The sequence below is a fragment of the Pelecanus crispus genome, chromosome 1 (assembly GCF_030463565.1).
Source record: "Pelecanus crispus isolate bPelCri1 chromosome 1, bPelCri1.pri, whole genome shotgun sequence".
NCBI classification, from domain to species: Eukaryota; Metazoa; Chordata; class Aves; order Pelecaniformes; family Pelecanidae; genus Pelecanus; species Pelecanus crispus.
In genome coordinates, this window is record NC_134643.1 from 18,293,265 (window position 1) to 18,361,032 (window position 67,768).

The following is a 67,768-nucleotide window of genomic DNA, read 5'->3' on the forward strand; positions in this document are numbered from 1 at the left end:
GTGTGCCTCTTCTCCAGTTAGATCATGATGGAGTTGTACTCACACAAACTCACAAAAATGGGCAAACTTGCTCTGAAGACCTGCATGTCTGAATGCTTTACAGAATTCATTAGTAAAGACTAGCAGTAGATAGCAGTTGGGACAAGTGGAAAATATTTCACAACGGTGTATGTTAGTCAGAACTACAGATGAATCAATCAGCTGGTGAGGTATCGCTTGGGTTTCTCCCAGTAATGTGACCTTTTAACTTGCCAGTGTCTCACTACCAACCTCCTTATCAGTGTACGGCCATTACTTGTTCTTATGATCTTGCTCCACATCAGGAATATCGTTCCAGGATCTTTGAAATATGGTGTGTTTCCTTTCCCCCACAGAACACCCTTATTACTCTGCCTTCCTTGTGCCCGGCAGCAAAAATTAGGTCAGTTCCTACTATACATTGAAGGCAAACTAATGTGATATTAAACAAAAATTTATACACCAAAGAAAAATGGGAAAATATATCTGTGCATGCTGACAGATTGTTATGTTGTGATTTATCTGGAATAGAAACATCGAGCCAGTCTACCTTGCAGTATCATACCACAGCAGTCATCAGATCATCCTGTCTGCCTCAGCTACTTAATCAAGCATGAGTCTGCAAGACCGCTTGGGTGGTTAAGGCGCAGAAATGACTGTGTGAAGATGAGAGGAGCACATCTGCCCTAAAGCTCTTGGACAGGGATGCACCCTGATACCTTTTTGGATGTGACCCCCCTGACTGTCTTCCACTGCAAAACCATCATGTCACCTTAGCGACAAGCATCTACCCCCTGTAAATCCTCACTTCCGAAGGTAGTCTTCTGTGACAGAGAGAGGCTGTTTACGCTGGCACTTCTGCTGCACGTTGCTACACTTTACATGTCTTACCAGATATTTGTGATGTCCCAAATGACAGGTGCGTGTCTTAATAAGTTCTACCAGGGGCAGAAATTAGTAGACGAGGGAGCCCGCAGCGGTGGAAGCATCTGGTAGGAAGAAAAAACACTGTCTTGTACTCTGTCAAGTGTAATTAGAGTTGCCAGTTGTCATTGCTGTTAGCATTTAGTTAAGTAAGTTTCTCTGATGAGAAACTGTCTGATAAAAGTCAAAGTCACGTAAACTTATGAACAACATAATTACAAAATAGTCTTATTATTGAACAGCCATATTGGAGTCCAATACTCTCCAACCAGCTTCTCATGGATATGCCATGGTGGAGGGTGTAATGTTTAATGTCAAAGTTACTTATTTGAAGATGTTACATGGGATTTCTGATTTAGCAGAGTGATAAAAAATATACTGAAAATGCAATACAAATGTAAGTTTCATTTAGCAAAACATAACAAGTGCCATATACAGTTCAATCACAATACCAGTGTGATTCCCATTACCAGTCTCTATAACATGCTCACTGTCATGATAGGGGATGTTCCCAATCACTGAGAAGGAATGTGTGGGTTGAAACCAGCTGAAGGCCATTGCTCTCTTTGAAATATTTTTGCTAGTTGTCTAGTTTTTATACTCTATGTGAGCCTTTTTCCATTGCTGGGGTCTATTGGTCAGTCTCAAGCCATCAGCCTTACTAAAGAAGGGTAAGGTTTTCAGCAAGTTGCAAAAAAGTTACATTAAAAATTTTCTCAGAATAATTTGCTTTCAACAGCAAGCATTGGGGGGGGGGGGCAGTTGGCAGTAACTGTTTACAGTCTAATTAAGAAGGAAAAACATTTATTATTTTTAATTGTGTCTGGCAATATATTTAATTTCCCCTCCCGGAGTGCAGTTCAGAGGGGCACTCAGAATCTACACCCCAGCAGCCTCTGAAGATCTCACGCTGGGAGAGGAGCAGCGCACTATGTCCAGCTGCTGCAAACAACATCTCAGCTGTTGTTTTAGATTACTCCTATATTCTAATCCTTCCTTTGTTACTTTTAATTAATTATAAATATTTGTTGCTTTGTTTTTATATTAGTGTGTCATTTTATAATCATTGCTTTCTTCCATGACCTGTCACCTGAAAATGTTAAGGAAAAAGAAAAAAAACTAAAAAGGAATGATGATGCATTTTCCTGTTTTCTTGACTAATTTAAATGATGTTTCTTACACAACACAGCCCACAGCTGGACACCTGTATGCCCAGTACAGCCTATGTCCAGTGAGGGGCTTGTCTTCATCTTGAGAACTGGCCTGAACAGCCAGTGGGAGACAGAAAGCATAAACAGAAACCTTTGAGCACAGGGTTTAGGGAAGGGGAACAAATTAAGAAGATGGTTTGAAAGCAATGGCTGTGGAGAAAATGTGCATTAGCCAGACATGAACCATTCTCAAGTAATAAACTCCCATAATAATCACAGAAAACAGCAGCCCTCCACCCCCCTGTGAAGCTGCAAGGAGTAATACCGACATCTGGTTTGTGAGGTCAAAACACCCACATGAAACATTTTTTAAGAACAGGAACAAAGTAGTGAAAATTGATCAGCTGAAATGACATAATATACCCTAAAACAAGGAGTAAAATCCTGACTCTTTTGCCTTTAAATGACCCAGTCCCCTCAAGACATCGTAGACTGTATCAGAAATAGAATTATTTGGCCGATTTATAAGAACTCACAGAATCAATAAAAGCCTGTGATATTTGTAATTTTTTTGAGAGCACGCAATTCTGCTGTGTTCCTCCTAAGGGCAGTCTTTGGCCCCAGGCTAGGTACGTGCCAGGCCAGTGCCAGTACCTTCCTATGGTACGGCTGGGGCAGGCAGCACCTCTGAGCCGCATCGTTTGGCCTCACGCTGCTCTTCGAGCTATGGGCGAGCCTTCACAGCCATTTCATCAAGCCATGTTGGCAGTGAAAAAACATCACAAGCAATCTACTCTGCACATGAATTACTTTTTTAAGTAATATAAGAAAACTGATACAATAATAAAAAGTGTCTGTTCTGGGATAAAAGACAAAGAGAAAAATGGACTAAATGTATTGAGAATATTATTAATTGTATATAGACCCAGTGACTGAGTTTCATCTGCCCTAGTTTAGGCTTCCGAAGTAGAGTAAACTTCTCCCTCTGGGTATGAGCCTACATTTAGTTACGATGCAATTGCCCCAGACCACAGATCTAATTTCCCTTGGATTGCTAATAACACCCCAGATGTCTAGGCACTCATTTCAAGCAGATCAGCCCCATTTAGGCTCATTTACTAGCTAGCATCCTCATGCCTGAGAGTTGATTGCAAGACGTGCAGTCCATCACATGGCACTCTCATCCCCTGCCTTTCCCCAGCTCGACGCACAGACCTGCTCCTTTGTACCAGAAGTGCCCAGCAGGCAGTAAAGGGGTACAACATGGACAGAAAAGGGGCTGGCCACAGACCCGAAAGCCAAGCCGCAGTCATCCATCTGTTGGAAATCCAGATGAAGGCCAGGGCTGCCTGGCAAGCTGCCTTCCCCAGCCACAAGTGCTACTCCAGCACCAGTCCCTGGAGCAGCAAGCAGTCACCACTGCACGTGTTCCAGCTCGGGTCACTGGGACCCCACGCTTCGTCCATGTTGTAATTTTCATGTTTTCAGGCTGCCACTGGAAAGAGATGGGAATGTGCCCAGACTGTGGGCTTTAACTCTCTTAGAGTAAGTCAGGAGTAAGTAAGAAGGAGTTATGGAGTAAGTAAGAAGGCATTATGGAGTAAGTAAAAAGTTTCCAATACTCGGCTCCCCACTCCTCACAGGTACTGCCCACAGAAGAGCCCAGGGAGGCAGAAGGCCTCCTCAGAAGCATCCCAAGATGAATCAGAGAGTCACACAGAAGCTTTTTATCCAAACCCAGTTGCATCTCTAGCAAGCCTTCCCCCACCCATGCCATGTCATAAATATTCTGCCATCACTGACCACACTGGATCTTTTTTGCCTTTTGGCAGAAGCTCCCATGCATTCAGCTTCCCAGGCACACAAACAAGCCACCCACACAGCCTCTGGATCCCTCCAGACCAGAATTCATGGGATATCGCCATTTCGTCTTGCCCTGTGCTCAGACTTGCACCCACACACAAGCCACCCTGCTCACGTCCCCAGCAAGCAATGGGCACCATGTCAAAGAGCTTGGAGGAGCTGAGGAGCCAAGGATGGAGAGGGTAGATGTGGAAGAAGCTAATGGAGGAGAAGAAAAAGAAGTCACAGCTGTCACTCAGACTGACTCAGTGACAGCAGGCTGGGACTGACTGCCACAGGACAGGAGGCATAAGCAGGAATTTGGTGTAAGTGAATGTGTGCAGTACCACTGCTCACAGCAATTGGACATTGCTGTCATGGTGTCTAAAGGTGGAAACAGCACCATGGGGCCGGCTCACCGGTCCTTTCCATCCCTCAGCCTCAAGGTAATGGGATGAGAAGGAACTCCTGGTCTAATTTTGGCCTCATATTAGAAGGTATGCTGACAAATTAATTGCTTGATGTACTTGCAAAGCATGTTCACAAATTTCCTCAGAGACCATGTGCTAACTGATACTAGTCATCAGCCTGGGCATGCACAGAAAAGAGCCAGCAGCCAGAATACTTATGGTAGGTTACACAGACATCTCAGGAGAGGTGGTAAGTAATTCTGCTGACAGCCTGTCTAAAGGCCATTGCAAAGACACTGCATAATGCACATGCCCTGTTTGGCCCGCAGTTTTTGATGCAGGCCTTGTCCATTAGACCTGAAAGCTGGACTGCAGATGAAAGTTAGAGGATTTAGCAACCAGACAGTCTCCTGCCATGCCCAAGCCTGCTCCTTTAGATCCTCTGAGCAGTAACTAGAGATAAATGCACCAGGCCAACTATGGCAGCTTGCATTCAGGACCTGTCTTCTGTCTCCTGTTGTGTGTGTCTTCAGGTACAACCCCCTCCTTCTGTTCCCCAGCCCAGGTCACCACCCTTCCCTGGCCAGCCCCATGTAGACCACACACAGTCACGCTGCCCCACAGCCTTAGTGCTCTCCCCAATGGAATGAATCCCTGTCAGCACATGCAACCAGCTTATTTGTACCAATCTAATTGATTTTATTTGCTCAAACCATTTTTTTTTCTCCAGTACTTTCTAATCCAAGTGATCTAAACAGGCCAGGACAATGATGACTGAGATTTTAGCTGAGCACAGGACTCAAATAAAGCAGCCGCTATGGCAAGAGCTGTGGACTCCACATGGGTGAGCCATCTGGGCCTGAGCGACCGGGCTCTGTAGCACTGGGAGGGTTATACTGAAGTAGCAGTGAGGTGATTGTCCCCCTATTCAGCGCTGATGAGGCCGCACCTGGAATACTGTGTCCACGTTTGGGCCCCTCAATACAAGAAAGACATTGAGGTGCTGGAGCGTGTCCAGAGAAGGGCAACAAGCTGGTGAAGGGTCTGGAGCACAGGCCTTATGAGGAGCGGCTGAGGGAACCGGGGTTGTTTAGCCTGGAGAAGAGGAGGCTGAGGGGAGACCTTATTGCTCTCTGCAACTCCCTGAAAGGAGGTTGTAGTGAGGTGGGTGTTGGTCTCTTCTCCCAAGTAGTTAGTGATAGGACAAGAGGAAATGGGCTCAAGCTGTGCCAGGGGAGGTTTAGATTGGATATTAGGAAAAATTTCTTCACAGAAAGGGTAGTCACGTATTGGAACAGGCTGCTGAGAGAGGTGGTGGAGTCCCCATCCCTGGAAGTGTTCAAAAAATGGGTAGATATGGCACTCTGGGACATCGTTTAGTCTAGTCTACCCTTGACTGGTTTAGTGTGGACTTGGTAGTGTAGGTTAATGGTTGGACTGGATGATCTTAAAGGTCTTTTCCAACCTAAACGATTCTATTCTATGATTCTAAGTGCGGTACAGCTAAAGGATGGCAACAGATTGATTTGCAACAGAATGCAAGCCATGAATGTTGACTCTAGCTGTTGACCATGTGTTTTGTCTGAAAACCTGTAAGAACCTAAAAACAACCCAGATTACAAGTATCATTATTTTTTGCTTTATCATTGTTCACCATTCTGGTTTTGGGGGTTGGGTGTTTTTTAGATGCTGTCATGTGAAGATGTCAATTGCATGGTCTTATGCATTTAATACCATTTTGTGGATGATACGTTTCATGTACATTATTTACTTCTAGCACAAAGAATATATTAATTATTCAGTGTGGCAAGAATTGAGTGTCAAGATGCCTCTGGTAAGTATGAATTATAGATTGATCTGGATATATACATGTTTTGTTCTTATGAGTTGCACTTTGAAAACTTTCCCTTGGTGGATTGTTCATCAGTACGATCCTGATTCATGTCAGTAATCAACTATCAGTGCAGGTGCACGCTCTGCCATTGACATGGCATCTTGCCTTCAGCTCTGTGGTCCTGCTCTCCTTGTTCCAGCATCAGGGACTAGCCCTATTCAGGAATATATATGCTACCTATACAGTGGCCATGGCCACCAGAGGTCACATTGCTTACTTCCTTGCTCTGGGCAGTGCAGCACTAAAGCTCATGCTCTGTGCTGACTGCTGGGAAGGGCGCTGGTGCCATCGCTCTCTGCTTAGAAGGTGTTAGAGGCTCTCCCAGACATGCCAGAGTCCTGCCAGTGTGGTGGTCCCCTAGCACCCTGCCCAAGTTCAGATGAAGCTGGCTGGTAGAAATTTGGCAGAGGTGGGAGATGGGAGATATTGCCTCTCAGAGAGACAAGCTGCTGTCAGTCAGTGGTATCTTGCTCCTGTGCAAGGCAGAAGCTCTTCAGTTCCTGCTGAATTAGTAATTTCTCCATCTGCTGCCCTCCTGTAGGCTCTGTGACTTCCCCCAGCACTTGTCAGGTCACACCTGGAGTGCTGAGTCCACTTCTGGTCCCCACGATTCAAGAAAGACATGGACAGACTGGAGAGGGTCCTAAGGAGGGCCATGAAGATGATCAAAGGGCTGGAGAACTTGCCCTTTGAAGAATGACTGAAGGAGTTAGGTTTTCTCTCTCCAGAGAAGAGAAGGCTCAGAGTGGACATTGTCACAGTATTCCAGTACTTAAAGAGCAGCTATGAAGAGGATGGAGGCTCTCTTCTCTCTCCACAAGGAGCCACACGGAGAAGACAAGGGGCAACAGGTACAAGTTGCACCAGAAGTTTCATCTCAACAGAAGAAATAAGGATTTACAGTGAGAACAATCATTCACAGGAACAACCTCCCCAGGAACATGGTCGAGTCCCCGTCACTGAAGGTTTTCAAGGTGCAATTGGGCAGGATGTAGATAATATCATCTAGGCTCTCTCTCCCACAAAAGGTTGCATCAGATGATCTTTTGAGGTCCCTTCCAACCGGGGCTGTTCTATGACTCTGTGATTATTGTCCTGTACAAGAACAGCTTTTCCAGACAAAGTTCTGCTGTCTTAATGATGGCATTATAACCATATACATTCATCTCCTGCTTCAACTCTGAGTGTAACCATCTCCCAGTTACATATGTATTTTCTCACAAATGGGGAATTGTAAGGGAATGTTGGCCAGGTGATATGTAGCTATCTACTTCTGAAATTGTGGGAACTGGTGAAAACCACAGAGAAACTAGCTTAGGAGTCCTTAAGAGAAGATATTTTTCAAACTCATGAAAGCACACAGACTTTTAAATGCACTTGATACAGCTAAAAGTAATTGCTCCTGTGCTGAAAAACAAAATTGTTCTCTAGGGATGATAGTGTTCTTTAGTTAAAATCACAGGAAAATAAATAACTTACTTTTCTAAAAGAAAGCCAAAAATGTCATTTAGAGCTGAGCAATCATTCTTAAAAGGCAGCACTTGTCTGACACGGCTACAGAAACAGCAATCTTCTCAGGAAGGAGCGTCTATGGTTATTATCGTAATTCGTGCAGGTCCAGCTGCCTTGCCAGCAGAATGCGGAGCAGCTTTAATCACAGCTTTAAACTAATGTGGCAGATATTTATGATAAGAACAGTGGTGTCAGCTGTGTCAGATGCTGTAAAAAGAACCTCAAAACAATCAGCTGTCAGATGGATTAAAAAAAAATATTTCCTCTGAAAGTGCTGAGGTAATTTAAGAAAAAAATTATAAGGAGCAAAATTAAATTTAATCAAACTATTTCAAGGATAAATTGCAGCTGGGGAAGTCTCCTGGGGTTGCAAAGAACATGTCTATATTGTCAGGTGTGTCAAAAGGAAGATTAGATGGAGACATTGCAATGGCAGGGGAGAAGCAGGGAAGATCCTTTCCCGCAGTTCTCTGCTGTTACAGCATCCCAGAAGTGTCGTCTCCCACCCGACATGGCCAAGTGACGTCCCCTGGCTGCTTTCTGTCCCCCCTCAGACTTGCACTGATGAGAACACTTGATTCTGCAGAAAGAGAGAAAATAGTCAGAAACAGCAAGAAGTCACCTAATGACTCACTCTTCTGAGCCTGCTCCTAAAAACACCACCTCTGGGTGTAATTATGGGACGTTGTCCGGCACTGGCTGTCCTGCTGCGGGTCTGTATGACGGGGGCAACATCCACTGTGCTTTGCTCTTGTAGCGTATCACTGCGCCTCTCACTGCCTTGGTGCTGGGGGGCTGGGATCACCTCACTCTGCTGATGCTGGCAGGAACAGCCAGTGTCGGAGGGGCAGGATTAGGGAGAGCACAGCTCTCACAGGAAAATACATCCTGTCCTCTGTGTTTGCTATGCAAAAAGTTAAGGCTAATGTGCATCGGATGAAGGTGAGGCTAACCAATTTGGCTTATATGATATATGCAGTCATAATCCATGCTAAAGACTTAGCGCGTTAAAAGGGACAGGTAGGGAGATAATCAGACAGCCCTGTGTGTGCATTAATCTTAATTTTTTTTAAAAAAATAATAACTCATCTCCTTTGTTATTACTGTATTTCTAAAGGAAAAATTAATATGGGCAAGCAGAAAAATGAAACAGGCTGATCACTTAGTGCAATGCATTAAATGTTATCATTCAGGAGTGTTGTACACAGAAGACAGCAAATATTGTAGATATGTCAGGGATGATTCAATGTAACTGAAATAACTCGAGAACATAAGCTCTCCTTCACCACTGACAGAATAGCTAGACGCGTTTGATTTAGTTCATGCTGCTGTGCTGTGTCGCTCTGCTTTGTAAGCCCGCACTTTTTCTGTTAACTCCTCAATTCAACCTTACAATTGGGAATTCAGATAACACAGCCCTTCACTTCTGATCTTAGTTGAATACCAATGCCATAATTTTATGCTTCCTTGCTTTCTGTGCTCCCTGACCTTTCATGTTTCTTGAGGGACATCTCATTTCCTCTAGCTTTCAAACACCTTAACACTTATTTCTTCATATTGGTGATACAATTAAGTACACATCCTTAATTGAGTTACAAGCAAATACATAGAATAGTAACAGGGTGTTTATCTTTGTCAACCCTAGACAGGTAATTAAATAGTCTCCTTCACACACTTCTAGGCAAACAGAACCCTTTAAACTGATATGCCACCTTTACGTAATGTCAATAGACCATCTTCTCCTCTCCTCTGTTTAGATGGGCTTGTGTATTCAATAGAATATGCAAATTTGCCTTGCTCAAGACCCATCTGGAAATGAACCTAACACTCCTGTTGGTCTAGTTCCTCAGTTTCAGAGTATATTGAAGTAGAATAAAAAGTTACTTTGCTAGAGCTGACAGAACACAATTCCAGAGGTCACACCATGGATGCAAAGCCTGTTCATAATTTTGATGAAGTACTTCCTGATATGTGCTTAGGTTAAGCACGTATATCGGCTAAGCAGAGCAGCAGATCTTCACCTGTGGTAAACCGATGTGGCTCTATTAAAAATCAAAGGAGCTGATTTCCGTCAGCTGAGGATGTAGCTAACCTGTCACCCATGTCTTGTCCATTTGCCCTTCAGAAGAGGAGGAAACCCTCTGGTGTTTGGCATGGTACTTGCCTCCAAAGGCTCTGTTGAGGAGCCACTGAATTTCAAAACCTTTATGTAAGGCTGCTGAAGAGGAATGGTGACATGCCAAAGGCTCCAAAGTGCAGTCAGTTGGGATTTTGCAATCAACATGCCACTGGCCTTCAATATGACCTGGGGTACACAAACATGCAGAGGTCTGGCTTGGATTTGTGCTTTTCTCTGCTCTGTGTCATTCCCCTACTGCTCCCCCCAGGTCAGAGGGATTGGTACTTCTCCTGCTACCTTTTTGATAGCATTATGTTCTCTCTCATCATTTTCCACTAGAGGCCCCAGGGATCTTAATACTCCTGAATTTAAAAGACATCCACACACAGCACAGACTACACAGCCCTTTTGGCTGTAGGAACAGCCATTTTCCCTTTTACAGCTTATGGTTTCTGATGAAATCCAGTTACAAACATTAGGATGCACTTCAATCAAGTGTTGTGTGGATTATGGATCCCATTGTAAACAAGCCAGCTCATAGCAATAAATGCTAGGAACATTTGCACTGAAATCACTCTATCCTATTTTCTGCAAAATTGCTTTTACACATATATCATTGCTCTGCTATACAGGAGAAAATATGTAGAGCATAAATATTGACATTTATATTGTCCATACTTGTACATGCTAAAGAAATCATTATTTTTTTAAAGGCTTTCAATAAAATGGCTGTTGGAAGGTTAAGAGAGGGAACAAACATCTTAGCAGCGCCACACAGTACTTCTGTTTCCTTGGAGATTCCTTTTAATGTAGAAATAAGTAAGAAAAGCTCACTGTTCAGAGCGATGTGCTTTTTTTAACTCAGTCTTTTAGACAGAAAAGAAGTATGAATATGGCAGTGCCTTAGCATGACAGTGATGTTACATAGCCTCATGTCAGTGATACTCAACATTTAAATGCTCCCTTGGAGAATATGCACTTATTTGTAATTGAATTCCATGTAACGAATAATGTTTTCCTATTGCTATTGTCATTCATTTATTATACATCAATATTTCCCCTTGACAAAAGAAGTTTTGGAGAATTTTCAAATACTCAGGCAGAAAAACACTCACAAAGCCACAAACCCAAAGCTGATCAGTATGGTTTGGATATACCATAACGTAAAACACCTGGGTGCCCAAGGACATGTCATAGAATCATAGAATCATAGAATGCTTTGGGTTGGAAGGGACCTTGAGAGATCATCGAGCCCAACCCCCCTGCAGTAAGCAGGGATTGAACCTGTGAACTTGGCATCCAGATGCCAAACACCTCTTTTCAGAGATATTTAAGTAAATCCCTTGTTTCAGATGTAGGTCTGCATCCCAAAATCAAGCAGAAAAGTTCCAGAAGAGAAATAAGATAGAGCAGAGCTTGGTAGCCCATGTGCTGGAGCAGGGGGCAGCCAGACCAAGGGAGTATCAAAGGTGGAGCAAAGGAGATCAAAGAAACAGAGAGAAATGTCATCAAGCCAGTACTACAGGTACCATACTTGAACTCCAGAAGGAGCCAGCTAAAGAAAGCAATGGGAATAGTAAGAGGTCAGCATAGCAATGGGGAAGGGAGGAAGAGAAAAACTGGCAGCACTGAGGGCATGTGCCAGGGTACGCTGGCTAAGCAAGGGGAAATGCCGGAGGAGAAGAGGAGCACTCAGAAATGCTGCTACGGCCATAAAAGGAGCAAATGGGGCTGAGTCCGAGAGCCAAGAACTGGCAGGGAGAGGAAAAGCAACACCAGACCTAGTCAGGTTTGCCCCAGCCTCCCATATGCCACATGGCACTGACTGGAAATGATACATGATATGGTCTGTCCTTGCAGGCTATCAGCTTAACAGATATGGAAGCTCATTTTCTTTATTTATTACATTCTTCCACTCTTGCTTAGGACAGAGCACAGTGAACTCTTGTTCACTGAGAACTAGAACTACCTGAGACCTGGTGGAAACAAATATTTAAGCCACCTTTACTAGTGTGCCCAACACACTTGCAGCACAGGCAAATTCTCCTGAGCTGAGAAAGTTGGTACCTGAACAAGAATCTAAGGGTCCCAGATGCTAAAATTTACAGTTATACTTTTCCCCTATTTGGCCTGTGTTTCTGTCCTTTTTGAATGAAGACATTATTCAAATCATTCAGTTGTTTGGGCCAAAAACCAGCTGTGCAGCATCTATCACTGTTTGATCACAGTGATCATCCTGTAAAGAAAACTGAAAGTAGAAATTACCAGTGTGAAGTAACACATAATGTGAACTGAAGCATGTTAGTGCAGATCTCATCAGTAGGGAACCATAGGAAATAGATTTGCCAGACTACCTTGAAAATGAATGCTGTATTCTGAAATGTAGAGTTATTTTCGAGAGAAATAATTTTCAGTAGAGGGAGCTGCAGGACCAAGTCAGACTTAAAACACTGAATAGCGGTTGCTGCAGTAAGGTAGATAAAAAAGTATTTACATTAACATGCAGAATTATTAAACAATGTACCAGAGAGTTTATTATCATAAAATGATTTAAACTTTAGAACTCTCCACTGCAGCTTAGGGTGTGGAGAAAACAAGTGACCTGTATATAACTGCATGCAAAGGCATTGTTTGACATTTTATTGAAAAATAATCTTCTCTTTTCCTGGATTATAAACACTGATTTGTGATACAAAGACTCCAAAGCCAAAACAAAGCTGTATTTCTTTCCTTATTGAAAGTTAGTTGCAATATTTCCAGTATGGTAACTGTAGAGTGCAGGCTGAGAGATTCAATCAACAAGCACATCAGAGAGCAATAGGCAGAGGTATCTGTGCTGTCTCCATCCTGTTGTATTTGTATGCAAAATAATCTGCTACCCAAAGGCAAATCTTGTGCGCGTGCAATTTTCTCTAGATGTGTCATTTTCAAGCGTTATCCTTTAGACTCAACATGCACTGAGCCTGTTTTCTCTCAAACACTGCTCTACCAACGTAGGCCAGTTAGCGACATTTGAAACGCTGTCGTTTACAGATGTTTAGCATCGCTCAGTGTTAGTGAGCCTTCTCTGGGCTGACACCTCTGTGTCGGCAGTGTCAGCCAAGACTGAAAAACAAGACCTTGACAGGTGCCTGAACAGAGGAAAATGAGGTTACAACAAAGTATCTGATGTTATTTATAGGTCTCAGACTACATCCAAGAATGTGCCTGAGATTTTTATTTAGAGCTGAGCACCTCCTCCAGTGGACCTGCATGAAGAGACCTTGAAAATACACCTTTGTCACAATTATTTTGTCATGTCAAATTGCTCCCAAGTACTCACAGTCACAAATATGCTGTAACACTGGGGCAGCAGTAGTAGGGCTGCTCTTCAGTCACTCCTGATGGCTGCTTCACGGCAGCGGCCCCTCCATGACACATCCATGCCACCTGGCATGTGACACAAACCCAAAGAACAAGACTTTGCTCCTCCATCGGAACTCTTCTGCACCACATAAACCCTGCTGCTCTGTATAAAAGCTCCTGATGTAGTAACCTGTCAGCGTTGATATTCTTCCTGCGCGTTAGTAGGTTGTGACAGGCTGGTACTCATGTGAGGAGAGAAGGGCAAAAGAGCAAAGAGGAGGCTGGAGAGAGCTTTAGGTAGAAGAGCCACCACACTAAGTGCCCCAGTGCATCTCAGGAGTCATGCTGCCTTAGCTATTATTTAAATAAGGGAGGATGGCTAAGTTGCTGGAGGCCTCATGAGATCAGGCTTGCTACGTCTTAGAGATCTGGGACTTGCATCAGGACCGGTCAACCTTCCTGGCACAACATAACCGCCTACAAGTGGCTAATTTTTAGATCTTTGACCCAGAGCTGCCGTAAGATCTGGAGTGCCAGTGCATTTGTTTCCAGGCCCTCACCCTCAACTGAGCGAGTGGGCATTGCCTTCAGTGAGCTGGCTGTGCTCAGCCCCTGTAACTGTTGCACAGCAGCCCACAGTCAGCAAGTCCATTATAGACATCATTAACACGATCTCCGTCATCTCCTCTATTTTGTATAACCTGTTTTGCCTGCTCCCTGTTGGTTGCTCCTGTTGTCACTTCTGCATTCTGGAGGCAGAGTATGACTTATGTCAGAGCCATCAATGCGATGCACATCCTAACCTAAGGTCCTTTGTGAGGTGTACTCCACATCAGCGCTCCCGATGACTACAGACCACTCCTGCTCATCAGTATTGGCTGCACAGCCATGGAGGATACCCACATCCTTCTCCTGGTACATACCAGGGTTTCGCAGCACACATTTCAACATGTATGAGAGACAACAACTGCACAGTTGTCAACAACTCCTCTTCTGCTAAAATGTCTGTGGCCTTAGTTCAAAGATAACGGTAACGTTGTTTCCTGATGGATGTCTTCTGATTGCACCTTCGCATGGCCCACAGCCTGTTGGTACTGTCTAAGACATCAGTCAACGTCAGCAGAAAGCGCACTGCAGGGGTCATTGTGACCTGATGTGTGTTTCCCAGTCTTTATGAAGACAGCAGAGATGCATTCCCACCTGGGTGACTTTAGAAGAAAAATGAAAACCACAGTAACTGTAGTTTCTTTCACTGCTGCCTTGCGCTAAGAGCATAAGGAGGCGTCTTCCACTCCACAGGAAGCTCTGGCTGTCACCACTGAGGGATGTATGCTGTGTCCTGGGACTGAAGGGAATTCAAATACAGCTATTTGTGCTTTTGAATGGGTATAACGTTCATTTCCTTAGCCCCCACCTATGCCAAGTGGAGAAAGGAGTTCTGGTATCTCAGTAGCCTTTGTTGGAAAGTAGACATCAGAAACCCTGGTAGGAATCAATAAAAGCAGCAGTAGCCTCCCACTCTCCTTGCACATGTAATGTAAGATGCAGTGTCAGGTTCCTTTAGTAAGGGACAGGGTGAATCAACGACCCTTTCATCACCTCCCTTTTCCTCTCTTTTAGCTCCAGCAAAAAAACTGAACACAGTCTGCTTTGCTAATAAATTCCTGCTGTGCTTTTTCACAGCAGTGTTACAGGACAGATTTATCCCAAACCAGTGAAATTTCCTCCAACAAATGAAGGCAGGGCATATAGCAAGGGCCTTCAGTCCCAAAACCCGAGCAATTACACAGGTGCAATGCAACATTTTGTTGACTGAGAGGGTGAGTTTGGACTGCTGAGTCTGCAGAGCCACAGATCTTTTCATATTCCCGCTCACCTCATCCCTCTTCCACACTAGTCCATCCAGAGGAAGCATTACTGCCTGCTGTTCCCTCCATCACAGCCTCAGGACGGACTCCTCCCAGCACAGGCAGCAGCAGGCCTGTGCTTTCTCCCCACCTCCCCTTCCTTCACTGAGTCTGTAAACTCTTCTATGCAGGAAAAAAATACAAATTCTTCTGTTAGCTAAAAGCTTTGCCTACACACAGAGGAGAACAAACAACACAATCTGCTGTTCTGGTGAGCCAATATGACTATGTTTACTCTTCCCTGATCCTGCTACCAATGTGTTGAGAATTTTCTGAAAACCTTTACTAGGAAATTGCAACCACAGCAACGCCTGGGTGTTCAGGTTTTGCCTGTTTTCCCTTGAAAATTCCAGCATTATGAGATGAAATGGAAATTGGAGGCTCCAACCACCTGAGAGCTGCTTATTTTATTGGGTTGATTTTTCCTGGGCTAGGGGCAGGGGAGCATCTACCAGCAGTGTAACCCTCAGACTAGTTATTGATCTGATAGGTATTGCTGAGGGGAGATATCTACTCTAAATGCATCCATCAGAGCTTCAGACAGCATTCTGTGAAAACATGATATCTAGGAACCAGTAGTATCTAATTTGATTGAAGATTTTAGGCAGATATTCATTCTTTTTTCAGAGCAACCCTGCCAATACCTGGTCTCTTTCTATAGAATCCCTTCTTTGGTGGTAAACAAAGATCAGCTTCAAGCAGTTTTGCTTGATATCAATATGTGCTCAAATATTGTGGTTTTTCCTTCTCTGTCTGAATATTAATACTGTGTAGGCAAAGAACAGCAGACTGAGAGGGAACACAGTAGCATAGGTAGGGAAGCTCCCTGAAGGCAACGAGCCGTTCTCTGCGCCCGCTAAGGACAGAGCAAGCATGCTTAAATACAACAAGGGAGATTCAGTTAAGTGAATAACCAAAGTTTTCTAACTATAAAAACCTTTAAGCAATCTGTTCTGATGGCTAAACTGCTTTGCGGAATATACGTCACTGAAAGCTTAAAAGAACAGGTTACAGAAACACCTACCAGGAACAGCATAGGTATTTCTGTACGCAATCATTTTCTGCAGGAACTTCCCCTGACTTTACAAGGTCTATGGGGCAGACCCTTAGCTGGTGTGAGTTGCTATCCCACCACCTTAACCTCAGCAGCATTGAAGGACTAACCTAGCATCTCCTTTTGCTGCCCAAGCTCCCCCTTCCTAAAATACAGCTGCTAAATATTAACATGAAAAAGAAATATTTGGCAGATTAAATTGAACAGTAATTTCAGAATGCTGCACATTGCTACAGGAAGCTGCTTTTACAATTCTCCTTTAACACCTCTTCTAGCAATGCTCTTATTCTGGTAAAGTTTGTGAGCAGAGATACAGTGCATGACCCAAAAGTTTTTTAGAAATACATCTTCACAACAGTGATAAAGCTTTCATTCTGTCTACCAGTTGTAAATAGTCAAACTTCTAGCAATCTAGTGAAACATTTAGTGCTAGCTTTACTGTGCAGTTAAAGTACACATGCCTGGGCAATGCTTTCAAGCAAAATAAGTTTTTAAAAAAGTCTGTATTTTGTTTTCCTATTTCTTCTTCTATTTTTCTTCTTTTTAAAATTTGTTTTGCAGTTGTTCTCTTCAATCCTTTCCAGAATTTGGTCTCCATGGATTTTTTAATTTGCATCACTTCTGTTATTCTTTCAGTATTTTTCCTTTATGAATAATTATTTTTCCCCTTCTATTTTTTCCTGTTCTACACTATTGACGTCTTCTGTACATGCAAAAAAAAAAAAAAAAAAAGAGAAAAAAACCTATTCATTTTATTTATGGCTGGAGAATTGCTATGAAGTAGGGCACAAAACTGCACTTTAGGTGAAATAGCTACCAACAAGAGCAAGTTCCCCTTTCGGACATGTAGGAGTCTTAAAGGAGCAAACATCTTTTGAAGACAGCCTCTTGGTTGTCTTGGCAATTTTGGTACATATTAGGAATAATTTCTAAACAGTAAGAAACAGAATTAAAAAAAATGTTAATCCTCTCATTGCAGAGGATTTGAAAGGCATGACCAATTGCAGAACGAATGCCCCACCCCCTTCCAATTAATGGGACTAGTGACGCTAATTAAGAACATGCATAAGCCTTTGCAAGATGTACGTCATGTGCATGTCGGTGGGTAAGACAGAAGTCTGGAGAGACTGTCACTTCATTATGGACAGAACTCATTTACTGCAACTTAAGCACCAGTTAGAATCTATTAAATGTACTTAACTATCCTATTGAAAATTTGAAATAAGAGCGATGTGACTAATGAGAATAAAAATGATGAATTCCTATTACTCATTTACTTCACAGGGATCAAGACAGGAGTTCTAGGGAAATAATACTTGAATTACAAGACAGAGGCGTTCAGAGAAACTTCTTATTCTACATATCATCTTCCCATTCACGCCGTAATACATCCCTGCGAACACTGTCTTGTTGCACAACTGCATGCGGTGGGTTGACCTTGGCTGCCAGTGGGGTGCCCACCCAGCCGCTCTGTCCCTCTCCCTCCTCAGCAGAACAGGGTGAGAAAATACGATGGAAAGCTCATGGGTCGAGATAAGGACAGCGAGATCACTCAGCAATTGCAGTCAGGGGCAAAACACACTTGACTTGGGGAAGATTAAATTGATTTACTGCCATTTAAAACCAGAGTAAGATAGTCAGAAATAAAACCAAAACTAAACCCGCCTTCTCCCCAGGCCCAACATCACTCTGACTCTTCCACCTCCTCCCCCCCCTTGAGCAGCACAGCAGGAGGGGAAATGGGGGTTGTGGTCAGTTTGTAACACTTCATCTCTCCCGCTCCTTCCTCCTGCAGGGTCCCCCATGGGCCACCAATTCCTGCCAGAAAACTTGCTCATGCTTGTGCTCCTCTCCACGTCTGCAGCTCCTGCCAGGAGCCTGCTCCAGCGTGGGCTTCCCAGGGGGTCACAGCCTCCTTGGGGCACATCCCCCTGCTCCGGCGTGGGGTCCTCCCCGGGTGCAGGTGGAGATCTGCTCCCCCATGGAGCTCCATGGGTGCAGGGGCACAGCTGCCTCACCAGGGGCTGCACCAGGGGCTGCAGGGGAATCTCTGCTCCGGTGCCTGGAGCACCTCCTGCCCTCCTTCTTCACTGACCTTGGTGTCTGCAGGGTTGTTTCTGTATTTTTCCCCTCACAGCCACTGTGCAGCATTTTCTACCCTTTCTTAAACATGCTATCACAGAAGTGTTACCAACGTCACCGATCAGCTCAGCTTTGGCCAGCGACAGCTCCATCTTGGAGCCGGCTGGAACTGAGTCTGTCCGACATCGGGGCAGCTTCTGGTGTCTTCTCATGGAAGCCACCCATGCAGCACCCCCAGTGACTAAAACCTTGCCACGTAAACCCAACACACTTCAAAAGCAGTCATCTCTACAGTGCTGAAAAGCACCTTCTCCTGTGCCCACTCTTCATCTACAACGAACATGTTTTACTTATTTTGTACTGCAACTGTAATATTAATTGCAATGAAATTCTAAAAAGCTCCATCTATTTACTATACACACTATTTATAGTGTAATACATATTTCATGCTTCTTAGAACAGTAGTTTTCTTTCACTTTTTGTAGTTTAGATTCTTCCGTAATAAGTAACTCTACATATTTGCATTACAAACTAAGTTTCTTCTCCCCGCTTCAATCTTTAGTTTACCTTGGTAGAGTTGCTTAGTTTTAGTGCAAGTCCAGCTTCACTGGTCGCTTTCCTTCACTCTCAGTGTTTGTCCACACTCACACTCGCTACAAAGCTGTGGTCAACCCAAAGGGAAGCTTATGAATTACTTCTCTACCTGGTTTAATCTGCCCACATTGGTTACACCAAGCACACTACTGCCAGATTTCTGCCAAACAAAGGTAGGTATTTTTTCCAATCAAGTTGTGAAAAGAAGAAACCCACTGTATTGCTGTATGACATAATTTTATTTTTTCAATGAAATGCCCTAGCATCATAAAACAGAACACATTTTCTAATCTTGAAGCCAGCAAGATTGGGAAACAGAGAAAAATCAAACTTGGTTTTCCTATACATAATTTCCATACTGAGACTACATTCAGAGAAACAAAAAAAAGTAGAATTAAAATGTAAGCAGACGTTAATTATGCAGCTCTCTTCTTAAAAATAAACTGGACACTTCATACAACTCACATATGGTGCTTTGCTAGTATAATATGCTACAAATAGAATTATTCAAATGCAACTATGCAGCTTTTCAATTACCGAAGACCTTTTCATTTTATTATATTGCAACACCTTTACTATTTACTTCACACTTCATTACCATACTATAGAGCGATCTTTTCTCCTTTCCTGGTGGCTTGTTTCTCAGAAAGGAGGCCTTCATTGTGGCTTTCTTTGGAAACACCAAGCACTCAGCTTCAGATATTAAATATATTCAATGCATTTCAATATACATTCACAACTAGATTAAGCCTCCATTTTTCAAGTAGTAAACTAATGGAAAGAGCTGGTTAGTATTTACTCCTGTTCTCATTTATGAGAATGTGATCTGGATAGCTGTAACGCCTCATAAATGCCCTCACCTGTTGGTGAGCTGAGTGTGCACCATCATATCCTGCACAAGAATTACAGTAACTTGAAGTCTGGGTTCTCTCACAATATTCATGGATAGACCAAAAGAACTGTAGAAATTTTTAAACAAATGACACTTTCAAAAAATATTTGCATTTGTAGAACTGCATGATCTCATTTTCAATTAGGTTCTTAGGTCAAAAGTACTATTTCACTTATTAAACATGGCTTTAAAAATACAGTATACATAACACATTACAAATGTCTGAAAAACATTGGATCAATCAACATTTCAACTCATTGCATTAATAAGGAAAGTAAACAGCAGTACTTTTGGAAAAGTATTCAAGTATTTTCCTGAAATATGATATAATGAAAAATGGAACCTAAACTTTGAATGACTGTACTTTAAGCAAATATAATTTGCAAGTGCTTTTTTGTCATATAGAGCAGTATGAATAATACTTTGTAGCAAAGGTATAGCACACCATTTTGATATTACACAAAACTGGAATGTAAATAATTTCAATAGAAAAAAAATCAGCCATTTATAACAATTTTCAAGTGCTTCAGTGACAAACTGACCAATCACCATGGCTTACAGAGCAAATACACGAAAGACATGGAACTAATACAAGCTGAATGACAGAAGTTCCAATAAATATACATGAGCAGAGAATCATTAGCTGTTCAAACACAAAAAAACCCTCAGATGCAATGAGTTTTAAAGAGAACGACACACTCAAGACAGAAGAGAGTAGGGGCTAACTTCTGATGCTCAAATAGGAATAAATATGTACGAGAAAAGCAAAATTTAGCCCCAAGCATACACAGAGAACATGTGTGTGTCACAATACACAAATCCATACACAACTTAAATAATCACTCCATAGCTATACACGATAGTCTAATGTTTTTTGCTATAAAAAAAATCAGCACAGTGAATTCATGATTTATCAGATGCCAGTTTCTTCCCTTGACTTCACAAAAAATTATTTCGTTTCATATTTAGTTAAATAAATATTATTTAAAAAACTTTCAATCATCAAATCATACTTTTTAACTTAACATTCCAACATCTTATTTTGCAAAGACATTTTAACATATGTAGCAGAATCTCCAAAGAATTGTGTACCGAAGAGGGAAGCTTTTCATGTGTTAATTTTAGATATTTTAAAAAATGTAAAACTTGCTGGTGTTTCAGAAGATATTTATATTTTCCTTTGCCTGTGCCTTCCTGGTATTACAAGTATCCCTGTGAGCTGCTTGCAAGACATTTCGGTTGCTGTGTGTGGTATTTGGTATCATCCAAACAGTCATAAAACCCTTTATAATCCCAAAAAGCATCATGCAAGGAAGCCTTTACCAATAGAATATATAGGATAAGGTATGATCTGTATACAGATGTGCTTTTATTTTTAAAAGTATTTCTAAGCTCTTATTGTTATTACTTAAAGCCAGGAATGTGTGTTTGAATTGCATTGATAAGTTGCAAGGTATAGTCAGAATTACAAAATGAAAGATTTTACTAAAAAAAAAAAAAAAAAAAAAGAGATGAGAATGACAACACTGTCATCCAGCATTTAAGCCACATGCAACTACATAACACTCCCAGCAGAAAACATCTTCTCAGACACTGAAAATATCTTGTCTTGGTATCTTGGTTTGATGACAATGGAAAGTCCAATGTTTTACAACATTTAGATATTATTGCAACACAACTGCTAGATTAGCTCTCTAGAAAAGCACAGAGAATTCATCAGTCATCGTGTATACATATAGATATGCCAATCCTCTCTTTTCTAACATAACTTAGATTACATTGCTCCAAGATATATTCTAATGACTACAATGTTTTTAAAAAAAATGACACAATGCAATAAGATGTCTAAAATTATACTGAAGCCATCAAAAAAATTTTAAAATTTTAAAATACTTGTCAATTTGACTAAAATGCATATTTACTCAATTTCCTTGAGCTTTTATTTTTTCTTCTCCCCACTGGAGGAGCAATGTCCATAGTAATTGTTCAACATTACTCTGGCTGTAGGCAGCTTCATCTTTAGTTTTCCTCGATTCCCCTTGCAAATAGTTTCATTAACTGGCAGTGAACCCTGAAAAATATGGAAATCAATTAATAAGAAATAAATGACTACTACATATTTAATTCTAATAATCCACAAATTTAAAGCAGTTGGACAAAGTTCCTTGCTCCAGACTACAGAAACCATGCTCTCATACAATCCTCCCCTGCAAAGAAGGCTGGATGCTTTCATGTATGCATCACTCCTGTTACTCCTCTTTTCCACAAAAAAAAGTTCTATGGGGCACTTAGATGAGCTGATCTTATGCAATATACAATATTTATAAAAATCACGTTGGACTGCTGATTATGTTTTAATGGAACACACTTGCATGTAAGTATTTTGTATTGTGGTTTTGGTTCCCTTTGTTCTAAACACAACAAAACCAACAATAATAATAAAAAAAAAACCACCCAGAAAAAAGCCCTTCAAATTTCACAAACCTCTATTCCCTTCTAATCTGATTATTTGTACAACTACAAACTTCTTTCTCCATATGCCAAGGCTGGAGATAAGACCCTGTGCTGTGTGTCAAACCCCACGAAGTATGGGACATAGTATTTATGTAAGACAAAGATGCTTCCTTAAGCTTAAATTTAACAAGAAAAGCTATTGCTCAGAGTAATAAGGTACTCCACTCATTCAAAAAAGAATCCTCCCAACACCACCTTCACTTTCAGCACTTCAAGCATATAATATCAGTACCTAAAAGGTAGGGCCATCCATTTAGCTCAGAGTGATCATTTACAATATACATGATTGGAGTATTCTCTGGAAAGGACTCAAAAAAAGTAACAAAAAAAAAATTAAGTTTATTATCAGAAGACTCAAATTTGCTATGCAGAGGCACCGTCTTGGGATGTCTTTATGAGCATCTTTAAAATCAGTGAAAAGGCTTAATATGTTTTTTGGTACATGGAGAGAAAAATCGATGCTTACCTCACTTCAATTTCTGAACTGTCCAGAGTTTCTCCATCACAATTCCAGGTGCTATTAGCAATATTACAGCAACAGGCTGGATGATCTCTGCAGAACTGTCCAAAACGTTTCTTTCCTACGTCCATAACATTGCTTTCATTGTCTTCTGAAAGCTTTGACGTAAATTGAAAACTCTTCACCCGATGAACATCTACAAATGAGAAGTCAAACTACAAAGAAAAAAATAAAACAGTCAATTAAAATTAGTTAAATACATTTATGTGTAAAGCAACTTAGCATGCAGCACTTTGTATTCAAGAAAGTCTGTCCACTGCAATTTTCTAGAAGCTTACCTGAGGCATAGAGGGATTTTTGTTTTTAAAAAAACTGCACAAGTCCGAAACAATAAAGCAAAAATGGAACCTTACTTTTCAATGGTCCTCCTCAAGTAGCTGCTGTACTGCTATAGATAATCAGGTAACACATTCTGAGATTATGAGTAAATGGGGTATAAAAACTATTTAAAAAACCCCTATAAAAACTACTATAACATGGAATCAAAAAGGTTTGGACTGGATCTTTGTAGCATCCTCAGGAGCTGTTCAACCACAGTCCTTAAGACACATGGTCTTTTCTGAAAGCCTGCTGCTTCTGCATTTGGAACAATGCCCTGAAGGTGAGAATTCCATGGCTGTGTTATCAAATCACAGAGCTGGGCGTATACGAAAATAAGAATAGAGGGCAATATTATTACATTCCAACATAAAAATATTTTTAACTAGTTAATTCAGCTAGAAAAAGTAGGATAATTAAGAGATTGCTCTTACAACAGAGGTTGCAGTTGTATACTACAATATTGTACAAATGCTTTAAAACAGGCTTTGTAATTAAAGGAACAATCGACTTAGAGGCAAGAATAGCACCATAAACAAGTGAGATTGATCATTGCTTTTATAACTGGATATGACATTAGTCCGTTGTTCAGATAATTTTCAGAACATGTTAATAATATCAGTTTGTGACAAATATTAAATGTGTGTATTCACAGCCATAGCTCTGGTTTCAACACATACTGCAATCCAAAGCAGTGATGAATCTTTCCTTGTAGTTTATCCTGACAGCTACAACATATGCAAGGAATAATTTTGAAGCTGAATGCATAAAGCTCATATCCTAGTCACATATATGTATTAAAATTCTGCTAAAAGCCTGCAGTTTACAATCAAACTGCAGTTCTGGTAACTTTCTTCTAAACCGCATTTTATACAGTTTACAAAAAGTGATTTATTATTCTTCACTACATCTTCTGCCTCAGCTACGTTATACTGCTGTGAGCAGTTTCTCATGACGAATACATGGGGGCACAGTTATGATAAAATCACTTTAAATATTGTCCAAACAGAAAATAGATGGAAAATGTTACGAAACAAATTCAATTAGCAGAAGTGGAATTTTGTTAGAATGCTATGGCCAAAGATCTGATGTAGCTAAAATGATTTTTTTTTTTTTTTAATGGTACACATGCTGAGATTATGCCACCCAAAACATATACACCTTTTTTTTTTTTTTTAAATAACACCTGCTTTGTAGATGTTCTTTGTGTCATATAAGAATATTGATATTTACAACTTAGACTGACGCTGGAGAATTCACTGTCAAAGGGAATACACACCTGATCGTCTTCATTTGTATGTCTCACAAGATACCGTAGAAAATCAAATCTGGAGCATTTACGAACTAGAATGAGGTCAGCTGAACCATCTGCCAAATGAGCTGCTGGTGAAAGACCTTTTGGACTTCGTGGACAGGCACAGCTCATATTTACTGCATTGATGGCTAGAAATTTCCCTTTAATAACCTTCCATTCTTCTTCACCTTCTAAAACACATCAATAAAGGCATGGAGATAGGTTATTATTTGATCTACTCACAAGAACACTAAAAAGCAATCATTCTTGGCAACTTAAAAGTTTTCACTGGGCACATTCACATGCTGTCAATACATACCTAAAATAAACTGCATTTTAAAAAAAAAAAACCCTATTTTTCATATACTAACAGAGAAAGTTGCTTTCTCCCTTCACAGACTGTGATTATATACTGAAACTGCTCACCATTCCTGACATATGTATGTCAAATTCAGGATCAATGCTATTTGGGAAAACCCACGAAGCCTTAGGCAGGAACAAGACAGAGGCAAGTTACAAGTCTTGTAAGTGTGAAAGGTCAGGGGGATTTTTAACTTTTTAAAAATTTTGTTCTTGCTCTTCAACATGCTAATCTTTAATAAACAATGATACAAAGACAGTGGTTTAGTATTTGGTTTCTAAATCAATATTCCTCTTCTGCCTCAATGCCACAAATTATATTTAAAAAAAGAGGCAAAAAGGGAAGAGATGACTTGGGGTTCAGCAAGGACCAGCAGGCAGCAGATCAGGAGTCTGTTTCCACTCCACCCACAAACAACTGAAGATGAACATTATTAACGGGGTTGAATTTACCTGTGTGTACATCTTCAGGGATTTCTGGTAAACAATAGAAAAGTCTGTTTTCAACAAGTGAAACTGTTCTGTTAGAGATTAGACCTAGACTGAACTTAAATGTTCGATGGCACCAATACTACCAAGCGCAGAGGAATTTTCCGGAACAAAGAAACACTGGCAGGCACTGCACTGTCATCTAAACTGTTTTTTCTTGAATATGGATAAAAATAGATTAAAAAATGCCTTTGCATTTTTAGATTACACATAATAGCTTTCCTCACTATCATAAGAGAAAGCCATAAAGCAGCCATAACACTCCTTTTCTCCTCCCAATATAAGTGGACTCAGATACTTCAAATTAGTGACTCCAGAGAAGTAATGATTGCAGAATAGTCTATGAAGATAGACATAGATCTAAGACTGGAGTTCAGGAATGAAGTGCCATTGTTGATGATGGGGGTAAAACTAAGGAATGAACAAAAAAGTGATAAAGTTTGTTTAGATAAGCTTGTTAAAGTTTGGTCATCAAATCACAGCAAGGTAGAGGTTTTGAGGCATATTAACTGGTACAGACTTAGAAATCTAACATTATTCAGTTCCCCCACATTTGGGTTAACTTATAGTTATTTTCAAGGAGCTTCTTTGATGGGACTATAGATGACATTTATGCTACATATTTCATGTCCTGAAATTCCGATATTCTTTACTGTCTACGTTTTAGGAACTTCACATTTATTTTAGAGAACCATTATTACAATTGTCTAGGTAATTTTGGACCTAACATCTGTATTGCATTCATTTTTAATTCACTTCTTCCAAGCTTAATATATCAGACAAAGAAGAAAAAAAAAAAAAAGAAAAAAAAAGTTTGGAAAGTATTCTGTAGTTGTTCTTTGCTCTTTGACCTCTTCTTGCTTCCTTGAATCCTTATTCATTGGAACTTCTTACTATCCACTCTTCTTTAGTAACAGAACCAAGAAAAACAGAATTCCAGGAAAAATAGAGTAGGATTATATCGTGACAGAAGACTTAAAGGAAACTAAAAACTTTTTTTCTTTTTCCATCTAGACTATCCTATCTATCTCCTGATAAACAAATCAGTAATAACAAGAAAAAATGCAGCTCTTAAATTTAACATTTTGCATCATTTGCCAGAGTGGTTTTAGTATTGCTTCCTTTACTACTCATCTTTTTATGTCGCTTTCAAACAGGGCATTACAGAAAGAAACAATTTAAATCAGATGCAAAATGTGTATCTTAAGAGAGATGAGAAAAACTTAAATGTCAAACTATACAGAATGAATTTGTTCAGGCTGCAGGCAAATGACGAGGCCCTGCTCTGAGATGAAGGTAACTGAATAGAATGTAAGAAACTACTGGAACTGGAAACATCTGTGTCCAGAACCATACATGTGCTTATTTACAAGAAAACCAGGCATTTTCTGATATACAAAGAACAAAATGAAAACAACACTCTTTACTGATAAACGTTTTTGCTGTTTATCTGAGAAGCATTAATAATTTGGTCTATAGTGTGTCTAGATATGTGTTAACTTTTCAAGTATGCTCACTGTAATAAGTCTCAAATTACTTAAGGTAGAATGCTTATATATGTAACTGTAATAGATTGTTTTCACCGAGTGGAAAAGTACCATTTGGTATAAATTTCAGCACATTACTCAAAAAAGTTTCACTGTTCAAGTAAGAACAAAGTCAGGGTATTTATCACATTTTAAACAACCAACTGTTTTCACAACCATTCTGCGGGATGCATCACTGTAATAGCACAAATTACTTGCCCAAAATATCTTTCATACAATAGAGCAAGCATAAGCAAGGAGAGCATAAATGGCACTCATTTCAACTGTCTATTGTGTATATATACTGCAAGTTGCTGAAATCAGCATAAAGTTACAACACTCAAAGTTTACTTAGGACATGCACATAGACTTCTGCACAATACAAAGAAATATGTCCAGTGACAGTCAATGCAAGCATCCTTCTAAACTTACCCGAACTGTACACAAACCAAGTAGGCACAATGAAGGAGTCAGCCAATACATTCTGCTGAGTAAAAAGCTTATCTGAGGTGGCGATTTAAAATCATTTTTATTGCAGATCAAGAGTAGCTGATTGTTATTGTTTGCTTACCAGTACTGCATGGAGAAGAGACTGGACTGCAAAGAAAGCCAGCTACCAGAAGTAAAATGGATTTAAGTGAACAATATCCCACATAATCAGCTGCTTAATGTCTTGTGCAATGCTGGCTGAAGCAGTCTTGATTGCTCACTAACCTGTAGCTTTCTTCTGCCTTTGCTCCTTTGCTGGATCAAAGCTAACAAAATGGCAGGTTTAAAACAAACAAAAAACCAAAAAAATCCCAAACAAAAAAACCCCACCTAAACACAAAAAACAAACCAAAACAAAAAAATACCAAAACCCTCCCCACTCCCCAAACAAAAGAAAAAAAGGTTGGCAATTTCTAGGTACAGTTATTTCCCAAAAAGATTTTTTCCTACCAAAAAACCTACTATCAGATTTAGCTCCTAAGAAAATATTATGTAAAGCAATTTCTTGAGCTGAATCTGGGCATAAATTAAAACAACTCAAGAAATACTCCAATCTGGCCATCTGTTGACTATATCAAAGAACTGAAAGCAGTAGCTGGGATGAAAGCACTACATATAAGCATGTGTAACAGGAATTCAAGTTGGCATAGAAATTTATATACAGTCTTTATGCTACCAATGAATCTCTATAGTACGAGGATACTCTTTTTGCTAACACACGGCTAGAACCTGGCACAAATACTGAGCAAAAGAACTGTAATTATAAGATAATCTAGGTCTTAAGGACCAATGTTTGTGTCAAGAAAATTACAGTTTTATGCACTGGGCTCTACAAGGAAGAAAAAGAAAAAGAAAAAAAAAAAAGAGTAAAAGCAGAAGCAAGCAGAAGCAAGCAGCCATGGGAAGGCTGCCTGCTGTTTAAAAAGGTTTAAGAGTTTTATCCAAGATGACGGACTGAGACCAGAGGCGAAACTCAGACAACTGAATCTGCATATCTTACTCCAGCAAGGCCACAAGTGTATCAGTATCAGTGCTTCCCATTAGGATGCAGTAGGCAGACATAAAAAGATACAACTAGGAGGATGACTGCACAGAATCCAGTATATTAACAGTTGTTTTAACAAAAGGAAGGAAAAGTTATGCCCATAAAAAAATCCACAGAACTGTGCACAGGGGTTGGAACGGGGGGGCAGGGAATGGGGAAGAGAATAAGGAATAGTGTAACTTGAGGAAGAAAAGTCTCATTTATCATTTTTACTGAGTATTGGTGGGGTATTGTACAGAAATACTTAAGTTCACTAGATTAGCTATTAGTTGTCCAAGTTCACTGCCTCATATTTCTTTAATAAACAGCTTTACATAGGGTGACTTTTGTGCTAACAAACACAAATTTTTAATCCTGATCTATTCTGAAAGCCATCTTAATGAACCACTTCCTTCTATACTACCTCACAGTTTATCAGTTAAGTCCTTCTCACAACAAAGAAGAGGCCTAGCTCACAAAATATATCTTTCTTAAAGAAAAGAAACCCAACACATTGAAATATACAACTAACTAGTATAGTTTTCTCAGTATTTTCTGAGGTCTGGTTGGAGGAGGCACCTTACATATTTTTCACATATTTTCATGTATTTTCCTTAAAGAAGCAATGGATTATCTAGTAACTCACAATGTTTAAAAAACAAAACACACAGACACACTTGAACTGATATATTCTGAAAAATAATATTGTGTATAATACTACACCATCTTACTTTTTATGACAAATTACCTTCATGTTTTAATCCACATTCCTTGTGCTGCTCTGCCAGCTGTTGCTCACTTCTCTTGCAAATGTAACATCTGAAAACAAAAAAAACATTCAGTTCCTGAAAACAAAACTATTATTCAGTTTAACTTTTTTGTTTTACCCAATCATTACAGGACCTTTCCCCACCACAAGATGCAGCATGGGACTGACAACGCTGATGTGGCATGAATCATGACAGCCCTGCAGGCAGTTTAGGTACTCAAGTACAGTGCTGAAGATTACTGGATGTCAGAAATTAAAGCATTACAGAGCCATAAGATCACACAGGTTGGAAGGGGCCTCTGATGTCGTCCAGACCTCTGCTCAAAGAAGCTCTTACAGGATCAGGATGTTCAGTGTCTTGTTCAGTCAAGTTTTGACTATCTCCAATGGTAGAGTCCACAAGACCTCTGGGCAACCTGTTCCAATATTTGACTGCTATAACAGCAAAAGACATTGACATACTGGAGCCAGTCCTTCATCTCACAAGTGCTGAGTACAGGGAAAGAATCACTTCTCCTGACCTGTTGGCTTCTCTCTTGCTTAGAAAGCCCAGTATGCAGTTGGCCTTCCTTTCTGCAAGGACACACTGCTGACTCAGGTACAGCTGTTGTCCACCAGGATCCCGAAGTTCTTTTTGGCAGGGCTGCCTTCCAGCCAGTCAGTGCCCAGTCAGGACTACTGCATGGGACTATTCCACTCCACATACACGATGTTTGCCTCTCCTGAACTTCAGGAGGTTCCTATCGGCCATTTCTTCAGGCCACCAAGGTCTCTCTGAATAGCAGCCCGGACTTCCAACATGTAAACCACTCCTCCCAATCTGCTATCATCCATAACACTGCTGAGAGCACACTCTCTGCCACTGTCCCAATCATTAATAAAGATGGTGCACAGTATCAGCCCCAGTATTGATCCCCAAGGGACACCGTTAGTAACTGGCTGCCAGTTGGACTTGGTACTCACAACCTTTCTAGGTAGTCTAGCCAGTTTTCCGCCCATCCACTTATCTAGTCCATACCTCATCAGTTTGGTTTTAAGAATACTACAGGAAACGGTACCAAAGGCCTTGCTAAAGTCAAGGTATGTAACACCCACCATTTCCCCCTCATCCATGGGTTTAGGGACCTGTAAGGCCTGGGGGCACACTACATCAGTGAAAACTGGGGCAAAGGAGTAATTTTCCAGCCTTTTCCATATCTTTTATCACTAGGTTCCCCATACCACTACGCAGCAGGCCCACAGTTCCTTTAGCCTTCTGTTATGATCGGTATACTTACATAATCCCTTCGTAAGAAGTAACACCCTTCATATCCCTCACTGATTTAAACTCCGTCTGAGCTTTGGCTTTCTCAGTTCCATCCCTGCACATTTAGGCACTGTCTCTGTGTTCTTCTGGAGTAACCCATTCCACTTCCACCTTCTCTTCACTTCTCAGATCTTTGCTCACCCATATGGGTTTTCTATCATGCTTACTCAAGTTTCTGCATATCAGAACGGACTGTTCTTGTGCTTTGAGGAGGTACCAACCAACTCTCCTGGGCCACTTTGTCCTCCAGGGCAGTCTCCCATGGAATCCTGCCAAGATTCCTGAATAAACCAAAATCTGCTCTCCCAAAATTCAGGGTTGCAAATCTACTTTTTGTCTTGCTTACTTCTCTCAGGATTTTAAACTCTATAATACCACAGTCACCACTGCCAAGACTGCCCTCAACCATCACATCCCTCACTTTCCTTTTCTGTAACAAGATCAGCAGAGCATTTCTCCTAGTTAGTTTGTCAATCACCTGCACGATCACTGTCATCACCACACCCCAGGATTCTCCTGAATTGCTTGTGCCCAGCCCTACTGCCCTTCCAGCAATTATCAGGATGTATAAAATCCCCCATGAGGCATCAGGCGCTCTTCACTCCCTGACTGAGACCCAGATGACAGCTTTCTCCCTCTGGAGCTTCCCCTGCATCAAGGCACCTGATGGATCAGGATAGTTGCTCCACCTAGTACTGGAGACCATGACCTGCAGCATGTCCCAGCACTATTATTACAGCACTATTATTACAGCATAGTCTCAACAAGTTCCATGTATTTTCTGGCCAAAGTTTCTGGCTCCTCTGTATCCTGCTGTGCTGTTTGCTGCTGTGAAACTACTATACCTCTCATAGCTACATTCATATATGAAGAAGAATAATAAATACTACTGCATAACTTCAAACAGGTGAAAGCCAAGAAAAAGGAAGGAACACTGGGAGATTAAGGTAGGCCCCATGATTGGAGAAACAACTGAAGAATATCACACAGCATTTATACAGCATAGTAGTAGTCTATAAAGGCTAAATAGGCTGATTCCTGAGAGGACGTATGCTCAGGACAAGCCATGCCAGCTGCTGTCATGGCACTAAAACAATCACTAAAATTGCTAGATCCAATTACAATGTGAACATTTGAGAAATTTTTAATAATTATTTCCATTTGTAGAAGCTACGAGGCATCCACACCTTTCATTTATTAGCAGTAACACAGCATAGCACTCTCAGCATCTTGTAACTGAGTACTATGCTGTTACACTTTGCTTCATTTAAAATTTGGGGGGGGGGGGGGGCAGCTAACAAAATTTTATTACATTTTTGTTTACTGACCTGATAAAATGAGGTGTTCTCTTTAATGAGTCACTAAACTTTTTTAAAAAGCTTGTCTCTTTCAGAGTAGGTGTTTTGATGTTAAAAACAACATTTCTGTGGCTTCTGTTTATGTACAGGCCTTTTCAAATAGTTCATGTCAAATATCCATAGATAAACATTAGCCTACCCTGTTCTGCAGCTATCTTTATCTCGTGGAGATCCCAGTGTGTGTTTTGCTGGTTGAAAAGAAATTGTTCCTTCATAGTAATGATGAGAAAGAAAAGTCTTGAAGCCTACACAAAAAAAGGTATTAAGCAGCATTAAGTCATTACAAATCCACATCGCGAACACCTGTGTATACATCCTTTGATTGTTCCTTCTGTAAGGACTGCAAAACAATAGTTGTTCTCCTCAAGCTCACAGCTCTTCGTGTTATGATGTTTTAGACTGTAAAGGACAAGGAAATAACCCCCCCAACTTTTTATCATTTGCCAATAGAGCCATTACTTTGTTTGACATCTTTAACAGCCAACTAAAAATTTTAGCTGTACTGCTGAATCTTAAAATTAGCCTACATGACTTGAATTCCGCTTTTGTATCTTCTTTCCCTAACACAAAACAAATCAAAGAAGGCAAAAAATACCTTCCAGTAGCATAGGATTTGTCCAAATATTAGCTGACTAGGCTAAGCCACTCGGCACTCTCTATAATCAGTGCTGGAAGAAGGACAAAATTAACAATTAATTTCATAAGCCAAATGTCCAAGACAGAGAGAAGAGTGCCTATCTCTCTCTGACTGAAAAGAAAGTAAAAATTATTAGCACAGAAAAGATATTACTTTTTAGACAGCTACCACTAGGTGACATAGAGCAACACATTTCTATTAACAACACGGAACAGCACTAGCAATTTTATTAATAAAAAAAGCTTATTAAACAAATTTGAATTAGGGTTGCTTCCAACATAATTTATAACAGTTCAGTATAAACTTTTTACTTCTTTATAAAGCTCATAGTATACTTAAAATATTAACTATCAGTTAATAAATTAACTGTGCTATATAATCAAATTCAACACAATTTTAGTGAGCACACTGTTAACGTTATCCCCCAAGTTATGGAGCTTTACATAATGTGATCCAATGTACTTGGTACCACAAGGAGTTTAAAATCAGGGTCAGTCTGCCTCTTATGTTTAAAAGCTTCAGAGAAGCTTGGTTTGCAGAAAGCACATCAACTGCTCCAATATATTTACATGCTGACAAAAGAATGTAATAATTACATGTTACCTGAGTAGTCATATCTCATCGGACCCATCCACCGCTTCTTTTCACTATCTTTTAATATATCTCCATAAAAACCATAACCCAGCAATGATACAGAGTATTTCAAAAATGTGTTGTTATGATGTATAGAAGAGACATCCAGAGGCTGACAGTCACCTATGAAGATTAGAAGTGCAAGGTTCTATTAAGTCTTATTTTGTCTGCAGCTGCAAACATGATAGTAACTTTAATGTTACAGATTCTTTAAAAATTAAAAAATGTATGTTGTATTTATGTCATAACGTTTATATGTCATTCCATATATATTTCTTATACATGCAGAAAGGGAAAATAATTCTGTAATACTAATTTCATTTAATATTTAAAAAGCATTAAGCACTAAGGGAGAAAAAAGGTCGGTATGCTAAAATATATAATGAAGAATTTACACTCATTTACCATATAGCAGTAGGAGGAGATGTTATAGAAGAGATCAGTGAAGTATCTGTACATCTACCGAATCCTATATGTCACACTAGCAGAGGATAATTCAAGCTGGAAGGGGCATTAGGAGGTTTCTCATCAAATCTCCCACTCAAAGTAGGTTCAGCTATGAGGTCAGATCAGGTTACTCAGGGCTTATCCAGTCACGTCGTGAAAAACCGTAAGAACATAGAGTACACCACCTCTCTAATGTCCTCATAGTGTAAACTTCGGAGTGGTGGTGGGATTTGGGGGTGGGGAGTGGTGGTGTGTGTGTGTTTGGGTTTTTTGTTTGTTTGGGGTTTTTTTTGGTCTTCTGTTTCACTTTATGCCCATTGTCTTTCATCCTTCCACCATGGACTACTGTGAAGAACCCTTTACGTAAGTGAGAACCACTCTTAAAAATCGAAATACATGTGTACTAAACACATTTAATAATCCGGCTGAAATACTATGATATACTCAGTCCATCTCTCTTTCTAATCCTAGTTCAATGGCCTAAACTCTACATATGCCGAACAGATTTAACCATTGGTTAGTAAGGGAGAAGCACATGTGTGAACCTTTGCAACACCAGCTCCTAAAACTGCAACTGTTAAGCACTCAATAACAAGTGATAATGAAATAATTGTCACTCGGAAATTCTATCCTTTATGCTTACACAATATCATTGTAACTGAAGACTACCTTGCACAATTTTTCAAATTCAGTATTAAGAACTGGGTGACTCTGATTCTTCAGTATGTGGCAAGATGGGATGGACATCACAAATCACAATGCACTGATTATGCTGAGCTGTCTGCTTCAGCTCCTGTACAGTTCAGGGACTCCATTACTAGAGGAGTTTGAGAAGTGGCAATGTCAGTATCCCTACTTGTGACAACACATCAAGAAGCACTTACTAAGAATAGTTCTTTTCCTCCCTAGTTCCTCCTCAAATATGACTTACAGATGGTAAAAATGGGCAATCATCAGCTAATTCCAGTAAAGCAGAAGCCATACTTCTAACTTGGCATGGAAGCATTGAATTGCACAGGACGATTGGGCAACTAGCACAAAATACTACTATTCAAGTGTACATGCACTTGTCATAGCTTTCTCTAAGAAAGAGATAGTCCAACAATTTACCCTGCTTATTGTATTTTACTGCTATTTTCAAAAGCATGCCAGAATGCATGAAAACTTAAGCACCAGATATAAAATTTCAAAACATCATGAACCCTTAAAATGATGAATTACAGTAGAGAAAGCAATTCTGTATTTCAAATTAGAGACTTAAATCCCAGACAAAAACTTTGTATTTCAACTCAGACATTATGTTCAAATTATATTTCACAAACATATAGAAAGAACTAAATGGTATTACTATTTTTGGCTATTTTAAGAATTTTCTTAACAAAACAGTGAACTGTGACCACCCACCTACAATAATATGAAGAGCTGATGTTACTGGATCAGAAATGCCAACAGTTGAATAGCATATGCAATCTGTTGATCCTGAAAAATAAAAACCTAGAGATTAATTCATATCTTTTCAAAACAAGTATTACTGGCATAGTCTTCCAAATTGGCCTGCCCCCTTCTATTTTATGGAACAAAGTAAATATAAGGATTCAAATATTATTCTTTAAATTGTAACACTTCCCCCCCTCCAATGAGTAGAATTTATTTCTCTCCATACAGAGTACAAAGATTTTCACTATATAAGCAATACATATATAGCAGTTAGTAAAGGGAAGTAAGTTAATTCACATGAAAAATTTCAGGATTACATTACAGCTTTTATATCAGTTAAGGATGGAGGGGAAGGAAGGCATACGCTGGTTCTCCTTTGCTTAAGATTTCTTACTCATTGAGATTTCATAAAAAGAAGTGGACCGGTCTCCTGTTTTTTGGGGAGTGATCTAAATTCCAGACTGTCAACATCCCCTCCTCCTCCAGCTACATCTTAAACCAGAAACTCCTGCTTAGTTCTATTATTTGAAAATTAGCAAATACTTGCTTTCAGGAATTAGTTTATAGATAGGGGAGCAAAGTGAATAGAGATGTGCCTTTAGCAAAATACCTACAAGAAGAAAGGGGGGAAGCTTATGTTTTACCTACATTCTGTCTGTCTTACTAACTACCTTCAGGCCACTCCTCACTCAGTATCTCCACTCAGTATTTTATGTGCTTTATACAGACAGGCAATTCTCCCTGATCCCTAGAAAAAAACAATCTAAGAGCTTAACGTAGGGTTCTGAATCCTACTCTGCAGCAGGGACTTGAAAGTCAGAGCCAGATATACCAAAGCATTTTTGTTGCAGCATCTAACTCCAAATCTATCTTGTAGTTTCTCCCATCCCTTCCCTGAAATTGAATTCCTTTAGAGTCAAGGCTGGGTATCTGAAAACAAAAACTTACTTTGTCCACATGTATGTTCTCAGATTTGCTACCGATACACTAGATGTAGAGCAGCTCAGATACAGAGTAGTTCATTTCTGAGGCCTAATCAAATTGAAATGGAAAACTAAAAACAGAGGAATGAGCAAACACTATTTAAAATCCACTTATGGTTCTTTCTCACTTTGAAAAGAGTCAGGGCATATGCAGTTATCAATAGGAGCAAAGAAAATCCTTTCCCCTCCAACTCACTTGTCAGGAAATGGATACCACTTCCCCTACCAGTGAAGGGCATGAGAGAAGCTTCTATCAAGTAAACGTTACGCAGAAGCCTGCCACAGTGAACAAGCAGCAGCTCCAGGAGCCAAATAAAGAAAATATAAATACAACAGAACTGCAGAACAAAAGAAGCAGTGTGACTAAAGAGATCTCTCTCCTACAAGGTTGAGGTTCAAGATGGCGCAAGTGTACCATTACAAGCATATGCCATTGCACAGGAAACGGGACTCCAGTTTCTCTCGGTATCATAACAGACAAGGTACACACATGATGTCACCATGCCACATTTGGAGTTTTTTAGCAGAAAATATTAAGTAGAGTTCAGATACTGAAGCTATGCTTTACTGCCAATGTTTTCAGTTTCATTTTGCCTCCTACACTCGTGAATTTCAGTTAGGCAGAAAAGAAAATTCTCACTACTTTTGAGAAGAAAAACAAACAAATAGCCACTAAAAATAGCCACTGAAAGATCAGACCTGAACTTCTACTGCTGAATGTACAAGCCTAACACTTCATGCAATCTTTCTCCTTTCTTCAAGATCTGTTTCTAATCTGCTCCTAGAATTACCTTGGTCACATCTGTCTTGGTGTAAACAGAGCTTCCAAGTAGTCTTACACTATAGGTAGGAGGGGAAGAGAGGAATTCATGCAAGCTACACTTTAACACTGCAGTCTTATCTTCCTATACTCTTCTGTAGCCAATTAAAAGCTGATCTATCTGTTGGGCAATTATATAGAACTTGTTTTAATTTCTATTCATTAACTAGCAAGGGAGGGCTAAAATTAGATCTGAAGTCTTAAATTAATTCTGAGGTTCTAAAATGGGAGAGTGGGAAAGACACCAACAGTGTTTACCAACTGTCAAATCATCCCTCTCTCAGACATGCCAGTGGATCACCAACTAAAAACTGTAAAATCTTATTGCTTTTTTCCTCTCTTGGAGCTGGTTGCTCTCAGAGCCACAAAACTGGTATTATTCCTTACATGCATTCCAAGAGAATGTAAGTGGTCATAACACCACACCAAGCATGAACCCAGCAGTACTGGTTTAAAGGTCACAAAAATGTTCATGATGATTAAGGCTTTGAATCTCTTTGAACACTTCACAACCAAACAGGAATTCTAGACCATTAGGTGGGTCCTGAATAGATTTGGAATCTACCGCTGCTGAAACAGCACTCTGAGTAGATGTACATGCAAACCCCACCAAAATCTGGCTTATTTCACGAGTATAAACCTGATATGGAAAGCAGGATTGGAATGTAAATATAGCTTGACTATATTTATTGACTATATATCAATCCCTTGATTAATAGCTTAGAACTGCCAGAGCACTCAGTTTGGGCAAGAAGCTTTCATAGAGCATGACTCTTGACTAACGTTAGGTACTGGATGTTGTTTGTTCTGGTTAAACCAACAGAAAAATTATATACATACTCTGCCAGGTTTTCTTCAGGGATTTTTAAGGGCAACAGCCTAATTGAGTGAAGGAAAATAAAAGCAGTTTTTATGGGCTGCACAGAACTACATGCAAATGTGAAGAAAATAGTTGGAGTGCTTGTTAACTGAGCCCTAATTCATTAAAAAAGAAAGATCTTCAGTGTGGAAACTAATTTTTGCATTGATGTGCTAGAAAAGAAGAAAATCGGTATGCAAGGGAATGATTAAGTTTCATGTTAAGACACTTAGAAGTAGCTACATGTGTACATGTAACGCTGCAGACTATGTCAAAGCTTCCATTCTGGTCAAGGAGATCTTGTCAGGAATGCTGACAGCAGCTTGAGCTTGACTCAAGGTACTCACGCACAGGCCCCATTTGAAGGGCCTTAGGAAACAAGACACCTGCACAACACAGGCAGATGCATCAGAAGATCTACAGGCTCTACTAACCATATTGATCAGATGCCCTCTGGCTATAATATGAGTTGAGATGCCCATCTCACCTGCAGACACCTAAATGTAAGCATGAAAATTTGAGTATCATTTTCAAATTGAAACTCACCCTAAGGAGAGTAACTCCATTACCTAAAATGACACCAACCACCAGTGTTCAAGTGCTGCGGATTACTCTGCTTGGGTTCCAACTGCTACTCTAGTACAACAGTTGTCTTGCCTAGAGACATTTCAACAACAGTGGCACCATACTACCATATGTAGATAGCCAAATCCCCAACTAAATGTCTGAAATCTCCCAGCTAAAGAAAGTGCTCACCCCAGATATTTTGATATCAAGAGCCTACTGAAAATATGAAGCATATAGAGGGCACATCAACTAGTCTTTGTTAAAATAAGTATAATTACTTTGAATCTTTACCACACATTATGTACACTAGAGCCCTGTTTCATTACCCATTTTCCCCAAAGTCTGTTATTAAGAGGTATCATACATCCACTTAGTTGTATATAGTCAAGTTCTTCTATGCTCGTTCCCTCCCCAGATGTAAGCACAGTAATTTTTTAAATAAATTTAATGATTTAAAAATTATCAAGGAAATCCTTCCTTTTAATTAAGCACAAGGAGAAATGATCAAAATACGTACTTCAAATATTAAAGAGTATGCAGTCCCCATAAAACACTTTTGCTAAAGCAAGATTAAAGAAACCAAAGTGATGGACTGCACTACATAGAATACAGTACAGCTAGATCACCAGATTTTGCCTTTGCATGCAAATATTTCTGGATATTCGTGAAGTAGACAAGTCATGCAGACAGATGCTCAGACACCACCTCACAAGCTTTAAATTGGTCATCGAACCACCAAAGCAATGATTTAGTGGTTGTATGGAAGAGTTCATGCCATTGATTCTGTGGACAAAAAAACCCACCAAAACCCCCCAAACCAAAAACAAAACAAAGCAAAAAAAACCCCAAAGTGCTAGAATTAATCATCTGAAAAATGGTTAGACTAACTTAAAACTAAGTTTTCTTAAAACAAAACACATGCATACTGTGGTCTATAAGTATTCATTTTTATGCTTTTATTGATGAAAAACTAAACAAATTCCAAAGAGCTGGAAATACTAAACTAAGCAGATGACAGAACCAACAGTCAGCTAGATGTTGATCCTATAGAAAAGAGTGAATTTAATAAAGAAATAGAAATACATTTAGTGCTCATGAGCATTGCTGCATGTGAGATACCCTTGACAGGGGCAGGTGCTCCCACAACACACACAGAATTCTCAGAGACGAATTAGTATGGCAACAGGATTCTGTACTGCAAACGGGTAGAATAACAACTTCAGCGGGGGTCCTGTACGTTTGCAGTATTTCTGTGAAGTCACAATCCATGCAGTCACCTCACAGATGAATTATCAGGTGAGTCATGCTAATGACAGAGTAACTGCATAGTCTTGGTCAAGTAGCATTTAGTATTTTGAAAAATCTAGATGGTGACTTTTCTGGGAAGTCATTTTGAAATGACAAGGATCTGACACATTCATAAGTAAGGGGAGAAGCTACTGTTACAGGGAGAGATGAATGGACTGGGCATACAGTCACATTCCTACCCGAAGTTTTATACACCTTCTTTTCTGCATCCAGAAAACAAGAAATCAAGCTTAACATCTGCAGAATGACAAACTGGCTTAAAAAGGAACAGTTCAGAAAGACTTTGGTCTGGGTTTTTGGTAGATAATCACTTCAGCAGAAGTTCAGTAACACAGTACAACAATGGATAATACAATAATGGCAAATTTCAGAGATGAAATTAACAGCACAGGGAAAAGTAATCTTGACTTAGTTGTCTTCATAGCAGCCCCACCATATTAAATGCAGTGTTTAGCTCTAAGACTGTCATTTCCAGAAGTATAACGGATTTAAAATGCTGAAGGAGGAACACAAAACATTGCACTTCAGATTTCAAACTGGACATACTGAACCTTGAAATGAGATGCTAACCAAACTGCAAAGATCATTTAATATTACAAACGTTGTAACAAAGGTGGGTGTGGACACACCACTTCGAGTCATTAAAAAAAAAATTAGATAGCTTTTTATGCTATGCTTTAACACATTTTCAAAGAGAAATTTTACAGCCTAGGTGACAGTCGTATGAGTCCAGTCATGCCTCATGATTTTACTTGCATCTGGTTAAGTTTGTGAATAAATCCTCCACCATTCTTCTACACTACCTTCACATAAGAAGCCTGTGCTGTCTTTAGCTGTCTTAACTTCTACAGCTACACACCAACATGCTGATTATAATCATACTGCATACTTCAATTCTAGACATTACAGAGCTCATACCTTGACCACAACAAAAGTGACAAGGATCTGGATATACTAGAAGCCTAAATCACTATAGCAGTTAACAATTTGTATCTACACTTTACTCAGTCTTCCCTAGTGCTTGGAAGACTTTTCCCCTACCCCCAGAGTAGGCTGGCAGACTTGACTTTTGGAAGAATGAATGTATTAATATTATGCCACAGCACAGAGTGAAGTAGGATTTTTTTTTTCTGCCTGCTGAGATCATAAGAGTATTTAATCTAATCTGTTCTCTTTTTGCTAAAGAGTCCTCTGACAGCAGTTGACAGCTTTGTCCTCCTGTTCTATGCCAAGTTTAGTAAGAAGAATGAATTACTTTGGCTTACTCCAGTGGGTATAATTTTAATACTAAAACAGGTGGATGAAACCTCAGTGCCACATGTTGTAAGAGAAATGATTCTCTGTGTTTAAGTTCTACGGAGGCATACTACCACTCTGAATGCAGTGGGAAACCATGGCCGAATGTGCTTTTAAAGGTAGATGGCACTAGGAGGAAGTAACAACTAAGCAGAAGTTTTCACAGGTGCACTGACTTGCAGTTACCACATTGCAGTGCAAAACTTTGCCAGGTTGTTACAACCTCTAAGTACTCTTAATAGCAAATCTGTTTACCAACAGCAATCAGTCAATTTACACTGACAGATTTGAAGAATGGCTGCAACTAAGAGAAATACAGAAGTTAAAATTGCCATATGAGTAGCAGCCTTTATTCATGTCAACAAAAACACAAGTTATTTCATAAAAATGTACCGTAAAGTATAAGAATAAATTATATTTTTAAACCAGAAGACACACTAAGGAAAGATGCTGTCTGGAAACAGGCACATCTGTTCAAAAAAAAAAAGAAAAGAAAAAAAAAAGAAAAAAGGGGGGGGCACAAGTAGGGGCTTGATGATTCAAGTTAGAATCACGATTTCCAAGTAGCATCCAACATTAACTAAAAGAGCCTGCACAATGGGATTTTGCTTATGAAATAAAGCTAATCACTCAAAAACAGTCATGTAAATTGACAATTTCCGAGCAAAGATTAAGTCTGCTGAATTGAGCGTTAGTTTGAATACATAGACTGTTTAATCACAGCCACACACTACAACCTGCCATGTTTCTGTTAACACAGCTTGACATTAGAAACTAAATGAAAAAAGAGGCAACAACACTGATTCAGTGTCACCTTACACCAGGCTCCTGTCCTCGCTGAGTAAAGTGTCTCCATGTATCAGAAGACACACAGAGCTTTAGAACTTAATCTCTAAACTATGGATAGTGTTTGTTGTTGTTCTTATGATTTTAAGAAAAAGGCTGGTTATAAAGAACTAAAAAGAGCATCATGGATTAAGTTTTTCTAGATGCATGATTTACATTTCATTAGTCCTTTTGACTTGCTGTATTTTAGTTTAAAAAGTCTTTTTAAGGATCTCACTTATTTTGGAACAGACTTCTTGCACTAGTCTGGGAACTAGGGGAACTGTTGGGGTCAATACATGGTCAGAGCTCCATTACATCAAGCAGATGAACAGAGAACAGCTTCACCAAGGGCTGGAAAAACAAACTCTTGCTGCCTTCCTGACCACCCTGCAATGCATGGGTTTGGCTATTTCATACACAATTTAAGGTCCCTGTGATGGTTACATGTGCTAAGAAAAGGTTAAGATTTGTTCAGTGATTTGACTCCCTTTTTCAGTAAATAAGCACTTTCCCATATTTCCAGTAATGGATCATTTTAAATATTGTACAATATACAAACAGATCAAGACATGTATTACCATCTGTACTTCCAAAAACTTAATTAATAGAACTTCAAGGCCAGCTTCCTTATATATCATTCTAAATAGTTTTTGAGGGATCTGAATAATAACTTGGAGAAAATATCTGAATCATAGCACTGATTACAAGGCTGCACCTCATGTTAGTTCAAGGAATAGAGCATGCAGTATACATCCAAATAGCAAACAGCTACAACAGACAACACACAACAAACAAAACACTAAAGTATGTAAGAAAGTGACTCGATACATGTTAGCAATATTAAAATATCAGTGAAGATCATACCTTTTGGTTGCAATTGGAAAAAATGCATTAAGAAATTGTTGAAAAACCAAGGTTAATCTTTCAATTTTAACATGCTTATAGTTAATTTCCTAAGGACAAAGAAATAGTTCTTGATATTGAGGTTCTGTTTTTTCAATTGTATCTTCTTATGGTCACTAACATCACCAGTAGGCAAAATCTTCTGAAACCAACCATGCAAGCAAAAATTTTTACTCCAAGAAATTTGCCCAAATAAGGGGAACAAAGGGTAGAGCACTTCAAATTCTATTCTTGTTAAGTTTATTATACAAACTGATTTTAATACAAAGCTTTAACAAATATAATCAGAACATAAAGACAGTAATTCTATTATACAGAATGTTGTTATCTATGTTATACAGAACCCTTAATGTGCTAGCTAACAAGGAGAATGAAAAACCATAAGGGGATATTAACATTGCAACTTTTAGATATCTAACCTTTATTGTACTGCAAGCAGAAAGGGTTAACCTTCTTCCAAGCAACAATTCAGACCATTTGGGTTTGGATACATTCCTCACAAAGATATAAGTAGTATAAAATTAGTCACCAAAAGCCTGAGAGTACAAATATACTATTTCACTTTGTGTATTTTTATAACCTGTGCTAAATTTTCTCAAGAAGTCTGTGTTTTAGTTCTAGTCAGAAGCTCAAAATGTTTATTTGAATTAAAGAACTGGTATATGAATCTCAAGCATCTGACATGAAAAAGAGAACAGCATAGAAAAGACACCGAACTGTCCATTTGTCTTTCCACAGAGCCCTCAGAATTGCAGATGCTATTAAAACACTGAATCCAGTCCTGGAAGAGAGAGTCATCTTTTAAGTCCACTTTTGAAGGAATCTAGGGGACCAACTGGGCAGAGTGAAGTAACACCTGGGACACTAGATTTAACAGCAAGATTGATCCAAAGAGTGCCTATGGCCAATAAAAAAAAAACCCTGTAAGTTTATCACCAAAGACCTGGATTCCAAGAATGAGTTGTCTCAAATGCCTGTCAATGACAGTGGTCAGGATTGCCTGAAAAAGTGGTTGACACTGAGAACTGTGAAGGTATAGCACCTCTAAAAAGGGGCAGAAACTGCAACTTAGTCTGGAACCTGAGGACGGTTCCTCAGCTGTAGTTGCCTTATGCTTTCTGTGATGACAACTGGAGGGGTGGGTGGGTGGGGGGAAGTAGTAAAGGAGAAACGTTAGCATCTGTTTGGAGTTTGCCATACCAGTAGGAGGTTCTCATTACAATTCTAACTAAATTTGTGGAGCATCTGGAACTGGAAAAATATTTATCAGGTAAGCCTCTGTTCAGTAAATTTCACCATTAAAGTGTTCAGATGGGCAAAAGTATTGTTGTCAACATCTTATCTTACACTAACACACAATAAGCCACTTAAAAAAAGTAATTAAATTCTAAAGTTGCGCGTTAAGATTGATTTCCTTTACAAAGTAACTTTCCTAAATAAAATTGCATGTGATCAATAATAATACTGAGATACAAACAGCTTTAGCTAGGTGTCTTTATGGAATATCATTGCTCATATCTTACACTTAGGCCCAAATTCAAGAAGTTATGAATAAGAAGAAATTTCAAGAATAAATGAATAAAGTAAACTGAAAGTTAACCCTTTCTTACCAGCAGGAATTATGCCAATCCTTATATTGCACTGGACTAACGGTGCTTTGGGATTATTTTGGTCTATGCCAGAGTCCTTCTGCATTCTTCCAATGAGACCATGCATCACTTCACTGAACGTGCCGTCCCCACCAACACAAACAACACTGCCAGGAAACACAAATTAGAATGCACACTAACAGTCAATAAACAACACGGCAAGTGTTCTACTTAGGGCATGCACTAGGCACATCAAAAATAGTTGTTCTATTCTCCTCCTCCATTTTTACAGAATACAGTAGCCCACAGTCAATTTGGCAATTAACAAAAAAGCAGGAAAAAAAAATTTCAAGCTATGCAACTGCAAAAGCACCTAGACATGTCTGTAATGTTAGAAAAAAATGTTGGACTGCAACCTAAAAAAAAAACCCAAAAAAACTTTATCTTGTATTGCTGTGTGCAATACAGACAGACAAGTATCAGTGGAAATTCACTATACAAGGAAAACACTGAACAGGACTGTACATACAGCTTTCTAAGTAAACAAAATGGAAATAGGGTACCTTTACTAAAAAGGGAAAAGTAAGTTAATATTTGTAGCTTCAGGCAGAAGTATATTTTACACTATTAATTTAATAGGGATATACATTATATGAAAATCAAAAAAACAGAAAAGTGCATGCTTGCATGCTCTTTTGAACATGCTGAGAGCCCAAACAGACAGAAGTCATGTATATCTACATAACCATTCATAATGAAACACAGAGTTCTAAATGTTACCAGATGCAAAACTTTGTTTTGCAAACTTAATTCAGGTCAGAGCTGGTGCAGCAGCTACACAGATCCTCAATATGTTAAAGCTCAGCAGAGAGTCCACAGCCAAGCAAATACTAGGAAGTAAAAGACTATTTTACAGCAGTATACATTTCATGCACAATAATCAAATGCACACCCTGAACTCTAAAAGCATAAATATTCTTTAACTGAAAAACTAATTCAAATACACTGTAAAGGAACACATGACAAATCCAAAGTTATGCATGTAGTCCCCAGCATACATGTTTAGGAATGTTTACTGTCATCTATAGAAATAATTTCCAATGCATAAACTAATACTTACTCTTCCACATAGTCAGCAACAGATATTACAGAATGAGCACTTACTTCATAGGACAAGTTACTTTATTTAGCTTTTAAGTACCGATTATTTAAATTTATTTATTACTGTATTTTCAGCAGAAGGAAAGCTTGAAAAAACCCAGTAATTTTTTCATGAATGGAGAGGACAGTCTTAAAAATATACGCTGTCCAACTCTAAGTGAAGACCTAAGAGACTTGGAGAGAAGGGAGAAAAGGATGTTTGTTTTTCATTTTTATAATTAGTTTCTCTTCTCACAGCTTAACTACATTATTCCTCCTCAACTTTAGCCTGTCTCATCTTTCTCTGCAGACTCCAAGGAAAAGGTTAAGTAGACAAAAATTTCCACGTCAGTTCAAGGTCAATGTTGTCTCAGTAGTGTTCTATTTATAACAAATACTATACCCAGGCTCAGAGATAACAATGATATGAATGTCTATACCTATCAAGGGTAAATATTGATAAAGAAGTTCACATACACAGCACAAGCATGACCAAATTCATTGCAAACATCAAATGACCAATGTGCAAGTCACATGTGTGTGCAAGTCACACGTGTGAAGGCCCCTAGTGAAGAACTACTGTAAGAGAGATCTTGCAGCGATTCTCACATTTCGGGCTTATTTTTCTAATGGACGAGCATTTTACTTTTTAAGACAGATCATAACAGTAAACTACATATGCTAAAGGACTTCAGGAGAAGCAAGTCCACAAGACAAATGAGTTTTAAAAGAACTATGCTCCCTTCTAATCTCAATCATTCTGTGAACCAATTCAGTAACTAGGAAAAAACCCAATCTGAAACAGTTTTACAAAGGCTTGTGCAACAGGTGTATGGATAAGGAAGCACAGTGATTCATGCATGTCAGACTTCCTCTAAGCACGGTTGTTACCTGCACAATATTACAGCATGTTCTAGTTCTGCACAATGATGTACAAAAACCTGCTATATGGTAACTGAATGAATATTTTAAGTGACTGTCTTCAAAGAGAAGCTGTGCTATCACTGAGCTATTAGATTAGTACAGTCACCATAAAACAAACAGGAAACATGCACAAGAGGTTTAAATAAGCTCTCTCAAGTAAATACACTTGGAAGGCAGTGAAGCGGTTTTCATTAAGAATCCTGTATGTAGTTCCAAAATTACAGGCATGGCTTTGCCAAATAGGGAACGTAGAGCTTAAATGAAGAATGAAGGGAAATCACTGAATGAAAAGTCACTTGTAAGAACCACTTTAAGAGGACAGGTAAGCAACAACTAGGTGTAGGAATCTAAAGAAGCTTTTCCTGTATGTGAGAAGAGTCAACCAAACTTCAAGAAATTCATACATTTATGCAGTCCACCCATTTTTAAAATCTTCCATATAGCCATGTGATCTATTATTTAAAAAGTAGTGTTAATAAAAGAACTCCTTCCTAACATCACTGTTCACCACAGAAACAGACTTGTACCTGATGGACAAAAATCAGGCTTAGAAAGACGTGTTGCAGTTCCCAAGCTAACTGACATTAAGGCGCAGCCTGGGAACAGAAGAATCATGAGATTCTAAAAAGATGTAGTTCTTTGGCCAACTGTTTACCTCAGTCATGTTAGAGACAGAAAACCAAAAAACTCCACCAAAACAAGCAAAAAAAAACCCACCAAACAAAACCCAAACAAAATCTTACTGTAAGATTTTGTACAGTAAGAGACTGAATCTGCCCAAAACACTTCAGGTACCACTACAATTGGTCACTGCCACTTGTAAAAGCCAATTTGGTAGGAGGGGACATGGGCTCACTTGCTTCCCTTTTCTGCTCTGTATTGGATTTTCACAACTGTCAGTATTATCTATTTCAAATCACTTAAGTTAAATGAAAAGGAAAAATTTTAACTAGGTTTTTCTAGGATCCCAGTTTCCCTTCCTTGCACTTCTGCAAAATTAAGAAAATCTCACTGTAGTCAAACCTGCTTATTTAAAACAGGTGAAGTCTAGGAATTCAACTTATGAATGTAGTTTCTTACTACCACAATTTGTCAACATCATGCCTTCACTTGGTTTATATAATGCATATAGATCTTCTCCCCTAGCAAAAGTAATCTGAAAAGATAGAAAAAGTTTTATTTTTGCAACTTACCAGTTTAAATGTACTTGTCTACAAGCACAACAAGAGACTTTTAGACTAGTGTAGTTATGAGAGTTTATCTGCAAAGGTTCTGCATACATTGTCATGATTTTCCAGTTGTGTAATTTGTTTCATGTCATGAACCAGAAACTGGAATGACTAGCTTATTTATTAAAATATTCTGCTTCTGCAGCAGATTTAATAATGGAATGCAATTTCACCATTAAGTCTTTTTTTTAAAACATTAATTCCACAACAGAACGAACACAAATAAAGCCAAATGATATAGCCATTATTTGAACAGTCCTACATAGCAAGAGGAACTATCTGAAACATTTCTGAACAGCTCATGGCTTTTACACACAGGCTGAATGCTACTGATGCAGTGTTCTGGACTCATGCCTATGTCAAGATCACCTATACCACAAAACATTTCAGGGTAGCTTTCGAGCTATCACAGAATGCTCAACTTCTGGATGAGCAAAAGTAATCTTTACATCTTTTGAACACAAATCTCATGCAAACATTGTTATATGACACTTGAATATAGTGTGTGTTTAACAGGTTTACTGAAACAGTTTAGTTTTCCTTTGATACTCCTAAGTGCGGATCTCCTATGGAAAGAAATACACCCCAGAACTTTCAGCTGTTGTAATAAACATATCAGCAATGAAGGCTACTATTTTAAGTTACAGACAACAGCAGACAGATTACAGAATACATCAGCTAGAAGGGGGAGGAAGCAAGTGAAGTTACTTACCCATCATATTTATTAATATTAACTTCAAATAAATTGTCCTTAGCGTGGTTAGCATGTTCAGTTACTACAAAGAAATAACCACATTAAACATTACTATTATAAAAATACTATTATAAAATTGTATATAATATACAATTATTAAAATTTTATTAATAATTCATTAATAACCCTGATTCTATTACCAATGTCACCATAAACCAGCCTGCCCATAAAATGTGTTTCAAAAGATTTTATGCCAAGGGAAGAATTGAGAGAGACATGCACTGCAGTATATATGGAAAAATATTTCACTTAAAACCAGTTGTTCAGTTGCACAATTTTTTACAGTAAAACTGAAAAAAATGGAGAAAGACAGTATCTTATAAATGAAGAGCTAAAATAGCTCCGAAGTACCAGAAGTTTTAATTTAGTAAGCAGAAAACTGATATAAGGTCATCATTTATCTGGCTACCTATGCTTTAAGCAGAAAATCTTCCCTTTCTACCACTTAGTTTAATTTCCTTAGTAAGAAAAGGTAAGTAACAGAAAGAACTTAAGCTACTCAGAGATGTTTTAAAGAGTGCATATTGTGTTTATTAAGAAATTAAAATATTCATTACTCACTAACAACATCAGTGGAGATAGAAGCCAGACTGAAGAGCGGAGCAACTTTCTGTTCATAAATCCTCTTCCCTTGTCGTTTTCCTCCATACGGATTAATATACACAAGCAACTGCTTTGGTCTAGACTCTGCAGTATGGAATAATATTATAATGCATTGCTTTTTCACACAAAACAAAAATTCAACAAGCTATACAAACCTGTAAACATCAAAGTGAACACAGCATACTAGTCTTTTATAACTCTTATTAACACTTATAACACTATAACTCTTTATCAAAGAGCTATAAAAAGCTGCTTCATCTGTCCTCTTTATTATACCGAGTATACTGACAGTATTGAACAAATTGGTAATAAGACAGCAGGTGAAATTCAGAAACATTTCATGTGACTCCATGTCTCACATTCTTATGCATATTATTCTTGCAGTACCTTCCCACTAAATGACATTAGTATCATAGGCATACAAGACAAAAGACAAACCAAGGGCAGCAATAGGGAAGGCACTTGTCAGTGAAGCATACATAGAAATACTTTAAGATTAATTTATTTAAACAACATTCTCGCTTTGGTAACATAGTTAAAATGCATTTCCTTTCAGTGATAAAGACAAAGTAAGAATACCTCACAGAACTACATAATGCACAGCAAATGCTTGCTCTATAATGTAACCCCTTCCCCCCAGAAAACACCTTTGATATTACTATCTCAAGTTTCTTTGAATAAATATGGATTTACATTGGTGGTGGCAATGAAAACAATTGCTACATCTCTGTACTAACAGATGCACAAAACAGTAACGCTTGCTGCACCTAGAGAGCCTTCCTTTTTTGTGTAGAACACAAGGACCTGTTATAACATTTTCACTTCCTCAGATGGCATTCTAAATTATTTTAAAAGAAAAGAATAAACAGAGTTATTAGATCAGCACACTTGCATAATCAATCCACCCAAGCTAGACTGTTGGAATGGTTTAAAGCTGCCACACCCCCAAAGCACCATTCACCCTCTCCGAGAACCTAATTACCTTTTCTGAAATAGTTTCTTACCAACAGAATGAACACCTGCACTCAAATGGAGATGACTACCCAGGCCACATCTCTCAAAGGTGTACTGAATGGATGCACAAACCCCATTTTTAAGAGATTTTGTCAGAAGCCAGATACCTCATGTGTAACGTATACAAAACAAAAACGTTAGTAAGATGCATGCTTCCAATGCCTGTTCAGAAGAACATTTTTTTGTTAAATAGCCATTTTTATTCTGTAAGCCTTAAGTACTTGCTTGAGTCACATCATAGGTGTACTTGTTTCCAGTCCCTTCTCTAGCTCTGTCTCTCAGATGGACCTCAGACCCAGCCCTGCCTCCAGACTCATCTCTTGCTGCTCCTGTCTGGCCGCCCTGGATGGACCCAATTACTTTATCCCTTCTGGGCTGAAAATGGGACCTGCTGCTATCCCCATCCCGCTCCGCCCAGTCTGCTCAGACACAGTGGGACTGCGCCTTGGTCGGTGAGGGCGCTGCCTGTGCTATGGTCATCCTTGACTTTCCTTCTGTCATGGAGTTGCTCTGCTCCTGCTGCTCCGACATCTATCAAGGTATCTCTTTCAGGAATAACTCCTGCAAAACTACTTTTAGCCTTCCAAGAAGTAGATGTCCAAGAGTCCCAGAAATGATTAATGGGAACTCTTACTCCATAAGGCATATTGTTGATGAGAGAGACTGGAAAGGCGAGACAGACACACAAAAAGTCACCTGCAAATCTTGCAATTGGTACAATCCTTGTCCTCAGATCTCTAGAGTACCTCAAATCTCTGAGCTTACATCTGCCCTTTACTTTTTCCAAAGCTACACTCATTTAAACCCTCTGCTAAGCTTCTAATTTGTCCCTATTTTGTGCAAATAATTTACATCTGGGCAAAATTGTAAGACTGATCAGAGTAAACCACTCAGTACAAATTAGTGAATGTGCAAAAAATGCAAAAGTATGGATAAGAAGAATGAGACACTTCAACTCTCAGCTCCCTCAAGTTTTGAGCATAAGCTGCTCTTAAGAGTTCAAAAAAGCAGATTATCAAAACAGTATTAATGACTGTCCATGCCTGTAAAATGGTGCCGCAACTGGTAGTACTTTAGTCAAACTTACTCTGCATTTCAAGTGATTCTTTCAGCGCCTGTATCCACTGATTACACAAGTGCTCATCAACACACCAAAACGTCACATCACTGCACCGCCAGCGGTGATTTCGGGCTTTCTTCACGTAATACACTATGTAAATTAAAAAGAAGAGGCACAACGAGACAGTTCTGTGAAATGACAAATGCATTTCAGAGAGATCTCCAAAATATCTATGTTTGGGAAAAAAATGGTAAGGAACCCCAACTACACATTTCTGCAAATGACAGAAGCATTCCGAGTGTGAACAGGACATCTGTAAAAGGTCAAAATGAAAACATAAATGAAAACACTTGCTCTAGGTCATTACCTTATAGCAGATACCCAAACATAAACTTCTTTTTAAACCAAATACAATCCATTTTCCATAAACTGATTATAGACATACTTATACAAAAGTTCACTGAGCTTATATATTATTTTATCCATATTAAAGTCTGCAATGTCTACATAATATAAAATGCCATAAGCTTCAGAGGATAAGCCAAACCCTCACATCAGGTCCCAACCAACAGGGTGAATTTAATTTCATAAAGCTGAAATTTTAGAAAAAAGATTTAGAGTGTTCTTGTGCATTAAGAACTAGGCTGGTGAGACAAGAAGCACCCTTACCTTTCCATCTACGATATCATCAATCGTTATTACTGAAGGACTAAATGTGAGGGAAGTACTCCACAACATAAAATTTTGGCATGGGAGCAATCGCATTTGCCCCAGCTTTGCAGCACAGAAGTCACCACTCTTTCCCCAAAATAAACAGAAATTTATTTCTGGCACTTTGTTTTAAGAATGCAGTCAATAACACGAAGAATGTTTACATGCATACATCCTGATGGTTCGGGATATTTTTAAAAAATGCAAACATTTAGGACTCATTTGTCCAGCCTCCCTCTTGATTTTCTAGTCAAGTAGTAGAAAGCAAGTGTCCTGCTGCAAAGTCATTCAGCAACAGAAACATAAGACATTAGTTAGGACTTCATTAAATAACCAGACATAGCATGTGTTCTTAAAGGAAGGGTTTTATTTTCCAAAATAAGGATCTTTGAAGGTAAACTGGTAGATTTTTGGTGGGGGTTTTATTTGTTTGGGGTTTTTTGTGGGTTTTTTGGTTGGGTTTTTTTTTGGGGGGTGTTTTGGTTTTTTTTTTAAACACATTTCTGTTAAAGAAAATTCTGAAGACTCCTTTTGACTCTGCCCTAAAGTACCTCCAAAGTAATTAGCACAAGCATCCTGAGACTGTATTTGCCTTACCTGTGAAAGCATGTGGGTTTGACATTTTCTGCCATTTGCCAGTATTATGTTGTTTCTTGTTAGGTTCAGTTTCTTCTACAGCAATGATCTCAGAGGTTGGTACAAAACAGTTTTCTGTATGAACACAAGATCTTACACATTAAGACCTTCAAAGAGCACCAGAATGATTATTTCTACAAATAATATGATATAGACATACAATTAGAGTAGCTGCTCAATAAGCACAACCAAGAGCATAAGTAGAAATTTGCTGACTATTTTCAATTTCCTTTTGCCTTTAGTCAAAGCATATAATCCATAACCACCTATGAACTACCCCAAGTAATATTTTAAACGTCTACGATTTCTCAGAAAATTACGTTTCTGAGTATAAAACCATTTTTGCATGAAGCCAAAATCCAGCAACTCTGATTTCAGAGTAATGGAATTGCCCCTGCAAAGATGCCTAGTCCAGATATTTGACAGTGAATAGCACAAGCTATTTCAAAGAATGTACAACTAAATCTAGTGCAGAGAGACTACAGAGGCTATTTGTTATTCTCAAGTAAGTAGCTGGCTTATGAAAGAAGGGCATTCATATGAATGCTTAAGAATTTAAATCCCACTAAGCTTTTAAACTTCAGGATCTCCTAAGAAGCAAATTTTAGATGTTATGTTTATGTACTGTTAAATGTATTTCCCTTTTATCAACTTTAAAATTTTGGTTTTCAGAATTAAAGGCCTCTCACTCCTATACTATGAGAGAATTTCCTCCACTCTCACTCTTCTCTTATGGCCCCTCAACCCCTTCTCAGTCCTCTTAACTCCTGTCAAATTGAGGTATGCTACAAAACTGACGAACTACATTTAGACCAAAATTTAAATGACAATGCTCTATTGTTCATTTTGGGAAACAGTTCTACGTACTAGATATTTATTAGTATGTACACTAGGAGCAGCAACAGAGGTGATTGTTTTATTAGGCATTTTCTGTATAACAAAGAAAGCTGTCCAACCGTACAGACAGCAAATGCATTAAAACACAGTTCCAAACCTGTACCACTGAAAGCATTTCTTTGGAGTATATATTTTAGCACATATTACACAGGTTATATTAACAACCCTAGACCTTGTAACTACTTCTACTAAGCTCTCCCAACTCTTCAGATGTGTTCTCCCTCTGACAGTTGCATGACTGGAAGTTTTGCCTTTCTAGCAAATCTCTTCACAGATGTGGCAAAAAAGCAAAGAGTAAATGTTTTAGTTTTATATGTACATGTTTTTATCTTAAGCCACAAGAGTTACGTATCTGAAAAAACAGATTCCAGGGCAGGGGAGCGCCTGGAAGAACAAAACAAAAGCAAAGAACGGAGTGATCTCACCTTCCCTCTGTAAATCTTTGGGTTTGCTAAAAGTCTGAGAAGTTTCTGCTCAATGAATGGCAGCTATGCCAATTGTGGCCCTCAGTACTACTTGGCACTGTACAAGCATCAAGCAACTCCACTGCCCTGATAGTATACTCTAATCTTAAGGCAGTCAAAACCACACGCTTCCTAACACAGTAACTGCAGGGGGCCAGAAAGATGCAAAGCTGTCTCAAATACAAACATGTTATTCAGAACATACCCTACAGCTTATGAAAATGAATGCAGTGGCATTTGTGTTTGAATAGAGCTCAAGAATTTCTATCAGTCCAAATATGACTCTACCACTATTCTACTTAGTATTATACAGTACATTGTTTAATCAGAAAGCAAATCAACTACTTAGTCCCACCCTCCCCCCTTGTCCGCAGAAGGGAGAAGTTTCCATTGCGAGGAAACCAGAGACCTTCAACAGAAGCAGCACAATCCTGCACCTATGAATGCAATGCTCTATCTGCCGTTTAATCACCAAAGCCCACCCTATAAAAATAAGTAGGACTATCCTGCCCTCTCTTGAGAGGTCAACAAGGTTCACATATGTACTAATTATAGTCCTTTCCCACACCTACTTTTGTAGCATTTACCCCATTATCAAGTAGCATGAGCCATTTCTTTCACTGATTTAGCACAAAGTTGTTCAGTCATAAAGGCTTTCACCTTTATGAGTTTCTCCCAAAACATGGAAAATCTTAACGCCACATTAACAAAAAAAGAAAAAAAAAAAAAAACCCGGCACTTACACCAGCACTACAAAATCAACGTTAATGAAAAAAGTTGAACTATGGGCTCAGACCATATCAAACAAAAGAATTTTACTTGGCTCAGTAAATATACTCAACCAAGTAGCACAGAACAGTTCCTAGGCAAAATACCATAACTTTTCAACATACACATCTAGATTCAAGAGACTGAATTCTGAATTAAGAAATACATAGCAATTTCTTAAGCTTAATCTCAAAGTTCTTCACACATTTATGTTTTCCTGTGTCACCTTGTTCAATGTCTAGCATACATGACACACTAGACAACAAGTTGTCCATCCAGAGCAACCAGACGAAGGGGTATGGAAAAAAAAAAAAATTAAAACCCCAAACAAAACACACAATGGACAGGTGACAGCCTTCCCAGCACACCGGCTGTGCCAGTTATCACTCATTCTGGGTCACAGTGCTCTTACAGTCTTAACAGACACTCTTATTGAAGTGCAAAACGACAAATCAGCAAAATACCGTGTTAGACGCACACTACTTTTCCCCACATTAAGCAAGGGGTGGGGGAACCCTAAGGTAAGCACACTAACAGTGGGTTTTCTTTGTGAAAAATGTAACCAGCAGTTGTGAAATGTATTCTTCTGTGTTAAGAAAGGCTTTTTGGTGTGTCATCACTGTCTGTCACTCCTACAGAACACTTTCTGAGTTTATAAGCAAACTCACTCAGCATCCCAGTCAACATTTGTTCATTCATCACTGCCAGCTGCGTATCCTACAGGCCAAATTCCTCCCTCAGAAATGCATTTGCTCAAAGCAACAGAGACATGTGCAAAACCATAAAAACGTCACTGATCACAGCATTTGGTTTATTATTAAAATTCAGCTCAGGCCCATGGATACAGTGGCATTCAGAATTAATTTAAATTATTAGTTTACTCTTGTGACTTAAAAATATTAACAACTGCGGATTTAAAGAAGTATTTTTTCAGTCACTAAAACTAATTTACTATTATAGACCACATGAATGGTAAGTTATCTTGTTCTAAGTTTAAGCTTTGCCTTCGCCTAAAAAGCAAGAAAACAAGAACACTGTCAGAAGATACATTGCATTATATTGATCAAGAACTACAGAAAGCTGTGTCTAATAAAGACCAGAATAAGAGAAGATGGTGGATAGGGATATAAAGCAGAATTACAGAGAATTCACATCCTGGGGGAGGGGGAAGAAAAAAGGCATCATGACTAAATGATGTAATTCAAAACTGTGAAAGAGTCACAGAAACATCTGAAGACCATGATCTCACAATATACAGGCATGTATAGGGAAATTGGCTTTTTTCTTTTTTTAAGTAAATATTCAAGTACTTCTTAAACCCATAGACAATAGATCAGTTCCTAATAGATCAGACACACAGCTGCTACTTCATATCACATATCTGAATTTGAATCAAATCACAGCAATTTGAACTTGGATCAATTTGCATATTTAAATCATACTATTGAATGTTTTCCCACTGATTTTTTTTTTTCAATTTCCAAATTAAATCTTTTCAACTCAACTATGAATATTTCAATGGTAAAGCAAGAAATAAGATGCACCTCTTCACCTTCAGGGGGAAAAAAAACCCCAAACACCAAAGAGGTGTATGCTATGTATTGTTTAATGTAGTGTGCATGTATATTTTAATAATGTATCTTCCAGAAGACGACACATTCCAAAGAAACAATGCCTTCTAGAGCTATTATTCCCCACATCCTACTGGCTGGTTCACTGTAGTCAGTGGAACTGCCTAGAGAAAAACATGGTTCAGAATTCTACACGTGCTCACTGTCAATTAGGAACGACTGATGAAAAATGACCTTGACTAAGGATGTGCCAACACACTACAGGTGCTGGACAGACCTTGTTTCCAAGCAGGCCCACCTCTGCTGTCTTGGCACTGCGTTTATCAAACTGAGCACTCTTTAGAATCCACAACATCAGAATGGCATCAGTCTTGTGAACACTAGCACTGAGCCTTCCCCAGCTTGTTTTTTTGGGTGGAAAGCTGCAAAAGACACGCCAAGGGAGAATTCTGAAGGGAGAAATAGAAGGGTTAAAAGAAAGTGCACACAGTAAGTGAAGGCATATAGTTTGGTCTCTAGTTAGATCAACCCCCTCATACTTGTCCTTTACATAAAGGACATTACCTTTATTAAAAAAACACAGAAAAACATCAAGAGAATCTCATTCTGTGTTTGTAATCCCTTAGTACTAGGCATGATACAATCTTAGCCAACACTTCCAAAATACTGTACAATATATCATCTGCTACGAAATTTGGTACACTAAGTTTTAGCACGTGTTACTTGAGAAAAACCTGGCCGTGCCATCCACATGAGGAAATAATAAAACAATTGATCTGCCCAGCTTTGCAGATCAAACAAATCTCATGGTGAAGTGTTACGAGGCTGAAAAACAACGTTCTTCAGAATATTTGAAGATAAAGGCATGCCTAGGGAAAAAAGGTGCATAGCTAAAAGTAACAGAGAAACACAGGAAAAATTCAGATAAAACTTTTCCCTCTAAGTTCAAACAAGTCTAACCAACCAAAGAATGGGAAATGGGAACCTCACGACACTGAAGACAGAACTTGAAAATATGATGCTGTTAAACAAGGTCTAACAGTAGGAAAGAAAGTAAACAGTATTTTACATTTAAGGTTTTAAAAACATACCATGACTTGAACAAACATTTTATGGTTTTGTTATTGTTGGTATCTTCTCAAGGATAGCATTAAAAATAATTCTCCTGAATTAATACTTCTTTTTTCACGAAATGCATTTTCACAGAATGGGTTTTAAAAAATATATATATATTTTAGTATCATTGTACAAAGATGAGAAAACACAAGAATCTCCCCATATTCTGTAAAACTATATTTTCCTGGACAATACAACAAAGTCTCTGTTGTTTCCTATCTGTTCCTGAATTTGGATGCAATATGGAGAAGTAGATATTTCAACACTTCTACAATACACCTAACTATAGCTCTAGTTCCTTACCTGTCAAAGTCTGAAAACCTTGACAAAATACATACCAAACTGTTTTTCCTTATGTAGCTCAATCCAAGACAGTAATAAATACTCTGAAAATAAGCAGCCCTCACTGATTTTTTTCAGTTTAAAGACAACTGTTTCACTCTAATAACTACCTATTAAACAAAAAATATAGCACTTTTATACTGCATAATTAAGTCTGTATTTAGGCATAATGCACAGTAGTCACACAGTCAAAGGCTAAATGGTAGAAAGATACCAATCTTGGTCAAGCAGCTCCTCTGAAATTATATGCTTCTAACTATCCACCTTCTATATTATAAAGTTTATTTATATACTGTCATGTATGCTGCTCGTATTTCCAAAATAATTGTAGCAAACACCATGAGCCATCCCAGGTCTTAAAAGAGCTTAAAAGCAACAGGGCAGCAATAATATAAAACTGTGATGGCATTAAAGCACAATTGCAGGAAACACATGAATTAATCAGGTTGTTAAGAAGAGGAGGTACATCATCTATTGTATTGCTCTCTACAGAAATTATACCCGTGCCTCCAGAACACTTAGGCATTTCTTTTTCTTCTCCCACCCTCCCTTTTCTCTTTTGATTCCACATTATATTTTCCAAAATCTTATAGACAGCTATGTTACAGGACAGCAGCCAGACTCGGTAACCAGATTTGCCTCCTAAGGAATCTCCATCTGGGCAGGAGGTACTCCTTCCAAAACTGCCTCAAAAAGAGTCTAGTTTACTACGTCCCACTCTCCTTCCACCATTCCCAGCATTCTGACATCCACTTTGGAACAGGCTTCAGGACAGGTTCATACTCAGCCTGGCCCACCAGGAGTAAGTCAGGAAAACTTACAACTGAAAAACTTGTAAGAACTTACAACTGTAAGCAGCTGTACACTTCAGAGTGCTAAGAAGAGAGCTAGTGTGATTCTGTGGCACTCCTGCATGGTCTAAAGGAAGTCATCACGGTAGAATGGAGCTCCCACTGAACTTGCTCTGGCCCACAGATCAGTCAACTGGTAACTTTGCAAAGGCATTTTTAGAAGGATTTTACACAATTCAACAAAATTCTCTCCAAAGCAGGGGCTACTTTACCTAGTGGGAGCAATTGTCCCAAAAGTCTTCGAGACTCTGTATTTTAAATTTAAAATCCAGATACTTTTCAAAATGAAATAAAATTAGTCTAGAGAAAGGTATACCACTTATTTTTCACACCAATATACTAAGCTCGGCAGAACTAAAGAATTAATTTGTCTTCAAAGTCTTAAGTTCATTTAGCTGCACATGTGAAGTAAGGTCAGAAATTTTCAAATACATTTTTCAGCAGTACTGCTGATAAAAACTAGATTACGGCAAACTGTATTCACACAATAGCAGGGGAAGGATAGCAAACTCTGTTTTTATGTTATCATGAATAAGAAGAGGTGTACTTAAAATGTGACCAAGTCTCAGTTATGTAAACTACAACATCAAATTCTGACAATTCTTTTTGAGTCCTCCTTCTCCCTTTTCCTTCACCTTTTTTCAAAAAGCCTCAGGCCAATAAGATATCACGAAAAAATCAGGAAAATATTTAAGAAAGGTACGTGGTAAGAAGGGACGAACCATTTAACTACGGGAACTTGCCTGGGACCGGAGACATATATATTCAAACCTTTCTCAGATTAACTTCTAGTCAACCCTTCTATTATTAGTTTCTCTCTGTCTCAGTTCCTCCAACCTCTAAAACGAGGATGACGGCAGTCTTCCACTCTACTGCAGCTGCTGTGAAAAGGACGACATCACACATTTTCAGATGTTCACATACCATGCTAATGGGGCTGTACTAATAATGGGAATAATTACTATATAAAAACCCCAAGGTCAAAGAATCTGATAAAATAGCACCTAAAGTGTAGTACAGCGCTCGATACACTGCATGTACAGACGTTTTCAGAAGTTATCCTGAAATTTTGTCAGCTACTTTCAGCAGTAACCTCTCCCACTTGTTGTTTTGTAAGGCAGCACTATTCTGATTGCACAAAAGAGTAACCATAAACAGCTTTGTTACCCCATTACAAACTATTAGCCTACATTACGTATTTCCAAAACGGTAACTCGCCAAAGTTAAAACTTTCTTTGGAAATTTCCGTGGAGCCCTTTAGAAAGCAAGAGCTTTAGGAAAAAAAACCTCATTTGAGAAAAAACAGTAACTGTCTGAAACGCTGCCTCATTATGAAAGTGGTTTTTAACCGCAACTAAGTCACACAACTACAAGTTTCAAAGTTGCTTTTAAAGTTCTGTACGTTTATCAGGTGCTGCTACGATTCACTGGAACACGACCGTAGAAACGAGGTGCCCCTACCCAGGCGCAGCGCCGAGAAACAAGGGGGTCGGTCACACGAATGTGTGCTCTCACGGGCAGGGGCTGGCTGCCCCTCCTGCCAGAGCCGCGCCCCGCACCGATGCCCGCGCCGCCCACCCGCAGCCACGGCGCCCGCCGCACCGCAGGCAGCGCTGGCGCCCCGCCGCCGCTCCCCCCTCGGCTTCACCTCCCCCGGCACGGCCGCAGCGCTCCCGCACCGCCCGGCCCGGGCCCGCCTGCGGCTCAACCGCCCTCCCTCCGTCCTTCACCCTCGGACTCTGAACCCCAGAGGCGGCTGCTGCTGCTGCGAGCACCGGCTGCCGCCCTTCCTTTGCGGGGCGAAAAGGCGCCCAAGGACAGGAAATACTCCGAGCGCTCAGCGCTCTCGGAGCCGGCAACCGCCCGCCGCCGCCGCGAGAGCGGGCTCCGGCAGCAGGCCGTCCCCGCCGGCTCCCGCGGCCGCCGCCGAGGCCCTTCCCCGCCGCCGAGGCCCTTCCCTTCCCCGCCGCCGAGGCCCTTCCCTTCCCTTCCCCGCCGCCGAGGCCCTTCCCTTCCCTTCCCCGCCGCCGAGGCGAGGCGGCCCCCCGGGCGGCCCCGGCCCGCCGCGAGGCCGCGGCAGGCGCGCTAACGGCCGCCCGCCCGCCCGCCCTGCCGCCGCCGCCGCAGCAGCACTCACCGCCACCGCGGCGCGGCGGGCGGGGGTCGCGCCAGGCCAGCCGCCCCCGCTCCTCGTCTAAGGTGACCTCCCAGGAGCGCTGCCCCAGCCCCAGCGAGGAAACCAGCCGGGGCCGCCGGCCGCCCGGGAGCTGCTCCATGGCCGCCGAGAGCCCGGGGCCCGCCGCAGCCCGCTACCGCATGGCCCGGCGGAGCGGGCGGCCGCCGCGGGGCGAGCCCGGCAGCTAACGGCGCCCCTCGCCCGCCGCTAGCCGGCCTTGTCCCCCGGGCGGGGCGCGGCGTCAGCGCCTACGCCGGCGCCGCCGGGGCGGGGCCTGCGGGGGCCGCGGCTCCCCGGCACGGCGCCCGGCTCCGCGGGGCGAAGGGCGGCCGGGGCCGGGGCAGCGAGGCCGGGCGGCGGCTACCCGTGCCGGCCGCCCGCGGGCAGGCTGCCCGGGGCGCGGGGGAGGCGCAGGGCCCGGCCCCGCCCCGCTTCGTCCCCCTCAGGCCGCCGGCGGGAGCCAGCCGCTCTGCGGCCCGCGGCGGAGGCTCCGCCAGCCTGAGCCCCGCACGGCCAGCACGGGGGGAGCGGCGGCGCCGCGGGCATGGCTCCCTGCGGAGGAGCGGGGCTCGCACCGTAACGTGCGCTTTTACTCTCCTTTTTTCTCCTTACTCTCCCTGCTTTTGCGGGAGGGTCAAGCACCCGTCACAGCGACGGTGAACTCTTCCCTTATCGAGACAGTGAGAATGTGATGAATCTATCTACCCGGGTAGTACCACTAACCTCTCCATCTAACCTTGCCTTCTCTTCCAAAAAAAATCTTAAGTTTGCCTTAAAGATGCTGACAGTAATTCACTATGATTAAACTCTTACTTCTTTGCTCTCTTTCCTCCATGGTGTCCCTGAACCTTATCACTGTAACCATCAGCATCCTGCCCAAAATACAGGCCAGGGCGAGCTGCAGCTGCCCTGCCTCTGACCTGACTCCAAACCTACCGGTTCTGAATATTTCCTACACAGGTCAGAGAAAAACGTCACCGCTCTGTTCTTACGTGGGGCCAGCCTGGGGCCAGTCCTCTGCTTCACAAGGATGACACAGACACTCCAGCTGCCTTTGCTCAGGGCCAGCGCACGGCTAGAACGCTACTGCGCTTGGGCTCTGCTCTGAACCTTAATGTACTTACATTTCATTTTCTGAAAACGAATGAGCTAGGCGCTGTCATCCAGGTTACGCCTTCAGGATGGTCTTCCTGTGCCGTGAATACTTGTCATCTTCTGTCTTGATTATTGCAACATCCCTTCCTCTGGCCTTGAAAGACATGATGTTGCCACCTTTATTCTTAGAATCATAGAATCATAGAATCATCTAGGTTGGAAAAGACCTTTAAGATCATCCAGTCCAACCATTAACCTACACTACCAAGCCCACTCTAGACTAATCAAGGGTAGACCAGACTAAACCATATCCCGAAGTGCCACATCTACCCGTTTTTTAAACGCCTCCAGGGATGGTGACTCCACCACCTCTCTCAGCAGCCTGTTCCAATGCCTGACCACCCTTTCCGTAAAGAAATTTTTCCTAATTTCCAGTCTAAACCTCCCCTGGCGCAGCTTAAGCCCATTTCCTCTTGTCCTATCGCTAGCTACTTGGGAGAAGAGACCAACACCCACCTCACTACAACCTCCTTTCAGGTAGTTGTAGAGAGCGATAAGGTCTCCCCTCAGCCTCCTCTTTTCCAGGCTAAACAACCCCAGTTCCCTCAGCCGCTCCTCATAAGACTTGTTCTCCAGACCCTTCACCAGCTTCGTTGCCCGCCTCTGAACACGCTCCAGCACCTCAATGTCTTGAAAATACTGTTGAAAAAACTATGCCACACTTCCACAATTTCAAGGAATGCTTTGTTTCTGTCAGTTGTATTGCCCTTTACGTTTTTTAATCCTTCCCTCCACAAACACCTGTAAAGCTGTTTATTTTGAGGCTTACAGTAAAATTTGCCTGTTACAAAAGTCTGTTGTGAACATTAGTCTGCCAGATCAGCTGCTGAGCAGTCATTAGCGTCTCACTGGTTCTTTGCATTTTGCCAGTGACATCATACCCCTTACACTTTGATGGTAAGATCCCCGGGCCAGGAATGTCCCTTTTGTTCTGGGTTGTACCATATTTAGCACATTTCACTGCCATTATTTGTAACCAATTCTGCAAGCCCGAACAGCTGTGTGGAAACCACAGGCTAATGCTGATGCTCACAATCCAACAGAGACTCTTTCGGTGTTGATCCCCTCAGACATGCTCCAGGAGCTAACAGATCACTAATATAAACCTGTGCTCTTAAAAAAAAATTACTTACTGTTTCTCCAGCAGGCAAATTAGATCTAATCTTTTATAGTCTACAGTTACCTGAATCAATATTCTTATGCTGTAATCCATGGTAGCTGAAGAAATAAAAAGTTCATTCTTTTTACCACTCTTGCCTATGACTATTTCCTTTTATTCTTATTAATTTGACAACTGGTTTTGCCTTAGCTAAGGCTAAAGCCTTCACCTGTAAAACACAATGAATTGATAAAATATTCTCTGGTCTGTTAGAAGCCTACAAAGGTGTACTAGCACAACTAGCAGGAATGGCATTCCCCATACACATTTCTTATTTGTTTAGATAAGGAGAAACTACTTATTTCTTCCTTGCACACCATTTTAGTGTAACAGTGTTTTGGTCCATGATTTGGGATCCTCCGTGCTACTACAGGAATGTCTTGCAGGAGTTCATACCAGTGCCATGTTTGGTCTGCTCTGGCACTCTCTGGTAGTCCCTTGAACACCAACACTTGCTTCTGTCCCTAGAAAGTAAAGGTCAAATTTGAGACAACACAATAGTTTTTTCAGTCAGTATTGGTGCGCTATGATTTTCTTCCCTGACTCCAACAGAGCAAGAATTTCTAAAGGATGGCTGACTTGGTAGGCTAAAGCACACACATGTCAATTATTGTTTTACTGCTTATTACATAAACCTTTAATTACCACTGAGAGGACAGAACTGCAGATGCACAGATGCCAGTAAACTGCAGGATTTACAGCCTAAAATCTTGGTGCTAAAGATGGCTGATCACAGGGCTCCACCCTGAGAAATGGCATGGTTGTAAAAGTACCTCACTTTGTTCACAGGTCCACAGGGGCCACAGGAAGGGTTGCAATTGCAGCTAACTTGGGAACAATAATACGTTGCGTAACAAGTACAATTCACAATGTCAAATGGGAAGAATGCAGGAAGGTAACACAACCTATCTAGCAAACAAGACAACTTTTAAAGTCAACTTTCTCTACCCAGTGTCTGATTTCATAATCTGTCATTCATCTTGAATGACCCCAAGCCAAGTGGTGCAGTTGATACTCCTGAGGGAAGGGATGCCATCCAGAGGGACCTTGGTAGGCTTGAGGAGTGAGCCCAGGCCAACCTCATGAAGTCCAACAAGGCCAAGTGCAAGGTCCTGCACCTGGAACGAGGCAATCCCAAGCACAAGTACAGGCTGGGCAAAGTATGGATTGAGAGCAGCCCTGAGGAGAAGGACTTGGCGGTACTGGTAGATGAATAATTGGACATGAGCTGGCAATGTGTGTTTGCAGCCCAGAAAGCCAATTATATCCTGGACTGTGTCAAAAGAAGTATGACCAGCAGGTCAAGGGAGGTGATTCTCTCCCTTTACTCCACTCTGGTGAGACCCCACCTGGAGTACTGCATTCAGCTGTGGGGCCCCCAACATAAGAAGGACATGGACCTGTTGGAGTGAGTCCAGAGGAGGCCTACAAAGATGATCCGAGGGCTGGAGCACCTCTCCTGTGAAGAAAGGCTGAGAGAGTTGGGGTTGTTCAGCCTGGAGAAGAGAAGGCTCCGGGGAGACCTTAGTGTAGTGCAGCCTTCCAGTACCTGAAGGGGGCCTACAAGAAAGGTGGAGAGGGACTTTTTACAACAGCATGTAGTGATAGGACAAGCGGTAATGGCTTTAAACTGAAAGAGGGTAGATTTAGATTTATCTGAATCTGTCTGAAGAAATTCTTCACTCTGAGGGTGGTGAGGCACTGGAACAGGTTGCCCAGAGAAGTTGTGGATGCCCCATCCCTGGAAGTGTTCAAGGTCAGGTTAGATGGGGCTCTGAGCAACCTGATCTGGTGGAAGGTGTCCCTGCCCATGGCAGGGGCATTGGACTAGGTGATCTTTAAAGCTCCCTTCCAAAACAAACCATTCGATGAGTCTATGATCTCTATAAAAAGTACTTACTCCTAGCAACTTTATGTTGTACTGAACGGGATCGTTACATGATAATGTAGGCAATCAATTAAGGAACACTTCTAAGCAGGTACATCTTTTTAATCAACAGGAGCAGACAGGTATTCTTCAGCATGACCTGCATTACCAAAATATTGATTTAAATAATTACAAACTTGCACTGTCTCTCTTCCAAATCTTTTGGGGATGTACTTCTTCATTAGGACCCTGTAACTAATTTTTTCCACAGTGACAATCAAGCATGCCCTTGTAGTACCCTGACAGAAGTAGAAAGTACTGTGTATCCAACCTTATCTGAGAGAGTGAAAGGTCTAAAGTGAAAAAATGTAAAATATCTTAACCAAAGTGGAAGCTGGATAATACCCACATAAGGGCACTGGAAATCACAGAAGAATCATATTCCACACTATTTTTGCCACTGTGTTCAGTTCTGTGTTGCAAGTAAAAAGGAATCACAGATTTTTACCAATAACTCTGGAACCAAACACAGCTTGTCACAGACATGTGATGGAGCTCTTCAGCTGCTATGCCCTGTGCTCCAGACACAAGGACTCTTCCATGTCCCATGGAACATCTGCAGTGGTGCTCAATCCCACTGAGGGAAGAGAAGGAAGTTCAAGATCAGTGAATATGTTCCTAACATTGTCCTTTGAACATGTATGTGAGAGCCAGCTGTGGTCTTGTCCAAATGACATCTAGTACAGAACAGAAACTTTAATCTCATTGCTCAGGAATTTAAAACTGGAACGAAAGCAATAAAAAGATTTTGCTTTGCATATTTTTTGCCGCCCATTGATAACTACAAAATATTTCTTTTCTTCCACAGAGAAAATGCCCCAAGAAAGTTTTTAGACAGTTGCTTGGGAATTATCAAAAAATTTTACCTTGGAGCATCGCAGGCAAATTGAAGTACTTACACATGAATCAAATTCTGTTCTCAAGTACATGCACACAAGTCCCTTTAGAACAGTGCAAATACACACAAAGGCCAAATTTGGCAATTGAAATATTTTTTGAAAATGGAAACTAACTGACAAAGGTAATAGAACAGAGGAAAATAATTAATTTTAAATATCAAAATACTGACTAATGTTCTAATTCCTTTTCAATTTGGAATAGAAAGCATGAGTGGAATATTCTTTCTGCTGATGGAAAGAATGACATCACCTTCTCCAGAAAAATACCTGAACTATTTTAAAGCACTTCTATGCTTTTATCATAAAAGTTTAAATTACAGTTATTATTGGAAATGATCTGGAATAAAACAGCTTTAAAGGCTTGTCAAAAAGGATGATTGCAGCCCTTTTAGTCACTTGAGCCAAAAGGTAATTGAGAGAAAGTTGTTGATATACTGGAGGGTGTGGGAATGAATCCAGAAGATACTTTGTTTTCTTGTGAAGGGATATGTTGTGCACTGTTCCTGAACCATGGAAGTTTACAGAATTCTTCGTTTCTTCCAAAGCAATAACATACCTCCATATTCTCTGCATAAACTACCTATTACTGTGAAAAATACTAAATACCATTTGTTTCACGTTGTTATAGCTGTGGCTCCCACCTACAGATACACATAGATACACACAGATTTATATTTCTTTGTTTAGATCCTTATTCCTGTTTTAATTATTAGCCCCAACTGGAGTCCCTGAGGAGTTGTGAGCCCACCCCACCCCACCCCCCCCCCATCCAACTGCATCCTTTTAAGAAACAACGAAATTAAAAGTTTCCTGTCTGACAATGATAATGCTCTCTGGCAGTGTGCAGCTTTGGTCTTAAGCTGATAAATTGTTGTAATTAGTTGAAAAGGCCAGGAACCACTGTTCTTTCTTCTGTTTTAAGAGACCAATACAGGAATCTGAGTTTTGTTATCTTCTTGATGGCCTTGAGCGGTACAGGGTGTGTAGGGGGTTGTATAAGAAATGTTTGCTCTGCTCTGGTAAGAATGCTTGAATAGGTCTTTCCCTGCAGCGCTTGTAGGCAGAACTGCTGGTAACAGCCAAAATTTTTTCTTCCGTCCACCCCTCAACTACAACAGTTGTTCCAATAAAACAGTATACTTCTCTCTGCAAGCTATGCTTTGCTGATATATTCAGTCCCTCAAAGCTGCAGAAAAATTGCTCTTTACCAGGCCCATGCAGACCTTGCCTGGAGCAAGCCCACATGCTTTTTGGCAAAACCATGCATATGGACCGGTTGTCAAGAAGAGCTCTAAGAGATGGCAACTCTGCATAGGCAGACAATTTTTTATAGTTCAGGTATCCAACTATTATCAAACTATGTATCACAGAATCATAGAATCGTTTAGGTTGGAAAAGACCTTTAAGATCATCCAGTCACCATTAACCTAACATTACCAAGTCCACCACTAAACCAATTCAGGGTAGAGTAGCAATTTCATGTTTCCTGGCTTGGTGGATGGATTATTTTTAATGAAAGCAAAAACTAGGAATCATTAAGGTTGGAAAGGACCTCCAAGATCATCAGTCCAACCATCAACCCAACACCACCGTGCCTACTAAATCATGTCCCAAAGTACCGCATCTACCCGGTTTTTGAACACTTCCAGGGATGGTGACTCCACCACCTCTCTGGGCAGCCTGTTCCAATGCTTGACTACCCTTTCTGTGAAGAAATTTTTCCTAATATCCAACCTAAACCTCCCCTGGCACAGCTTGAGCCAATTTCCTCTCGTCCTATCGTTAAGTACTTGGGAGAAGAGACCAACACCCACCTCACTACAACCTCCTTTCAGGCAGTTGTAGAGAGCGATAAGGTCTCCCCTCAGCCTCCTCTTCTCCAGACTAAACAACCCCAGTTCCCTCAGCTACTCCTCATAAGCCCTGTGCTCCAGACCCTTCACCAGCCTTGCTGCCCTTCTCTGGACACGCTCCAGCACCTCAATGTCCTTCTTGTATTGAGGGGCCCAAAACTGGACACAGTATTCCAGGTGTGGCCTCACCAGTGCCGAGTACAGGGGCACAATCACCTCCCTGCTCCTGCTGGCCACACTATTCCTGATACAAGCCAGGATGCTGTTGGCCTTCTTGGCCACCCGGGGAACACTGCTGGCTCACGTTCAGCCAGCTGTCACCCAACACCCCCAGGTCCTTTTCTGCTGGGCAGCTTCCCAGCCAATCTTCCCCAAGCCTGTAGCGTTGCATGGGGTTGTTGTGACCCAAGTGCAGGACCTGGCACTTGGCCTTGTTAAACTTCATACAGTTGTCCTCGGCCCGTCGATCCAGCCTGTCCAGGTCCCTCTGCAGGGCCATCC

The 67,768-nt window shown here is 40.3% G+C and overlaps 1 protein-coding gene across 1 annotated transcript; it reads right to left on the bottom strand.

The window, feature by feature from the left end:
• Nucleotides 1–21,740: 21,740 nt before the first annotated feature.
• On the bottom strand, nucleotides 21,741–60,374 carry CERK (ceramide kinase). The gene is made up of 13 exons (XM_075725094.1): nucleotides 60,236–60,374; nucleotides 52,051–52,164; nucleotides 50,770–50,892; nucleotides 48,627–48,752; nucleotides 48,024–48,087; nucleotides 44,040–44,185; nucleotides 34,833–34,907; nucleotides 32,952–33,104; nucleotides 31,851–31,956; nucleotides 29,027–29,097; nucleotides 24,376–24,581; nucleotides 22,725–22,933; nucleotides 21,741–21,815 (listed from the first exon to the last, which is right to left on the bottom strand). The coding sequence occupies exons 1-13, from the start codon at nucleotides 60,372–60,374 to the stop codon at nucleotides 21,764–21,766; spliced, it is 1,584 nt and encodes a 527-aa protein (XP_075581209.1). The 3' UTR covers nucleotides 21,741–21,763.
• Nucleotides 60,375–67,768: the final 7,394 nt, after the last annotated feature.

Bases quoted from the DNA above. Each gene is read 5' to 3' on its own strand.
- CERK (XM_075725094.1), bottom strand. From the start codon at position 60,374: ATGGAGCAGCTCCCGGGCGGCCGGCGGCCCCGGCTGGTTTCCTCGCTG. The intron at 48,088-48,626 runs GTGAGTAATGAA...ATTTCTTTGTAG, and splicing joins TATCTCCACTGATGTTGTTA to TAACTGAACATGCTAACCAC. The intron at 33,105-34,832 runs GTGGGTGGTCAC...TAATCTTCATAG, and splicing joins AGCTCTTCATATTATTGTAG to GTGACTGTCAGCCTCTGGAT.